This window comes from Epinephelus lanceolatus, chromosome 17 (genome assembly GCF_041903045.1).
Source record: "Epinephelus lanceolatus isolate andai-2023 chromosome 17, ASM4190304v1, whole genome shotgun sequence".
Taxonomy (NCBI): domain Eukaryota; kingdom Metazoa; phylum Chordata; class Actinopteri; order Perciformes; family Serranidae; genus Epinephelus; species Epinephelus lanceolatus.
The window spans coordinates 32,461,444-32,533,532 of NC_135750.1; the positions used below are offsets into that span (position 1 = coordinate 32,461,444).

The 72,089-nt window shown below is 40.6% G+C and overlaps 1 protein-coding gene across 1 annotated transcript; it reads right to left on the minus strand.

Moving 5' to 3' along the window:
* Nucleotides 1-9,699: 9,699 nt before the first annotated feature.
* On the minus strand, nt 9,700-46,697 carry valopa (vertebrate ancient long opsin a). Its single transcript, XM_033613658.2, has 5 exons — nt 46,062-46,697; nt 43,035-43,245; nt 27,481-27,598; nt 25,221-25,454; nt 9,700-9,963 (listed from the first exon to the last, which is right to left on the minus strand). The coding sequence occupies exons 1-5, from the start codon at nt 46,423-46,425 to the stop codon at nt 9,727-9,729; spliced, it is 1,164 nt and encodes a 387-aa protein (XP_033469549.1). The 5' UTR covers nt 46,426-46,697; the 3' UTR covers nt 9,700-9,726.
* Between the last annotated feature and the right edge of the window lie 25,392 nt (nt 46,698-72,089).

Genomic DNA, 72,089 nt, shown 5'->3' on the forward strand with positions numbered 1-72,089 from the left:
GGAGACATTCCTGATGCTCTCCAATACCTGCTGTATTACATGGTCTGTTAACACAGGTCATGATGTGTGACACTGGCTGTGGTACATGCATGTGGTCAAACATCCATCATCACAAGCAGATTGCAAATATTGATCACTTCAGTGTGGGAGTGGGATAGGACCTTGAAAACAGCGATTTGGGAAAAGAGCGATCTTGAGAGAGAGTGAAGACAGAAAATCCTGGTTAGGTTTCAAAGCTGTTTTTTCTCTGTTATATTTTTGGCAGAGGCTGGTCTAGTTACGTAAGATTGACTGACTATGCTCAAATAGTTCCCCCTTTTTTTCCCTTTCTCCATCCGTTTTGCTTGCTTTCCAATATTGTAATGCGCTCTGTAAAGTGTATGGTGCACAGTTAAGCTCAGTGTAGTTTAAATGAAAAAAAAATCTATAGCATCAAATAAATTTGCAAAGCCCAAACTACTAAACATATTTTCTGCATCAACACAGTTTTTCCCACTAATCCACTTTATCTTAACCGCATCACTAGTGAACATAGAGGGCCTGTGGGAAACACTGTTAAGACTAAAATGTCAGATCCATGACTTTCTGTCCATAAATGTAGCTGAACCCTCTTTTTATGTAGTCCAAGAAGATATCTCTCCTCCCCATTGAAAGTTAGTGAGATGCAGGGCAGCATGTTCAGAGCGCTGGGTGATGTACTGTGACTGAAAATAGATGTATAAAATGTGTCATGGATTATGGATTTGTGTTCAGACTTATGGAACACTAATATGAGGCCTTGTTTTTCTTTTACACAAATCCAATGACACCAGTGATGCATAAACCATACATTTGCAGTATTATGAACTGGGTGTATGTGGCGACATTCGCTGGAATGATCCCAAGTACCGTAGCCTGAGTGTCAGACTGAAGCTCCCAGAACCTTCAGTCTGACATGGCTTCCATTGAAGGCGATTTACAAGGGGGAGGGAATTTGATTTTTTCCCTAACCAATCAGTAGAGATCAAGGACTCACCCAGAATGTGACGTCATTAGTATCCATGCCTCGGGGGTACTGAAAACAAGCGAGCATTGCCCGTTTAAAATGTCTCCGTTGTCGTGCACGCCCAGCTGCATCGCATTTTTGACTAGTTGGCTATCTGGTTGTCTGATTTAGTACGGACAAACTGACTCAAGCAGCCTGCATTTTATGTCTGGTATAGCTTTCAGGTAACAGTTAGCTTGCTAATGCTATTGTAGCAATATGCAAGGTTCTTGAGTAAGGCCATACAAGACAGTTGCTGGCAAATACAATTTGCTGTGACTGGGTGTGACGAGGAGGAAAACAAATGCTTTGTCTGTCTCTTGGGACAATGAAAATAGCACCTGGGACTCAAATATACAGTGAATCAAACCATTACAAATGAAATTATTATGTTTACGTGTCATGGAATATTTACTAAAATAATTTTTAGATTTTTAGATTTGAAAAATGTAAGGTGGCACCACCCGGCTTGAGGTCTACACTATACCACGCATGAGCTCCCACACACAAAATCAATTACAGAGACCCAGGCAACAGCGCAAAGAAACAGCATTAAGGAGTTAATGATTACATGTGAAAAGTGAAAGTGAAAGTAGAAGCCATCCCAAGATTCACTCTCATTTTGTGTTTTGCATGGCTGCTGCAACGTGCACGCTTGCGTGAGACCGTGAGACGTGGGCACCGCGTTCATGTGTGTTCACCTGCTTTCGCTGGTCTGGCACACAAGCACGCACATGTGAACTCGGTGCACAGAGAAGCAGTTAGAGCTGCAGGCTACAGTGAGGCTAAAAACAGAGTTCATATGACGTTTTTCCAAACAACTTTTTATGTCGGGGCTTCAGGACACTTGGATCGCTACAGACGAGCAGTATGGAGATATTTTGTGGTTTCAGTTATGTGTTTTTTGGACGTTTTAATCTGGGGCGCCGTCAGCCTCCATTAGGTGGAGTTGTGTTGCTACCCCCTCTCCCCTTGGATCTCCACAAGCCATGTGAGGACTCTAACTTCACCTGAGCCTCCCTTGGTATATGGGTGAGTAGATAATGGCTGAATTTTCATTTTTGGGTGCACTATCCCTTTAAATAATAGGGCACTCAGACAGCATCAAACAACATCAAAATACGTCCACTAAAAGTGCATTTTTTTCCACACAGATAGGCTCGGACTGTTAGTATAATTATCTGACAACATAACGGAAAGGAGAATGAACGTCTGTGTTTACCTTTAGCTGGATTCGGACATGTTCCTCTGCCTGTTGCTGCTCCCTCTCTCTCCTCATCCGCTCTTCAATTTCAATGAGCTCTGCGTCCATGTACGTCTGTGTACTCTATGTTCAAATAAATACGGGCCATCCAGATTGAACACGGATGTACACGGACGTACACGGACGCAGAGTTCATTGAAATTGAAGAGTGGATGAGGAGAGGGAGCAGTGTTACTTCGGTAGCACATATACTAAAATTGCAACAGGCAGAGGAACATGTCCGAATCCAGCTAAAGGTAAACACAGACGTTCATTTCTCCTTTCCGTTATGTTGTCGGATAATTATAATAACAATCTGAGCCTATCTGTGTGAAAAAATGCACTTCTAGTGGACGTATTTTGACGTTGTTTGATGCTGTCTGAGTGCCCTATAATTTAATATAGCGCACGCTCACGGGCTGCAGGCAGGTCAGCCCTAGCTTCTCATTTAGACAAAAGTAGATTGGAAAATAGGGCCCAGGTTGAAAAAAACATTAGTTCCCCTTTAAAAATGCACATACACACAATAAATTGTAGAAGAAAACAATCTGCAAGTAATTTGTTACTGTGTTTGTGTTACTGTACTGTGCCTCATGACAGGACCACAGCAATGCTCAAACATAATGCTGAATAAAAGCCATCTCAAAAACCTTACCTTGTATTAGTGCTCAGGAAGCCAGACAGTCAGGCTTTTCCAGATTGTCCAATCACGTTTCCTCGAGAACTTTATTGAAAAAGTCAGTTTTCTGCACAAAATGCACAAACTTAGCTACTTTGCATTGGTCTCACCAGTAACACTGTGTAGAGTTAAATGGACAAGATCTTTTGAGGTATGTAAAAAACTGGTGGGCCAGTTCCGTAGCACCTTGATACTGGTACAGACACCCGCCATCCATAACCCAATCTACACATGGAAGTTTTAGAGTTGTTTTACAGCACCTTTGACTTATTTTCATTCAGTTTTAGTGTCATTTTTGTTGTGGAAAAAACGGCTGTCATGAAATATTTTTCGCCGTAGTTTTGGTTCACAAATTTTACACTAGCTTAACTCTTTGATGACAAAACTTTCAGATCCTGATTGATGTCATTTAAATGCTCAGTATATTGTAACTCTCTTGCCTAAGTGTAAGAGGGTCCAGGGAGTTTTACTTTACAGTGATAATCTGTGTTTGTTCATCCCACGTAATGGGTAAAGTAGTAAATAGTTATTTTGGATTGAGTTTAGCATTGTGTGATCATAGCACACAAAGCTCTGAATTATGCTTGCTGGTGTACTATACATAGGTAGCAGCTTTTTCTTTGTAGCTGATGGTTAGAGGGTTCCTCTGGCAAGCCTATATGGATTGAGAACCTATGACATAAATCTACATTAAGGCCTCAGAGATCTGGTGAATCTACAAGCTTTTGCCAAGTTTACAGTGGGACAAACCTCCACTGATTTAGTGGGAAAGCATCATCTGTAAGGACGAATGTTTGAATTTAAAAATGCACCATGCTTAATGGAGCACAGGAGGAAGTGGAGTGAGTCCTATTCAGAACCTTTGATCACACTATCAATCAAAGTAGTCACCATTTTCATCATTATCTTTGTACCGACAGAACAACACTATGCATAGTTGCTTTTCAAAAAATATACTTTAATACAGACATTTTTATATCCAGCGTGCATCTATGACCTGTAACCCCATTGAAATCAAGACAAAAGTACTCATGACACAAAAAACATACAACAGAATGATCTTGACATGCCTTTGTAAGAACAACAAAGCAAACAAGTGGAGCGGCTTGATATCCAGGGTTGGTATAGGAGCTTAACCCATCTATACATGTTTGAGGTGTTCCCTCCCCTTATCAGCATGCAGGGCATTCTGTAGTCCTTGCACCAAAATGTAACACTGGCAGGTTTCTTTGATTTATATCCCGTCTGATGTTCAAGGTGAAGTCACTACTTCCAAAAGCCCCTACACACGTACTGTATCTACCCCTGTATGTGTGTGTGTGTGTGTGTGTGTGTGTGTGTGTGTCAGTAGTAGGAAGGCTGGGGACAGGTTAAATGAATTGGTCCTGACTGGCGAATACAGTGTGTGTAGATATTATGAGTTGCTGACCCAGCCTGTTCTCATCCCCAGGTTGTCAAATACCAGTGCTTTGTCACACCCCTTGCTGTGTGATATCAGTGGCAAATGCACCCTTTAGCATTTTTATGAGATGCACCAGGCTTTAAACTAACTCCAATATAAGCCCCACGATAGTTGACACTGCAACCGACTAGGGCTGAGTCGAGTGCTCAGCTGAAACTAGTACAGATCACATACTATTTCGGAGTATGAGTATCAACCAAGTAAAATGTGTCAATATTTGGAGCGGTGATAAAGGAAAATCCTTGGTCCTCAGCTATGTTCAGTCGTTTAATTTCATGATCAAAACTGATCTAAAGCTCAATCCTGAGATTGTTCTGTGAATAGTTTTATAAATAGTGTTATAATAAATAAAGGAACTTCTGATCAATGTCAGGCTTAAAACAACTTCTGGTTCCTTTCCATCCAATTCCAATTTAAGCCACACCCACTTCCAGTTCAAACTCCACCCTACAAATAATAATAAAGTTGATAATCTCTACAACTGACGTAGAGAGTGAGAGAGTCCAGGTACGGGGAGGACAGGAAGTGAATGGGTCAAACAAAATAAGACCCACCCAGGAGAGAGCAGTTTTTTGTCCAGTGTGAATACAACCGTCAGTGTTGTTTTAACGTAACGTTACATAATTTATGTACAGTCGTCACGTACCTAACCATGACCATTTTATAACATTAGCCACATGTAAAACTGTGTTTCAGCTGTGCATCACGTAGAGATGCTAAAGGGGAAGACAAAGTGTCAGTGTTTGACAACCTGGGGTTGAGAATGAGTTGGTTGACCTATTTTGATATTGATGCGTGGATGTTAGCTTAGGCAAGCAGTGTTGTTGCCAGATATTTTCCATCAAGACTTGCCCTTTGCATCTAGAAATGAGAAACCAAAACTTCAAGGCCACAACAAATGATATTAAATGAAAAAAATTAAGCTTCTTTAGTTGAGAACTGCTGCTTGATTCTTCTCTCAGGATGAATTCACACCTGTAGTTCAGTTCAATTGGTCCACACATAGGGAAAAATATATACATCATTAAATTTTAGTTGTGGTCTAGTTCCTGTGCACCCTGACTTTTTACAAACAAACCAAGAGGAGAAGTTGTACAGACATCAGTGTATCATCAGGACACACATGGAAAATAAAATTTCGGTGGCTGACAAAGTTCATGCAGCAGTTTAATACTTGTGATGTGAACTGTGGACTAACAGGTAGAGAGAGGATGGAAAGCAGGCATCTTGTAAGAATAAGTCATAATGGTTCATGACTGCTGTCAAGCACTGAATAACTCCACCTGCTCATCGTTATATCTTATAACTGATATGAATTGGTGACCATAGTAAAAATTACATATCTGCTGTCATAAAATCCTGTGGTTGGTTTGTTTGCTTTCACACCACAAGTTAACCACACCTGAGTCTGCCTAGAAGCCAACCAAAACCCTCCTTTTTAAGCAGTCTCAGTTCAATTGTTTGGTCCGCACCAGGTTTCAAGTGACAGCTTTCACATCAGCCCAGGTTAACCATACTAATTTGGCAAATGGATCTGAGTTTGCTTTAACTAAACCAAACATCTTAGGTGTGAAAGCACCCTCAGACTTTACAGCATCTTGGAATTGTTTTGTTAATTAAACCGGTAATAAAAGCTGGACCGTGATGTGATGGAAAGGGATTGGGAGCATTCACATCTTTTTGTTAGATGGCTGTGTGACACTGTGAAGCCCCTGGCTCACTGGGAGATCTGCAACCACAAACTGCTTGCCTGAGCTCATGTCCACGCATTAATATACTGTACCTTAAAAGATCCGAACTGTCCCTGTGAAAAGTAATGTTGGACATTTATGACACGACACTTGTTATTTGACTTTACTGTAGAGGTCAGAGTGTACACAATTCAAGCCACGTTCATTGTCACTTTTAAGTTTGGCCTTTCTGTTTCTGTTAAAAAACAATTCCCACACTGTGGTGGTTGTACAATGTACCTCTAATCTAAAAATGATTCTGCATTTTACAGCAGCACCAAGACAATGTTTAGAATTTAAAAAAAAATCACACCTTTACAAATTGTGTTTATACAACAATCAGGCTGCTGTATAGACCCATTTGCAACACAAGTTGGAGGGGGTTACATGTTTTACTGATAATGCCAACAAAATAAGGATATGATTAAAGAGGGGAAACTGTCAAATAACATGGATATACTAGAATTTAACAGTTGCTTTTTTTTTTAACTTTTGTAAATGGTAACAGCAAATTGTGACAGACCTGGGATATGGCTTGAACATTTTAACATCAATAATTAAGTAGGTAATGTCAAGACATTGCCGCAATCATCATAAAACAAGGTCGGCAATGAGAAAATTGGATGTGTACTGGCAACTTCACCACATTTGACATTATGTTCCTCTGAGTTTTCAAGAAATTTGGGTTGCCTGGTGCCATAAATAGAATGATTATGTTTATGGCAGATGAAAGATTTGTTTAAAACACACTTAAAGCTGCATTAATCAATTGTTGCCAACTTGGGGGCAAAGAATTACCACAAACAGCTAGCCAGCAACCACTGCATTACACTAGTATAAAATTATAACTTATCAATACACTTATTCCCTTTTCGGGGTGAAACATTATTTTTAAAGGATTAATATAGGTCTATCTGGGAAAAATACAAAATTATCCCAGAATACAAAATGTTTTGATCGGTTATCATTTATCTAACTTCCAAATAAAATAGAATAAAGTAAAATAAAACAAAATGTGCCATGTGCCAGAACACACCCTTGTCCCAGAGAAGAATTCATAACATCAAACAATTAAAAAGAATGTGTTAAAAGCTTTCAAAAACAAAACATATTATGGCTGTCAGCATCAACACGTTAAGGTCCCCATGTAAGGCATTAACAAACTTTCTTTAACAAACCCTCACTAGAGGTCAGTGAGAAATCAAAATTATACCGGAGTAATTGCACTTTATCAACTGGAACCGTATAATCCTTTCAAAAAACAAATGAACAAATAAGCACTGTATTTCACAGAATAAGCACTCTGACATTGTCATCTAGTTCTAAGTCTCTGTTTCAAGACTACATTGTTGTAGCAGTGGGGCACTGATTTAATTTAATGTAATCAATATGGGCATCAAAACTGTTTTGAAATGCAATTCATGTAATTTAAACGGGCAGTCTACACCCTCAGATTTCTACAAAACATCATTTAATCAGACATAAAAAGGGGTTAGCTATATCCAGAGAACTCCTGTCTCACATCCTGGTTTCCAAAAAGGCGGGAATGCTGCTTAAGTACTGATAAGCTTTCTAATTTTTAATAATTTCATTACAATTGCTCATTACAATTGTCTCAATTATAAGAGGTCAACTCCGTAGCCTGAATCAAAACTAAATAAGAATAATGGTTTAAAAAATAATTTAGATTAGCATTAAGAGAATTCTCTGCATCTTTGAAAAATAAATGGCTATTTGTAATAACTGCTGTGAAATTAATAAATATTTAAATTTTGTCAACTCCATCAGATCTTACCTCTGACGTCCATCATGAATGCTATTTAAGAGAAATAAAATCACTGGGAGGTTGGCCCATTACAAGGTTAAATAGTCAAGACTTTGATCTTTTCAACTATATTTTTCCAGCCTAATTGAAGAGTTGAAGAGTAAAAATAAATACATGAATAAAGTTTTGTCCCAATTCTAAAGAATGAGTGAATGAGAATGATTCTCTGTGATTGTAGCACTATGAGCAACTTTACACAACACTCAGGGGTATGTTTCACTGCTGACATAGAAATATTGATTAATGCAGGTTTAAGTTCCACAAAGATTAAGCTATTGAAAATGTGTAAATATGTGTGTGAAATAGAAGCTGACTCGCCAGTCATTTTCACCATGGTCCCATGTCGTTGTGCTAATTTTATCAATGCATCACAATTAATTTGGCACAGATGCATTGATTCTTAAAGATGTTAAATTGTACTCCTACAAAGACTGGCAAAACATGATTGTAACACACACTCAGTACATTGCAAACATACACTGTTACTTTAACATGGTGAATCACTGTGCAGCATAGAGAATACAACAGTGTTTTGACAAATATTCAGATATAGTGAACAAACATGCACCACAAAGTCAAGTAAAAGACATTTCAACACTCACTGCTACATCTACTGTAGCTAACGTATAAGTGTTCAACTGTGTGACAGTATTTAGCTTTAATATTGCTGTTGACCTGTGCTTATGATGGCAATACTCATTGCTTTTGTACATGGCTGCTTAGCTAAGCCACTCTTGTGCTAGGTTATATATTGGTGCACTGTATTATCACAGTGCCACAGTGGCAGTGAACTGCAGTCTGTGTGGGTGTGTGCATGTGTAGCTTATGTATACATGCTTCTTGTAGTTGTGTGCATGTTTGTGTGTTTGTTGATCCCCTGCTGGCACTTCATAAATATGTTGTCCTCCTTCATCTGCAACAGAGACAACAGGGGAATGGCATCTCCAAGTCCCATTGACCATCTTCAGTAAAGATGAAAGCTTTGACCCAAACTATAAACTAAAATAAAAGTATCCAAATTCAGAAGACTGCTCCGTCCTCCGCCGACAAGCAGACATGAATAAAGACGTGCTGCCAAAGCCAAGTACTGAAACAGCATAGAAAAACAACGGTTTCTCTACAGGCGCCATCACAGGGCTTCAAAGGAAAAGGTATGGATGAGATGAAAGGCTGGATGCATTGTGGTACTTGAAAAATACTGGCTAGCCCTCAACTAACTGATGTCAAGGTTTGCGTTTTAACAGTCTCTTTATTCACTGGGATTTGAAGGCAGATGCTATCAGGTCGAATCAAGTGCCCTCTAATGTGACGCAATGATGGCCAAAAGAACATCCAAGATAGTCTCCAATAACTGGACAGAGTGTTCGGCAAGTGAACCTTTACAAGATACCTAGCAGGTACAGCTTTGAGCATTTCTGTCTCCACAGTTCTTTCTTGCCCCCCCTTGTTGTGCTTTCTTTAATCAAACATTGAATAAACTTCCAAAACATGCTGGAGCACAAAACCTTTTCTAGAATTTGATGCTTTGTAACTCTCTGTAATTGCAAGTTAAATATTTTTTCAAATTGCTAGCATTGTCAATTATGAACACCCTTCAAAAGTTCTTCACAATTACCCACCCTCTCCCCAAGGAATTAACAAAACATTTGAAGTTCTGTCATTATCCAAACAGTTTTTTGAAACACACTGTATCTAGATTACAGAAGGGTTTTATGGACGCTTGGGTTCAGTGGACATTAAGAGAACACCTATTGAATTTACTGTTACATTGGACACACTTTGTTCTCTGGGATGGGCAGCTGGGCCAACGAGCCACAGTCAGTTGGAGAATCGTCAGACCTGGGCGAGGCAGTGCCACCCACTGGGATTCGGGCCGCAATGGCTGACATTTCTCCTGTATGACTCTCTGCAGTAATTCCAGGTCGCTCTGAGGTCTGGTTCAGGTTGCCGTCTGGGATGGATCCCTTACCGGTGAACAGCTGGATTAGGCACTTCCTGAACTGGACAGCAAACAAGAGAATTAAAAGCAGTTAGCTTGATTGAAATGATTTGTAATGAAATACATTTGATGCTGGGTTTCATGTAATGTAGGGCAAATTTAAACCAAATTTTCAGAGAATTGGCAAAAGAAAATGCGAATTTCTGTGCTTTTCCATCCACTACTGTTAATCAAATATTGATGTTGGTTCTCTGAGATAAGATGAAGGTAGTGCCATTTCTCCAGTCAATGCCACTGAAGAAGAGGGTACAAGCAGATGATGTAATTCAAAGAGTGGCTGTCAGATCTCAAATGAAGGAAAGCAATGGGTGTGTGATAACAAAGAGCACACTGGGCAATGGAAATAGAGAGTTTGAAACAACTAATGTTACAGCTATGTGCTCTTAGAAGAGTTCTTATAACACGCCTGTGTCAGCCATCCAGTGATTAGAAAAGGGAGCTTACAGTGGCCTATGCGGTCTATGCAGTGGCCATACACCATCATTTACTTGCTGAATCTGTTTCGGCTATTGTCTCCTGGCACGCATTCCCACTTACTTGCTCTATATTTGCTTAGCAATGTATGACTACACTTACAGCCATTAGGTGGCACAGCAATGTCGACACATGCACATGCCACACTGAATTATTTGTCCCAGTGTAAAATACTAGTCTCTTCACTAAGCAGTTGAAATCAGTTATTCCAGAATGTATATTTTTAGTGGTCAAATTAATTTGTACTGCCAATAGTCAAAGACCATCAACCACCATATTGCTCTATGTGCAACTGTGCCTCTGTTGTCCTCTTAGACACACACGTACACAATGGGAATAACAGTGCCTGTCAATAGCTGTTCTTGGTTGGACAGAGACATTTTTCTCACTTACCCTCACTAATAGCCTATAATCATTTGTTTCCACATTATTTTAAATCTAAAAACACTAATTGATCTTTTCTTAGAGTTGACCCTCCCACTCTGTGAAGCCCTGGGGGGGACCATGATTCCTGACCCTTTAACGACCCATTTAATTTAACACACAAGCCCCCTAACTGCTCTCCTCTAACCAGTAATGCTTTCAAAGAGCAACAACACCTCCGTTACTCTCTGGTGTCATGAAAGAGCATAAGGCTGCAATGTTGTAGTCTGTGGCTCTGTTCACTCTGGGACTATAAATGTGCCGTTTGATCTCTTACACTAGTACTTGTATAATTCTTTCCTCCAACCTTAAGAAATATAGCATTTAATACCCTCCAGCACAGGGAATAAGGTCATTAAATGTCATCTTAATGGCAACATGAATAGCCTGAAACATATTATCCCTAAATATCTACAGCAGGTACTTTAGTCTGATTCTTTAAAACCATTTAAAGCTGATTTAGAGGGTCACAGAGGTAGTGAAACCAATTTTGATTATGCCTAATTGGCCTGCACCAATAATTTATCACTGCAATGCCATGATAACTGTAAGCATCCAGTACTGCAGGGATGGATATTGTCAAAATAACTATTTGTCATGTTTTGTTTATTCCTCAGTTTTTCTGGACCAAAACTTATTTGAACTGAGAATGCATGTAGTGGCCCAAGGTTTTTATTGACTGTCTAAGACTAAAGGGGAAAAAGCATTCATTTTCCATAACCGCTTATACTGTTAGGACTCACGGGGGGGCTGGAGCCTATCCCAGCTGACATTGGGCACAAGGCAGGGTACACCCTAGACAGGTCGCCAGACTATCGCAGGGCTAAACTTAGATATGTAGATGTCATTTAGTGTTATGTATGGTATGTTAAATATGATATGGGAAAAATCAAATATTACAACATTTTTTTTTCTTGACTGTCATGACATGTCAGCTTCATTAAAAGTATAGCTGCAAATTAAAAGCAACAATAGATGTAAAAACACACAGAGACAACACATCTGTGATCAGTTCCCTAATTTAATTTTAACAATTTTTTCAATCTTCTCCAATTTCTGGTTTTATTTTATGGAAGTGATCAATGTAAGTGCACTTGTCCTAGAGCCGCCACGACGGTTTTATAATGCAAATAACTCTGTTTAGATAAAACCTGCAAGCTTCTCTTCCTATGACTTTTACTAAAAATGTGTCTTGTATGTTTTCTGAAGCCTTAAATTACAAAAATGAAACACACTACACTTCTGAGCATTTATACCTCCGACCGAAATTATACATTTTGATACATACAGGTAGGCTATATGCATTTTGCAAAACTCTGTAAAAGTACACCAAAGCATACATTTTTGTTTCCAAATATTTATTTGAAAACAAAACCATTCATACGGTAAATAAAAAAACATTTTGTTAATAATAAAAAACGAATCTCAACAGTGACCGCGCCAGCCAGCAGGACTGCGGCTGAACCGCTGCCAGTGTCATTCATTAATTCAGTCACGTGTTCAGTGTGTGTGTGTGTGTGTTAGTATGTTATCAATAAAAAAAAGTTTCCACTAATTATTTCAGTGTTTATTTCTTTTATTCTTAAGGTTTTTTTTCATTAAAATGCGTAATATAGCCAACAATATCATAGACCAAAAGTTAATCTAATTTATTATTGTAGAATGTATTTAGCAAATCGCCACTTTCGACAGGAGACACAGTGCAGAGCCAAAAAAAAAAAAAAAACATTATAAAGAGCCGACAAATAGTGTTAATTAATTGACATGAGACATTGGAGAAGTTGTCAGTCCTACTCTATAGTCTGTAGTATTTATTTTATTTTATCATAACTTCTCGGAAATTACTTAATAATGCATTCATTGTGTGCTTCTGAGCACACGGGCAGCATAAACAATGAAGTTACATATGATGGTCTGGCAGATCGTTGTGGCGCTTGGAGGCAGTTGACAGTGACAGTTTTTTCAGCAGCCATTTTTCTTCCTACCAATAACCTATGGCTGAGGCAGCTCCAGCTCCAACTGCACTCACATGCTCTGACTCAGGAATCAGAGCCTCTGAGCTACAGCGATAGATGCATTGGCGCTGTCCGTGGTGCTTTACTCTAGGACCGCCAGGATTACAGCGCCCCTCAAAGCGCCGCAGTCCTGGCGGCTGACGCAGTCACTGTTGAGATTACATTCGTTTTTTATTATCAACAAACTGTTTTTTTATTGACAGTATGAATGGTTTCGTTTTCAAATAAGTATTTGGAAATGAAAATGTATGCTTTGGTGTACCTTTATAGAGTTTTGCAATATGTATATAACAGAGATGGGACCAAGTCACACATGTGCAAGTCTCAAGTAAGTCTCAAGTCTTAACCTTCAAGTCTCAAGTAAGTCCCAAGTCATTTTTTCTCGGGCAAGTCAAGTCAAATCAAGTCCTGTAATAGGTCAAGTCAAGTCCAAGTCAATATGGGTTTAAAACTTAGCAAAGTAAGTAAATTATATTTACTTACTTTGCTAAGTTTTAAACCCATATTTATGTCATGATCTGTTTTTAAGCAATATCTACTTTGTTTACTAGTGTTTTAGCATGTAATAATTACTCAATTTTAAAACCATTACTTCATTTAGTCCATCTCAAAATGGCCAAAATCACCCATTTAGCTCATTTAACCTTGTGTTGCTCGTACATAAAATGTACAGCCGGTCTTGTGATGAACCAGTCGGAATGTTCGCTCACGTTTTCTGGGGTTAATGTTAGCAAATAAATTAAAAAACAAGTTCTAGTTTATATTCAAACTGAAAATATGATGTGAATAACACTCAAGTCATTCAAGTCATCGTGTCTCAAGTCAAGTCAAGTCCCGAGTCTTTAACTTCCAAGTCCGAGTCAAGTCTCAAGTCTTTTATTTTTTGTCAAGTCAAGTCACAAGTCATCAAAACAGCGACTCAAGTCGACTCGAGTCCAAGTCACAATGACTCAAGTCCCCATCTCTGGTATATAGCCTACCTGTATGTATCAAAATGTATAATTTTCAGCAGTGGTCTCCCGCGGTCGGAGGTATAAATGCTCAGAAGTGTAGTGTGTTTCATTTTTGTAACTTAAAGGCTTCAGAAAACATACAAGACACATTTTTAGTAAAAGTCATAGGAAGAGAAGCTTGTAGGTTTTATCTAAACAGAGTTATTTGCATTATAAAAACCATCGTGGCGGCTCTAGGACAAGTGCACTTACATTGATCGCTTCCATAAAATAAAACCAGAAATTGGAGAAGATTGAAAAAAACTGTTAAAATTAAATTAGGGAACTGATCACAGATGCATTGTGTCTGTGTGTTTTTACATCTATTGTTGCTTTTAATTTGCAGCTATACTTTTAATGAAGCTGACATGTCATGACAGTCAAGCACCCCCCAGGATTCCGGGATTACGGCAGCCAATCAGCGCTGAGCTGCAAGCGACAGGACCCAGCGAAATACCGCTCCAGATGAGATTTCTCATCTCAAGTGACGAGCGAAAAATCGCTCTGTCGCTGTTGCTCGGAGCCCGAGCGATTTTTCTCCCGGGCGAATATACGCTCAATCACCCGTTTGCATTGACTTTGTATGTAAACTCGTCGCTAGCGAAAAAAAACCCAGGTCTGGTGTGAACACAGCTTAACAGCTCATCATTCCGAAAAACAAAAGCCCATTGCTCCGAAGTCATGTTTCTCCAAAAATACACAATCCTTGCAGTTAGACAACCCAACTGACCTATGGCTAAGTCCCGCCCTCAAACGTGATGAGCCAATCACAGTGTGTATAGCCATTCCCATACACTCAGACATTCTCTGCCTGGACATCCATTGAAATGCATTACAGAAAGTCAGTTTTGTTTGGTTTTATGAGCTTTTTCAGAGATTTGAAGTTTTAAAATGTTCAAACGGTGTGCATGGGGTACATGCAACTCCGACACAAGGTATCCTGAGAGGCTGGGTGACGAGGTGTATTTTTTACCCTTTTCTAAACCACATCTCAACCGAGAAAAGTGTCTCCTTTGGATAAAGTTGTGCGGTAACGTTAGACCACAACATCAACTCAACGTGAATAAGATTAACAAGGATGTCTACATCTGTTCTAAGGTAAGTCAACATTGTGTTTAAGGCAACATATTGTCACTTTGCTGGAAAGAAATATAAAGTTATCTTTAACATCTCTAGCTAACGTTAGCTAAAGTTAGCCTAACGTTAGCTCCTAGCTGCGTTGTTCATCATGTCACCTTGTTTGCTGGGAGTTCATTAGTCTATTTTGTTCTAGTTTTGTACTTTGGTGATCGTACATCATTGTTAGCTGTTGTCCAAAGGGCTCTAGTTAAGCTAACGTTAACATCTGGATCTTAGCTTCATTAACTTATCTGTAATGGCAGAGATAACAAAGGTTGGCAAACGTTATGCTAAATGATTCAATGTAAATACTGTAGCACCAAACTAACGGAGAGACACTCTTGGTAAAGATGATAAAAAGGCCATTATCCTTTTCTCATATTCTGAGCCAAAAACCTTAACTTCAGTGGTACTTTAACTTGTTGTCTTTGATGGTGACGGCAACGAGATGCAGTTCACAAGCGTACACTGTGACCTGTAAATTTTGGCTTGTGATTTAAGCTTTTCATCGACCTTTTCAACAATAAAATGATTAATATATCCCTCCAATGTGTAGTTTAGGCCCTTGTGGTTACTTCTGAATTAAATCTGATCGTTATGTCCCCAAGAATCATCATTTGCCTCCTGTGAAATGCCGTGTACTGTGACACCTGTCCTAGCGCCGGTCACTGAATGTTGATAGTTTGTCCGAGTGAGTGGAGGGGGGCGTGGCTTAGCCATAGGTCAATTACCAGAAAAAATATTTGCATTGTATGTTTCTGTAAACCACAGATACCTTACCTTTGTCAGGGTTTAATGTGTGGTTAGTTTTGGACACAAAAGCACCTGGAAAAGCAGGGACGGGTCAGTGAAAAGCAATTTGGGTACGGTGGCTCTCACATAACTGGGAAACTGAAACTAACTGCAGGATGTGCATTATTTTGGAGAGATGGGACTGAGGAGCAATGGGTTTTTGTTTCTGGGATAACATGCTGTCAGAAAAATTGACTTTCGGTCCAACGGGATATTTTTCACACTAATAGGGCTTTGGAGGTTTGGGCTGTTGGATAAATGGCATGGCACTGACTAAGTGGGTAAAAGCAAATAATAGGACAGCTAGAACAGTTTGCTAAGTTCCAAAAACTTGACTGTAATGCAGCCTTTATAACCAGGAAAAGACAACACTTACTGAGACTCATAACACAACATCAATATAATATCAATATGTTGCCCAGCCCTAACGTACATTAACTAATTTTTTTGCTGCTTTGGGACAGCAAACTGTAAACTACAACATCTAACATACCGTGGTGTAGGTAGCTTTGTATGACCTTATGAAGTTGTTAAATCAAATATGCAAATATGTAAACTGCCTATTTGCACATCTGGTAGACATGAGGCAAAATTACCATTCATTTGGAGTCATGTACCTGGGGAATATACAGTACAGGCCAAAAGTTTGGACACACCTTCTCATTCAATGCGTTTTCTTTATTTTCATGACTATTTACATTGTAGATTCTCACTGAAGGCATCAAAACTATGAATGAACACATGTGGAGTTATGTACTTAACAATAAAAGGTGAAATAACTGAAAACATGTTTTATATTCTAGCTTCTTCAAAATAGCCACCCTTTGCTCTGATTACTGCTTTGCACACTCTTGGCATTCTCTCCATGAGCTTCAAGAGGTAGTCACCTGAAATGGTTTTCCAACAGTCTTGAAGGAGTTCCCAGAGGTGTTTAGCACTTGTTGGCCCCTTTGCCTTCACTCTGCGGTCCAGCTCACCCCAAACCATCTCGATTGGGTTCAGGTCCGGTGACTGTGGAGGCCAGGTCATCTGCCGCAGCACTCCATCACTCTCCTTCTTGGTCAAATAGCCCTTACACAGCCTGGAGGTGTGTTTGGGGTCATTGTCCTGTTGAAAAATAAATGATCGTCCAACTAAACGCAAACCGGATGGGATGGCATGTCGCTGCAGGATGCTGTGGTAGCCATGCTGGTTTAGTGTGCCTTCAATTTTGAATAAATCCCCAACAGTGTCACCAGCAAAACACCCCCACACCATCACACCTCCTCCTCCATGCTTCACAGTGGGAACCAGGCATGTGGAATCCATCCGTTCACCTTTTCTGCGTCTCACAAAGACACGGCGGTTGGAACCAAAGATCTCAAATTTGGACTCATCAGACCAAAGCACAGATTTCCACTGGTCTAATGTCCATTCCTTGTGTTTCTTGGCCCAAACAAATCTCTTCTGCTTGTTGCCTCTCCTTAGCAGTGGTTTCCTAGCAGCTATTTGACCATGAAGGCGTGATTCGCGCAGTCTCCTCTTAACAGTTGTTCTAGAGATGGGTCTGCTGCTAGAACTCTGTGTGGCATTCGTCTGGTCTCTGATCTGAGCTGCTGTTAACTTGCGATTTCTGAGGCTGGTGACTCGGATGAACTTATCCTCAGAAGCAGAGGTGACTCTTGGTCTTCCTTTCCTGGGTGGGTCCTCATGTGTGCCAGTTTCGTTGTAGCGCTTGATGGTTTTTGCGACTCCATTTGGGGACACATTTAAAGTTTTTGCAATTTTCCGGACTGACTGACCTTCATTTCTTAAAGTAATGATGGCCACTCGTTTTTCTTTAGTTAGCTGATTGGTTCTTGCCATAATATGAATTTTAACAGTTGTCCAATAGGGCTGTCGGCTGTGTATTAACCTGACTTCTGCACAACACAACTGATGGTCCCAACCCCATTGATAAAGCAAGAAATTCCACTAATTAACCCTGATAAGGCACACCTGTGAAGTGGAAACCATTTCAGGTGACTACCTCTTGAAGCTCATGGAGAGAATGCCAAGAGTGTGCAAAGCAGTAATCAGAGCAAAGGGTGGCTATTTTGAAGAAACTAGAATATAAAACATGTTTTCAGTTATTTCACCTTTTTTTGTTAAGTACATAACTCCACATGTGTTCATTCATAGTTTTGATGCCTCCAGTGAGAATCTACAATGTAAATAGTCATGAAAATAAAGAAAACGCATTGAATGAGAAGGTGTGTCCAAACTTTTGGCCTGTACTGTATGTCCAATATTTTAACAGTGTTTTGGTCACCACAAACTCTTGAGGGAACTGTCTTTCTCTGTAGCTTCTAAATACTCCATTATGTTCACCAGCTAACTTTGTCTGCCATTTGGTGCTGGGTAGCTGCATTTGTGACACAGCTTTCCCTTTCTGGTCACAAATTGGGGTAGCTGCTGGGCAGATAGTGCACAGCGGGTGTAACAGAGCTTATTAATAGAACAAATACGATGGCCATGTAGACACAACAACGATCAGATTTAAAGACAGTGTGTATTGGACAATGATTCCTCAGTGCTGATTGGATGCACTGTCTGTCAGATGGCAACAAACTGAGGTACTTCTTTTCTTTTTTTTAAGATATATTTTTGGGGCATTTTAGCCTTTAATTGATAGGACAATCAAGCGTGAAAGAGGGAGAGAGAGAGGGAGTGACATGCCGCAAAGGGCCACAGGCCGGAGTCGAACCCGGGCCGCTGCCGCAACAGCCTTGTACATGGAGAGCCCGCACCATCCACCAAGTCCCTCATGCCCCAACTGAGGTACTTCTTCTTCTGTTTTGGATTGTTTGGGAGTACAGCTCAGGGTTTATTGCATGAGTGTTGTCAATGCATATCATCTACAAACAGCACTTGTTTGGCTGAGCTTTGCCAGTGATTACAAATGCGTCACTTTGGTTTGGGTAGATTAGTGAATGAGTTTCTAAGGCAGACTTTTTAAGAAGAGGGAGTACAGAGTGCTTATATTGTACCTTTTCATTATGTGAAAAATATCAAGGACAAAGCCATTAAGGCTGAAATGCTTTTAGCATTATGGTGATGGGTTCAATGTGATGTGTAATGATGGTGTTCTGCTGCCATCCGGTCAAAGTCACTGGTGCTTTTGTGTAATGCAGGTTCTGGATATGACAAGGCCGTAAATGTTTCAGCTGCTTACGATGAAGCTCTTGAGCTCTCTAAAAGCATCACTTATCACGCTGCTTTCTTAACACAGCAAACTCAACAATGATCTTTTATGTGAAGCTGGAGCTCTGCTGAAATGTCCTGTTTCCACAATCTGTAGGCTATTTGTGACCCCAAAGGTCACTTGTCTGATTACCTTTATCATCTGACAAAATGTCAGCATGAAAAGTAAAAGAGTAGCATTCTCTCTTCTAATTGTGATTGTGGATTTTACTGTGATTGTGGATTGCATTTGTGCTGTTTTACAAAACCATGGCAGCAGGAGTAGGAGAAGAATAAAGTATATTTTCTCAAAAGAGAGACATCAATGTCTAATTGGACAAAACATTGTACAGTTTATTCTGTCAATACAGACCAAACTTAATTTTCTTATGCTTTATTATTAGATCTCTGCTGTTGATCAAATAGCTTAAGCCTCATAGGGAAACAGATTTAAAGTAATACTGGAAGAAGTGATAAATATATATTTGCACATTTGGTCTTATACATTCAACCTGTTGACCCAAGATATCCCAGCTCTAATGCTTAATTTCCCCTGCATAGTTCAACTCAACTAAACTCTGCTTTACTTCTGGTAGCGGGTACTTTTCTCACTTTCATTTCCACTTAGTACCCCAGTACCCCATAAATGTAAGTGGGATTCTTAGCTGACCGTCATGGTGACAGCACATGAAACTGCTGTGACATAATTTTCAGTCCGACACAGTTACTCCTTTCATCTGCAACCAAACAGAGGAATGTCTGTACTTCTTCAGCTGACCACAGCAGAGTTTTGTGAAGGGATGCACCATTTATGAAAGTCATTCAGCCTTCATTACACTACCTTTGAATGAGCACAAATTCAATCGTACACATTTAAGAAACAACCTTTGATATGAATTAATTATTAATTATGTATTTAAAAAACAGCTTCAAAGTGATTGCCCGCTCTGGTTTGGGAGAGAGTTAAGGTGTGGACACACCAAACCGACATCAAAGAACTAGCACTGACAAAAGCCAACTGTTGCGTCATCTACGTCGCCTCACGTCACCCTGTGTCAGTTGCATTTGAACACACTACACGGACTATATCTGACGGCCAAGTGGCACGTATGTTCTGTGCCTGCGTGAGAGAGAGCAGAGTGAGAGAGTGGTACATCCTGTCAGCCGAGGGGTTTCCTATCTGTGCAGCCGAGCACCGCAGCACCTCCACGGACAATTACATCCAGACAGTCCCGGCGTTTCCTCCACAGGCTCCACTTCAGAAGAAGCAGCAGATCTGTCGGGCAGCTGAGTCACTCGCTACAGGGACGTGGAAATAAAACCTGAACAGCCAATCAGAGTGATCTCTCTGACCGACAAGCTCCGCCACCGATTCAACATGCTCAATCGGCCAAAAAGCCGCAGATGCCGAAGTGCCGACGGTGCGGGACACACCACAAAAACTAGGCCGACGGACCGTCACCTACGGCCCGACTTTGGTCGACAGCCGACCGTCGGCTTGGTGTGTCAGGGCCTTTACTGCCTAAAGTGAAGGAGTTCAAGTATCTCAGGGTTTTGTTCACAAGTGAGGGTAAAATGGGTGGGCGTGAGATGAATCGGCAGTTTGGTGCAGCATCTGCAGTGATTCGGGCGCTACGCCAGGGAGCTGAGCCAGAGGGCAAAGCTTTTGATTTACTGGTCCATCTACATCCCAACCCTCACATGTGGTCATGAGATTTGGATAGTGACAGAAAGAATGAGATTGCAGATACAAGCGTTTCCTCTGTAGCAGAGGGAGCTCAGAGTAGAGCTGCTGCTCCTTTGTGTCCAAAGGGGTCAGTTGAGGTGATTTGGGCATCTGATTAGGATGCCTGCAGGGCGCCTCCCGTTAGAGGTGTTCCGGGTACGTCCCATTGGTAAGAAGCCCCAGGGAAGACCCAGAACACGCTGGAGGGATTACATATCTCATCTGGCCTGGGAACACCTTGGGGTCCCCCAGGAGGAGCTGGAAAGCGTTGCTGGGGAGGGGGATGTCTGGGGTGCTTTGCTTGGCCTGCTGCCTCCGTAACCTGGCCCCGGATAAGCGGATGAAAATGAATGGATGGATGGATGCTTCAAAAGCGTTTTTTAGCATAAATCATAATTCTCACTATACTCTGAAAGTATAAATCCTTCTCTAATATCTATTTTAAATTGCTGTGAAAACAGGTTTCTTACCAAAAACTTAACACTTCGTGAAAACATTATCATTTACTCATTTTTATTTAATAGAGCGCATTGAACATATCAAAATGTAAGTAGACGCAACCTCGTTAGCAGTTATTTCCAGCCACTGACTGCCTACAGCTAACAGCTAACGTTAACAATCTCTCCTCCTGCTGATATCAACATGGATTTGTTGTTCACAATGAAGCATTATTGAGGAACCAATAGGGTATGTCCTCTGTCCCATCGATAGTGAGTTTAATGTGTCCTTTTGTCCCAACAGCGTCCTAGGGAAGACCTGTGTTCCACACAAACTCGTTTTATATTGTTCCTGGGATGACAGGATGCTGTTACTCTCGAACCCTGCTTTTTTACCTTCACAAAATTAATGTGACAACAGAAAAACATTGGCCACTGCCATCGGTGAATGCCAACTCATTTGCCAAATTGTCAGTGGCAGTCAACAAGGCGGATATCGGCTGATATTGATGTGCAGCCAATAAATAAATGCATCCCTAATTTTGAGGGATGACATTTTTTAGATTCTGGGACTTTTTCTTCTACAAATGGAAAACTAAAATAGAACACTTTCAACGAGTGGAGTTGTGGCAATACCATGCAGTGGAAATGAGGCTTAAGTGGCAGCGGTCATGCACCGTGGGAATCCCCTGAGACTCTGATTTACCTCGCCTGTTATGTAACAGAGATAAAGGGTGGAAGCACTAGAGGTCAGCTGACTTCTATCAGCACTAGCAGGTTGGCTGAGGCTGCTTACCGTCCTTAATTACATCCAGTCAATATCTTAGTGACTAGTTGACTCATGTCAACAGTGAGTGCAGCTACAGTAAGCAGTGGAGCATTCAGATGGACATGCAGACAGCATGCAGCTCCCTGGCAAGGGAGGTCTGATCTAGGCGTCGTGCCAAGCACCTTATCCGAAAATAGATTACTTTGAATTGTATGATAGATATGGTCATGTTTGTCATAACTTGCCTTGACAGTTTCAATGTTCACTCTACTGGCCGGACTATAAAGAATCTATTGAAAAAATAAAAACCTGTCATGTACAATAAAAACTTGACAGAGAAAATGAAGTCCTGTGAAAATGGGGTGAAAACATGAAGAGGCAGCCAACTTTAGGAGACGTCAGTTTCATATGAAAATAGCTTCTTAGTGCAACTTTTCACAGCAGCAACTCCATACTACAGCAAGAGGTAAAGAAAACTGATGTGTCATCTGTAAATTGGACACAGCATGTTCATGTTTACCAGAGATACAAATTAACTAGGAGCAGTCAGCCCTGCATCAGTGACATCAGCGTTTTGCTTAAGGATACTGTTAGGTGTATTTCTGCTGAAGAGTGGGATGCATTTGTTCTCAAGTCCCACTCTGGGCATCATGACACATACATCATTTACACTGCTGCTATAGTATTACATAATGCTGGAAAATGTTTTATGTCCAACTGCTGAACAGGCTGGAAAACCTTTGAAAACAATCAAATAATGCAAACTTTGCTTGAAGTCATGAAAATCGTAAAATTTGTGCCTTAACTTCGCATCACAATTTCCAAGCAAAGCTTAGTCACCACTGAGAAAAAACTGTTTAATGTCCTGTGGGTGCAGTTATAGCTTGTGTGCAGGTTGATGGAAATGACAGTTGCCAGTGCAACCATCAAGAAATCCACTCTGCAGCCTTTAGAATACTCTTTTGTCAGCATGTGTGAAGGCTTGATCTACAGAAGCACATGAGGAAAAGGGAACGTAATCTAAACATGTTCACATTTGAAATAAAAACCTGTATCTTTTCTCATACTGTACCTAAAATGCAGCTGCATTTCAAATTCACAGGATTCACATCACAGCATGTTTCCATTAAGCACACCACAGTCAAAGCAGTAGAAAAGGGGAGACACATGTAGTGCAGCATAATCTAGTGTGGTTCTCTATCTGAATTTACTGACCGAGAACAACACAGAGACTCTTAGATCTTGTTGTGTTTTTGTTTTTTTTCACTCAGATTCAACAGAATGTAGTCCAGATGGGACATTATGCCTCTGTACCTGATGTTGTGTGTATTAATAAGGACCTATTGTGCTTTTCTACATTGTATGTCTAACATAATGTTACAATGAAGGATGTACATATTAAACATGGTCAAAGTTTTAAATATGAGGAAAATGTATATAAAAGTCATCCCTATGAGCAAAAACCTCAGGCTTCTGACCGCCTGACTTGGCTACAGTATGACATCACAGTGTGACAGATTTCTTAATATGGTCATCTGCTCCAGGCACGCTACTACAGGTATTTACATTACAAACCTTACACTGCGACACGTGGCTTTATGCTAACATCTAGAAAACATGTAAACGTGGTAACTGATGTTAATTTCCCCAATATCAGATCAGACTCCTGCTGGAACTTGTCCAGCTTTGTTTAATAAGGCTGCTCCTATGCACCATTCATATGTTTTTCTACGAAAAGTAACCAACCAAAATTCATACTTACTCAATTTATAAAGATGAACAGTAATTCTTGCATAACCCAAGAATTTGGAAGGCTGCGATCACGTGACCAATGCACTGACAGGAGTAAATAAAGAAGCAGTCCTGAACACTTCAGATAGGAGGCAGGGTGGGGTGGTGGGTTGGTCACAAAGCACAGGACTTTCCCAATTCTAGTGAAATTTGCATCATTTTAGCATACATCCTCACTATGATTCTTTTCTTAGATTTAACCACAGTACCCTTACGTGCCTAAACCTAACCTCTGTAACTTTACGTTGAGGATGTAATATCATTCATGGGGCACTAATTCACAGGATATACAAACTGATGGGTGTGCATTTTCTTAGGATGTCATATGAACCGTTGTATGAGGATGCACTGGTTTAGAAGCTTGTAATAATGAGTTTTAACAGTAAAAAGTATCACTATACTCCATGAGAGTCAATCCCAGCTGCAATGACGGACAGAGACACAGAGATAGGAAGACTCAGAAACATAGACCGATCGAAGCAGACTAGACTTTTCAAGAGGGGGCTTAAAGAGACAGGTGCTAAAAGGGAGCCTCTCAGACAGAGGTTGAAAACAGGTGTTCCAGCACAGACAGTTTTTAACCACTGAAGCATGTAAACATTCTTGTAGAAACCGTAAATACAAGTATGAACCTGAAAATTACATTGCATACAGTAATAGGTCCTCTTTAAACTACACAAAATTGAACAATTCACTGTGAATACTGTGAAACTGAAGTATAAGTTCTGCATTAGATGTGTTTAATTCATTTTTATTTGATAAAAAAGGCATTGATCTTATGGACCATGGCCTGGACTATAACACTTGGGTCCCAGCAGGAGATTTATCTTACAGTCAATGTTTCCACTGCTTGACCTCTTTATGAATAAGCACTAGTTAACTGTTGAGTCAGCCTGCCACATTTGACAGTTAATAGGTTGTTTAATCCAGTAATTTAGATTTTTGATGAAACACTATAAATCACCCAGTCTTCATCATGGAAGGCAAAAAAACCCTAACTAACTTAAACTATCAAAGAGAAGTTCAAAATGAATCTCTGAACTCATGGACAGTTGTGTGTAAGAACTGCACACAATCGCTATTTTTTATTGGCTGCTGCAATATACTTGATATTTGTACAGTTGATAATGATCACCCAAAGCGTGTCTCACTTACACTGAGGAAAAGAGCTAGACAGCACAATGTAAATGGCATGGAAAATCGCACGCCTCACCATAGGTGGCTAATGTATTTTTTAACAGAGCCACGCATGGACAATCGTACTCTCTGGATTTCATGTTTCATTTATTCATACACCATGCATTATTGAGAGACAGGCTAACACCCAACAACAAGAGAAAAAACCATATCATTATTCTGCGGCAGCTTTCATCTGCTGCATACAGTGACATGTCTCAACTCTGGCAAAGGAAGGAATTTAGCTACCTTCCCTCTACACTGCTATAACTAGTCTGGGTGCTACAAAAAATACTGGAATAAACCAAGTGAGCAGGAACGAAATGGCAAAACTCTCAGTTACCTGTTTGTTCATGAAGACGTAGATGATTGGGTTGTAGACAGCAGCTGTCTTGGAAAAGAAGGCAGGGATGGAAACCAGCCTGGGGTCAAGTTCGATGGTTGGATGAGCTGTGACCAGTATGGAGAAGGCTGCGTATGGCGTCCAGCACACCATGAATGCCACAATCATCACCACCACCATACGGGTCACCTGCCGCTCAGGCTTCCTGGCACTGGCCAAACGACCATGAGCTACCTGAAGGAAACAGAGAACAATGACTAGCTGTACAGTATGTTTTTTAACAGTCTATTAGGATATAAAAGTGATACTAATTACTTTTATTTTAGTACTCCTGTAGCCAATAATTTAAAGGTATAATAGGCAGGACTTTTCTTTAAAACAATGTTTAGACTGATACAAAAATAATCCTTCTCAATCATCAGTGATGACTAGTAATGAGTATGACACTTTAGCTGTCATCATTTTGGTTTGGAGCCGCTAATGACTAGATTTGGACGAGAGGGGGCACTGTGGAGGAGTAAGGGGTGGATCTAAATGAAACTATTAGCAGACAGCCTGTCACTCAAAGAGGCAGCCCTTAATTATGCATAATTTTAGCCTTAATAAGATTTAAACGTTTAAGCTATAGAAAAATTCACCCCACATAAAGTTGTCATAAATTAGCTACAGAGACTAAAACTGTTGGGAATTTTAACGTGGATGCCTATGGGGATTGACTTGCTCTTGGTGCCAGCCTCAAGTGGCGAATAGAGGTACTGCAGTTTTTGGCATTTCCACACTGGCTTCATTTTTCAGGACCCGACGTTGCCGTTTGCTTGTGACCCACTAGATGTCTGTGGTGGTGTATTTATCTGCAGAGACTCTGCAGAGACTGTATATTCCTATTTTCTTCTCATTTTGCTTCGGTTTGGACGTTTCTGGGCATGGTGCACAGGTGATGTTGGGACTTAATGAAAAGGTAGAGACCAGGTGCCAAACTGTAAGTGGCAAGCATCCAAGAGGAAGCTACAAAAATCCCAGACACAGCACAAAAAAACACAAAACAAATCAAAACAAAGCAAACACGCAAATATAGTGTGGCTAAATGCCCATCTAGGGTTAGCTTTAATTTTTTTTGGTGATACTATTTACGAACAGTAAATGACAATTCCTGCATAGTATACCTTGACTTGAAATATCTTTATTCTAAGATTTCATATATGCCTCACATAATTCCGAACCTTTGAAACAGCTTTTACGCTACCATTAGACACTTACAGCTTCTTTTTAGCCACACTAATGTATTTCGGTTCATATGCAGGTCAGCAGTTATTCTTACTTGGTGGTAGGGGTTCTCCCAGATACAATAATGTCCTTAATAAAGGATTAATTTCCTAAAACAAAATGAGAACTCCACAGGGGACCTTTAATTTGGCACCACATTTCCTTGCACAGCTTCACTGTTACTGATACAGCCCTCACTGCACCTCTACTTCCACTTAATGTAATGTGGATGCATTTACAGAAAGTCACCAAAAATGTGAATCTGGACTCTTAGTCCCTTTAGACTCTTTAAGTCCAACTTAATGGCTCCAGTCTGTGGCCTTTAAAGTGTCTTTTTGTCTGCAAGCATAAACTGTCAAAATGGAATAAACATACAGTTTGAGTACAAGCATGACTCTTCATACAGCACCATATGTCAGCTGCAGCTACATTTCAAATCCACAATACTCACAGCTACTATGGTTAAAAATGTGAGAAAGGGGAGAAGCAAGCCAGGAACATATGACTTCATGAATGCTATTGCAGGTTGTATAGAACTTACATCAAATGTCAGCAGCTACAGTTTGCAGACCAATACCTGATATTTCCTGTCATAAAAGCCCTGAATCAGGTTAATATTTTCAATAAACTTGTGTAACTTGGAGGTGGATTTTTTTATGTGCAGTCCTCCCATCAGCATACTGATGGAGTCTGATTCCTTCAATTTTGCTTCTGGTCTCTGCTGCTGACTTCTGCCTCTCTAAACATGTTGGGCCATTTTCAAATTCAAAGCAAAGAACCTGTGTGTACATATGTACCTGCTATTTAACACTAATAAAGGCAATCTTAGCACAACAAAGTAACCATCCATGCCATCAGCCCCCCTTAATGTTTCTGGTTGGTTTAAAGACATAATTTTACAATTACAGAAATACAGTAAAGTAGAAGTCTGCATTCATGAAAGTACATTTTATAAATATATGATTTCCATGTTTGTTATGTTACAACTCATACCGACCTTTCTGAGCTTCCTCAGGAGCTTTCCATAGCAGAAAAATATTATTCCCAGGGGCAGAATGAAACAGGTGGTGAAGAAAGTGATGATGTAGCTGTGATCGATCATGTTTGTTGAATACCTGTTCAGAGAACAAAAACGTTTAGTTGCACATTATATGAGCTTTAAACTGGTTCATAGCCAAACTTGTAAACCTGACTAGAATACAGTTTTTAACAAATAATATTTTGATCAATAGAAAGGAGTCCTCTCCTGGAATTTGGAGTGTCAGACAATTAATTTTCTGCACTCTCAATTTATGATGGAAATGTCTTCAATTATGTTTAAAAAAAAACAAAACAGAAAAACAACATAAAATTCAGGCAGCAGGTGAAAATTCAAAATCTTAAAATATAATGGAATATAATGCAGTGAGGCTCTCAGGCATTCTGTATTGCTTTTAAATATTTATTCTCATGTAGATCAACTGTTCTCATTAAATGTTATCCCTGCTGATTCAACACATGTGTAGGCATGATTGAATCTTCCCCCCTCGTTTATGTCTGCATGTTTATTCACATAAATGATACATGAATTCATTTCAATTCATTTATAAACCTTTGGACTTTAATAACTCTTGTTTCAGCTAGATCTCTGCTTGTTTAAAACTTTCTGCACAATCAAAACTGAAAAGTCAATATAGTATTTTGAGAAGAAATGTTGTAACATTATGAGAATAAAGTCAGAATAATTCAAGAAAAAATCTACACTGTGCAAAAATATATACACAGCACTCTTGAATTTGCTCCCATTTTTCGCCAGTTTGAGTTAAAGACCTAAGACTTTTTTATGCAAGTATAGCCCACTCTCAATGTGCAGTTTGATCACACAACACAACCACAAGATCTTCTGAGACCAACCACCAAGATTAGCTTCTCCATGATGGCTTCTGATGGTTTGTGCTGAAATTATTCGGCTGTTCAAACCAATTTTTGCATCAGTTGTCTGGGTGGCTGGTTTCAGGTGATCTTGCAGGTTAAGACACCGGATGTGGCGGTCCTAAGCTGGTGTGGTTACACATGGTCTGCAGTTGTGAAGATATTGGGATGTACTGCCAAATTCACGGAACTGCCACACCTGTCAGGTAGATGGATTATGGATTATATTGGCAACATGCTCACTAAAACAGATTTTAACAAATTTGTGACCGAAATTCGGGAAAAATAAGTCTTTTATGTGCATAAAAAAGTATTAGATCTTTTACTTCAACTCATGAAAGATGGGAGCATAAACAAAAGTGCTACATTTATATTTTTGTTCAGTTTATCTGCCCTATAATCTGCTGTGCATCACGTTATGCACGACACAGTAAAGGACTTTCTAGGGATGAGACAAAGTTTAGGCAACCAGCTGAACACAGCTCTTCATCTGAAGTGAAAAACAGAAACCAACAGAAAACACTTCTGATCAGGCATAAATCTCACCAATGTGTTGCTCACTGTCCACATAAATGACAATTGTTAACTTCACTAAGTCCAATAAAGTGCAGCTTGGAGCCTTTTAGTGTGATGCATCCTGGAGAAACAGCTGTATTAGAGCAGCTTCTGCCATGTTTTCTGCAGGAGCAGTCAGCTTTCCCTTTCTGTTGGAGCTTCAACATCGCCTCTTCTGCATACTGCCCAGAGACGGCTGGTATATATGGGCTAGCAGGGCTAGCCTATCTTTTACAATAAAGACGAAAAAGTTATTAAATTAAAGAAAATATTAAAGTATATGTTTTTGGACCTTAGAACTGATTGTATTTGGTGGAACCTATAGCAGCAACAGCACTAAAATAGTCACAAAAACGCAGGATTTATCTAAATGGGCTGATCTGTTACAGCCTATACTCCTAAAATCAGCTTCCAATCATTGTTGTCACATTGTGAGTGACAGGTGTCGTGACAAGCCCCCTTGATTTACTGTCCAGTTGGGCTAAATTAATTCAGCCCAGGCCACTGACTTTTGGCCAATGACAGTGCGTGGAAGTACAGTGAGGGCCTGCCCGCTGTTACTGTAGTGGGAGAGTGAGCGTTGAGTCTTGTGAATTGCGTTAGCATCATGCTGAACGAGGTGGATTATTTTAAATGCTGTCTATTGAGCGGGACCTCATCCAAAAATCATCAGACTTAAATGACTTGGTGATTAACCTGTTTGCATCCCAGAAAGGCCGTCGATGTGAGCTTCTCTTCAAATAAGGTAGGCCCAAGTAGGGCTGTGCGGTATTCGCGGTGACGGTAAGTTACCACAGTAAACATGAGCCGCGGTACTGCTTTTGTGGTTACCTTCATACCGCAGTACTCCGGCTACGGCGGCAGAACGGGCTGGCCGGCCTGCCTGCCTGCCTGCCTCACGTACCCCCCTCGCGATGGAGGTGGCCTGGCCGACCACCCCAAACCCAGGCCCATGGGAGAAGGGGGCCCGGGAGCCGCCGGCCCTCCCTCTTCCCTCTAACGTTTATACATAATGTTAGTACGTTTGTATACACAATAACAGATGGATTAGCAACCGTTTTACTTCTGACGATAAATAGTTTCCATCCTAACTTGTATGGCTTTTCAAATTGTTTTATTTAAAGTGTAAAAAAAAAAGAGAGAGAAGATCATACCGCGATATCATACCGTCACCGCATTCCCCCAAAATAATACCATGATATTGATTTTAGGCCATGCCGCCCAGCCCTAAGCCCAAGCCCTAACCTCTTATTAAAGGAGCATTACTTCTTTCCTTTCTTTACCTTTCCTGTCTGTGTGTACAGCGGAAAATAGTCAGTGTGTGTGTCTGTGTGTGTGTGCGCGAGCAAGCCAGCCAGCTAGCCAGACGGAGAGAGAAATTAGTCCTCTTTGCTTGCAGTTTAAAAAGTTTTGCTTGCAGATCAGTCTGATGGATGAGAGAAGAGTTTCTATTGGTGGGTTTGACGTGGCTACATACAAAGTGGGCTACACCCACGATTCCCTCTCTCCGACTGGAAACGCTCGACAGTCGGCATTACTGCTACACGCCAGAGCATCGACGGTACTAACCGCTATGCCCTCGAATAGTTCTGCCCTGGGTAAACAAAAGCAATCTACATGCACCAGTTCAAATAAAACTTTCTTGCTATTATTAGGCCTAGTCCCCACGGACCCGTGTACTTCTGAAACCGTGTATTATTCTATGCGATTTGGCCACACGCAACCGCACTTTTGGGCCCCAGAGAACCGCGTTTCTTTGAAACCGGAGTCCAGGGTGAAGTTTTTGGAAGACTCTGGTGCAAGCGGTTGCGTGTAGATAGGATAACCGGGAACTGCCCATTGGTTCGACATCCCATTGTTCCAACCATATTAAGCTCATTGTTCCGAAGTCCATTCCAAAATCATCATGATGCTCTGTGGTTAGGGTCTGGTTAGGTTTAGGCACAAAAAACACTTGGTTAGGGTCAGGAAAAGATCATGGTGTGGGTTAAAATGAAAAAGAAAGTGACAAACACATAAGCCGTGAGCCGTTCAGCACCGCGGACAGTTGGACTAATGGGATGTCGAACCAATGGGCTGTCGAACCAATGACATGGACCCGGATAACCGTAGTATTTTATTACCTGTCTCCATTGTTTGACGTCAGAGCGACGGTAAATAGCTCTTTTCTAAAAGTTTACTTACTGCTAAAATCCCACATCCCACATCCAATATAGTTAAGATCCAGTGTATCTTAACTATATTTACAATTAAGCTTGATTCTGCATTATGCACTTAGCCCATATGTGAATGTTTACTGTTGCTAACGACATTAGCGTTAGTTAGCTTAGCATAATCGTCCGAAAAAAACAATAACCCATAAAATTATAATTCAACACATTTAAACAAAATCAACAACAGCTACCACCAGTTACAGTCCTTACACCCTTAGCAAGTTAGATTAAGTCCCTGAGGAACTACGCTACCATGTGTAGTGTGTAGTGTAGTGTTGCACGGTATACCGGTACTAAAATAGTACTGCGGTACTAGAGTATTCCAAACGGTACTATACTGCTTTTGGAAAATACCGGTACTTTGAAATTGATTCAATTCATTAATTTAGTTAATTTATTTTACTCAATTATGCACACAAACGCCTTTCTTGTTCCTATTGGAGAACAGATTGCACAAGTGTATGTGTGTATGACAACACCTGTATCAACATTCGCAGCTGGAAAAAAGACAAGAGAAAGTCTGCCTTGCAAAGGGAGACAACACGAGACAACACAAACTTGGTGGGACATTTGAGTTACCAAACCGTGACGTCCGTACCGAGGTACTTACCAAACCATGATTATTTTGGTACCGTTACACCCCTACTATTTATTGTTCTAAAGGTTTGTATCCAAAAGGACTTTTCCTTAGGAAAAGTACCGAAGAGTATCGAAAAGTATTGAAATTCATATTGGCATTGGTACCGAAACAAAGATTTTGGTATCGTGACAACACTACATTAGTGACGGTTGCATCCACTCATATGCAGTTACCTTACATTACAGTTCACTCAAACAATATCACGAAGCACAATACAAACTATATAAACAAGTTATCTATTAAGGGTACACTACTAAAATCTGAAGGTGCTTAGGTGACATTTACCCACCTGAAAGAATAAATGAAAAAAAAAACAGTGATTTTGCTGGTCTTCAGTAGCTTTACTCTAGGTGTAACTGCCAACTGAAGAACACAGCGCAAACCAACTGTTTATATACCCAGATTTGCTCTTGTGCCTTTACTCAAATCAGTTATGCTTTAAATTGAATGGGGGGTATCTGTATGATATCATATGCATAAAATAATGTCACAATTGAGTGGGCAGATACGCATAAATACCCTATATGTCACACTAACTTTATTTGTGAGCATGCTATCCGCTCTCTTTGGATGGCATATCCAGCTGCTCGACCTAACGACTAACAAAGGAGGCTGCTACTGTTGCTAGCTACCCCAACTACCCTACCACGATAGCAGCGATGGGCCTGCCAACGGAGGTTCAGAACCAGCCGGTCAGAATGACTCGCAAACAAAACTTTAGGATTTGTATTTTTTAATTATTTTTTACTTGCAAGAAAACATTTTTTGATTGCAATATTACGGAAGACGAGAACGGCCATGTATTATTCTTTTTTTTGTGCACTGTTATCTCGTGATAACGACTTATTAATTCGTTATCTCGAGATAACAAAGACTGTTATCACGAGATAACAAAGACTGTTATCTCGTGATAACGACTTAATTAATTCGTTATCACGAGATAACAAAGATTGTTTTCTCCTGATAATTGTCAAGTCTGATGATTGCACGCTGGTTAATGTGATCGTCCTGATTTCAGCCTACAAGAGCTGCCACTGGTGTCCCAGGGAGGTGAAAATGGCAGATCACATTATTGATCAACGCATCAGGGTGTAGGCTACTTCAGTCAAGGTCTAACACAGGCAGAAATTGTATTGTGTCTTTCTGTTAGGCATTCAGATTAGTCCTCGTCATTTAAGGAGAAGACTAGCGTGGTTACAACTTCACAGGCAACGGTTAAGTGATCCTGTTCATCGACGGGAAATCACATCATCTGCTATACGTGCCCTTATTTGGATAACATATCGTGGTATTCCCCACACATAAAGCCTATTGACAGCGTAATGCACTCTGGCTGCATATGTATTAAGCATTAATCCATTCTTGCAGCACGTCTACAGATTTTGTTAGAGACAAACCATCCATCTGTCTGTCATCTCACCTGTTTGGCCTGCCTTGACCAGCGAATTCATCAGCTTGTAACAATTCGCCAACAACAAAAACTGAGGCTTATGTCACAACGCTACTTTTACGGGTCACGGGAGGCACAGGTTCACGGTGCCAAGCTGAAACCCCTGATATAACATAACCCCAAAAAACTTAACTCTTTTTGCTTTCAAAATGCAGCAATAAATTATATAAAAACAAAAAGGACTCAAATGGTTAGTTTAACTCAACAACTTTAGTGTAATTAATTTAAATCAAACTCAAATTAACACGCGTCTGGCTCGGACGATTCACTCAATTAATACAGCGCGTCACGCCGATACAGAAAACAAATAACCCCCACTGTGCATTTACTGCTTGTTTATTAATTCCAGTCACGTTTAATAGTAGCTGCAGCAGCAACAGCTAGTTGCCAACAGCTGTCTTGTTATTATTTCTTTATTACAGATATGGGACGTTATTTGGCCATGGTGATCGCCGCTTGCTGTTGGTCAGTTTTTCTGCTGATGTTGTTTTTTTATCTGTGTACACTGTCTTGATTCGTCATGTCAGAGGTAGTGAGTTTTGGAGTATAGACATTTGATTGTTTTTACATCGTCAGCACAAAGGACAGCGCTTAAAGTGATTTTGTTATAACCGCTACCTAACAGGCTTGGGGACATCTTCAGCACCAAGGATAGCGCTCAAACTACAGTTTCTTGTCTGCTTTTGTCATGTGGTGAATTCTACTGTTGGCCTGCATTTGTTAGAACTTCTTAATGTTTTATTTGTGTGTAGCTTATGGCAGCCAGTCAGCAGCCTAGTGAGTGGCGATGTGTGATGCGCTATACAGCAGGGAAAAAAATACAATGATGTCACTCATTCATTCATCCATTGGCAACCCCCCCCCACACACACACCTTAAAACATCCCGTGTGTGGGGAATACCCATGGACGTCGGAACTATTTTCTGAGAGGGGGTGCGGGATTTTTGTTGGGAGGGGCGGGGGATGCACGCACACTTATCAGTGATTAAGGATTTGACTTGAAGTCGTTTTATAATAACATGCAGTTATAAGAGAACTAGAATGGATGAACACGGCATCTTTATTGTTAAGAAAATGAAACTTTGCTAACTAAATCAAGCCATTTAAGGAACATAACATTATTTGTAACCTTGAATGAAAAAAAAAGTCTGCGCTCCTGACTCAGGGCTTTCATACATTTCCAAAAGTGGACCTTCTCTCAGTTGACCTACTGATGAAGACTTTAAGCAGGGTCGAGACATCGCTTTCATCCATAAGGTCACTGTGAGCGTTCATAATGGCCAAATGTGTTAGTCTCTCCTGTGTCATGGTGTTGCGCAGCCAGGTTTTCAGCCTGCGCAAGGCTGAGAAAGAGCGCTCGGATGCCGCGACACATATGGGCAGGGCCAGACAGAGCTTAATGAGCTTCTCCACCTCCGACAGCATGGAGCGGGTTTGGGGTTGCAAGGTTTGCAGGATGGACACAACATCCTAGATGGTGCTAACTTCTCGTCCCCTACACACATCCCTCAGTATGTCCAGCTCAAGGCTTAGCCGCTCTCGTGGAAAGGGGGTCAGTTCCGGGGAATCCACATCCGCTTGTTTCCTCTGAGCCGCCTCGAGAACTGCCTGCTCTCGCCCTGCAGCTACGCGGAGTCCCTCCTAATCAAAACGCCGCTCCACCTCTGAGCACAGGAGGTCCTGCAGCCTGACTACATACAGTAGGCTAGCCTATGCCAGATGCCAAGGCTACTGTATGTAGTCAGGCAGGCTGCATATCACATTCAGAAGCATAGATCTATGCATTAATGATATGAAAGAGATAAATGTAAGTCAGACAAATTGAGTTTAAATTGAGATTCTTTATTTTTTTAAAGCGTAATGCAGTGGGAGGCTGATGGGGTGCGGGGGGGGGGGGGGATGGCACCCCGCACCCCTAGTTCCGACGTCACGATGTGTTATCCAAATAAGGGCATGTACGTCACATATAGCAGATGATGTGATTTCCCGTCGATGAACAGGATCACTTAACCGTCGCCTGTGAAGTTGTAACTGCGCTAGTCTTCTCCTTAAATGACGAGGACTAATCTGAATGCCATCTCTAACAGAAAGACACAGTGCAATTTCTGCCTGTGTTAGACCTTGATTAAAGTACACCCTGATGCGTTGATCATTAATGTGATCTGCCATTTTCACCTCCATGGGACACCAGTGGCAGCTCTTGTAGGCTGAAATCAGGACGATCACATTAACCAGCGTGCAATCATCAGACTTGACAATTATCAGGAGAAAACAATCTTTGTTATCTTGTGATAACGAATTAATTAATTCATTATCACGAGATAACAGTCTTTGTTATCTCGAGATAACGAATTAATAAGTCGTTATCTCGAGATAATAATCTTTGTTATCTCGAGATAACGAATTAATAAGTCATTATCACGAGATAACAGTGCATAAAAAAAAGAATAATACATGGCCGTTCTCGTCTTCCGTACAATATTGATACTTTTGCTCTCAGATCTGTTTTTTGATTGCAAAACCTACTCTTTTATTTTGAAGGACCACCATAGCGGTCCTTCAAAATAAAAGCTATGAGTCACATTGTAACTGTCCTTCAAAATAAAAGTCCTCAACCACATTCATGTTTTTATTTGGAAGGGCAGGCAATATTGAGGGGGTCATGCGCCCCCCCACCCCCCAAAAAAGCTGAAAACATGCGATACCATTTGTTTGAGAACGCTTGTGTGTCCCTTTAAGTAGAAAAAGGTGAACAATTCTGCAGTTTCCCTGCTATGAGCTGTCTGTGAAATGTCATTCTGACATTCAAAGGCTTTTATCTGGCTACAGAGAAATATGACAATTTTGCACCTCATTTGAGCTTGAGTTAAAAGGGAAATTTCACAGCTGAGACAAATCTCTGTGACACAATTAGGGTCCCCGAGGCCAATAATTTACTCTAATTATGTCATTTCCATGAGAATACCTACTGCTGTCAAATGAAGCAAGCTCCAGGTTAATGTGTAAGGAACTACCTGGCAGACAGAGTGATGTGTGTGTGTGTGTGTGTGTATGCATGCATCTTAGTCCCTGCTGAACCAGGGAAGTGTGGCCTGCACACATTTGTGATGGATCGATTCACACCTTGTTCCTAATGAATTTATTATCAGGTGACAGACATTCAAAATAGTATTTCTTGATGCACGAAGATGTGCTTGATTTGTTCAAATTTTTTTTTTTTTTTTTTTTTTTTGATAAATCATTCAGGTGAGTGGCCACTGCCTTACTGTTGCTAGAAAACACAGCAGAGTTGTGAGGGATTTGTTAGGTATATCTTCACAAAATAACTGAACAGGCAGGGACGCTCTGAGGGCCCTGTGATTGCAGCTCACCTGAGGCTCTGAAACTGTAATTATCTGTAAACCCATGCACATGTTCTGGGATCCATGTGCAACTCTAGGCCCCCTGAATCATTCAGACTTTCTCCATGAAAATGCAATTGTTTTGCTTATTTTCCTTCTAATTGCAACCCTGCAGACAGTCATGCACCCTTTGGTTGTGCTCAAGTGGCTCCACATGGACTCACCATATTTTCCCTCCATAGTTTAAAGAATACATATGGTTAGTTATGCCACTTCTGCCACATGCAGAAGAAGCCTGAAAAACGTGGAGGAAAGCCCCTCCAATTTGAAAGTCTCTCGTTTCTAGATGTGCATGGTTGAATTTGAGCATTGTCGGGATGTCAGTGATTAACTGCTAATGGCAGTGGTGTAGTGGTTGTTGATGAGGTGGATCAACTACCAGGTAGATGGATAGGTTACCAAGGAGGAAATACGTATACTGCCTATATATTCCAATGTCTTTTTAGCTGATGTGTGGGTATACTGTAAACAGGTAGTAAAAGAGGTGGGTTTACCCTGTATATATCCACTATGCCACTGAATAATTGGTTAACCACTACAAATATTTTCAATCGGTTACATATGTTGTTCCGTAAGTTAATTTTGCTGCTCTTAAGTTTACTACACCGTGCACAGGCCCCCAGGAAGTGAGCCAAGCTTTGATGCCAACTTTCGTAGTGGCCAAACAGTGGCACTGCAATTTCAGAGGTCTGTCACATGACGCCACTGGACCCAAATACTTTTCACCATTGACTTATATTGAGAAAGAGAGTTCAAACCCCCCATGAAATCACTTGTTTCACTATCCATATTTAATCCATTTGGTCCAATATGATTTGGGAAGTCTTGAAGAGACTGATTAAATTATTTTATCCAACTTCAAGTTAGTGGAGTGGTAAACCGGAAGTAGCTGGCTAAGCCGCCAGATGTCTCAAGTGCGCCTGCTCTACGGTCCCAATGATGCGGTGATCATCCGATTTAATTTCATGCTACAGAAAAAGAAAGTTTTGGGCTTCATGCACCACTGAGCAAGGGTCCTGCCTTCAATGCTGTATCAAGGTCTCTTAATACATCCATGACTGTGCACCACCCAGGTCAGGTGAGACTTCCTTGTTGCACCACTCATTCGACAATCACCACTAGTAACGCTGTCCTGACCCAACAGTGTCTCTGTGGAAATACTGCCCCAAACCAAAACTGACATCTCTAGTTCATTCAATATAATCAGCCATCAAATTTCAGGTGTGTGACATAATAGATCATAAAATGCATCAGACTAAACCAGTTGGGTCTCTGCATTGAACTGAAATGTATGAACTGCCCAGATAAAGAGCAGCATCAATCGCTGTTGATGCACTTGACAGAATGAAGCACTCAGTTTCCCCATCAGCTTCATCTTTTGGTCAGGAGGCCAAGGTCATTTGAGGTTCAGTGACTTAAAAAGCCACTTCAGCATATCAGCGGGACAGCATTTAAATCATCTCCAAGAGATTTTGGGAGGTCTTTTTGGATACTACAACTGTGGGACACCTAATTTTGAAATGTGTAAATCCTAAACATAGTGGCGTTAAAAACATTGACAGGTTTTAAATTTTTACAACCTTGTATTCAAACCACTTTAATGCTGTTTACCAGCATAAAATCTTACATCAGCCACCACTCTCTCTTCAGTTTTCAAAAACACACAACTGCAGTGCTAATCTCGTTTAAAAAAAAACATAAAATAAATAATCAGTTTTCAACCTGTGATAATATCATTGTTGCCTATTTGACAACCTCCATGCTTCTAAAGAATCACAATGCAAGTCCAGGGAAATGAGCTGGCAACCTTCATCTGTGCATGTCTTTGTAATAAATACACAATACCTGAACTCTGGAAGGGATCTGGAAGAAAGTCAGCAGCATAGCTGATATGGTAGATTTTATCCAACCCCCTCACCAAGGATGCAGCCACCTACTGACAGTCCTTGTGCACAATCCTTCAAAACCTTGCATATTTGCTCTTTTAACATTCCAAAGCTGCCCAGTGCTGAATATCTGCGAGTATCCAGAGATAAAAAGATGCACATAAATGAGGATTTTAAAACGCACCAGGCTGTGCATGTGGCAATATTCTGGACCTTCAACACTTGTGCTGTTTGCGCTCCCGCTGTTAACCAAATGCTTTATGACAGAACTCATGCTTGGTCCAGCCAGAGGTGGAGCGGGTCATCTATGTGCTGTGTATCTCCATAAGGTGATCTCTTAATTGTATTGTCTGAAGCATTCATTCCCACCGTGTGTTGTCTGAGCGATGGTTCCTTTACAGGGCTTGAGGCAAACACTCAGCACCCTATCAGCACAACTTTGATCAAAGCAGCTAAATAGCATTACCTAGATGGCACCCTCAGGGCCAAGGTCAGAGCTGACCTGTTTCTTGACTTTTCCATAAGACACATTCACACAGTGTGAGCTAATACAATGGAAGCAGCAATGTAGATCTAAGCCACAGGGCTGAGTGTGGAATGTCTATAATCTGTTTTCAAGGTGTGTGGTAAGAAAGAAAGAAATACAGTGTTATTTATTGGCTAAAGGTAAGTTAAATCACCGCGGATTAAAGGAATATTTTACCCGCAAAATGGTAATTTGTATGTCAATTACTCACTAAGTGTTGCCATGAATTCCAGAAGAAAACTTTATTTTTCTTGCATGTATCCATGACAAGTGGAGAATCCAAAAAAATGAATGAATGCAAAAGTACATCAAAACAACCATTTACAAAGTCTTACACAAGTTGTGCAGCATAATACAAGGCACATTTATCCAGATGTATGCTTACGCTTTTGCTAAAATGCACCCTGATCGTGCCCAATCGAGACACTCATTATTTCTGCATGAGACTGTTTGTACAGCGGTATATTAAATCTTAACATTTTACTAATAATGCATGTGTTTGGAAAGTACTGAGCATACCACTGGACAAATGAGACTTGGATTACACTGCACAGGTTGAGTGAGAGTTTGAAAAAAAAAAAGTTTTGATATAGTTGTTAAAAGTGGACCCCATTTACTTCTGATATATGTCCGCATTTTTTTTTTTTTTTGGATTCTCCGTTCACCATAGAGGCATGAGGGGAAAAAAAAAGTTGTTTGTTTCCACAACGTCAAAGTAATGCACAGTGAGTAACTGATATACAAATGGTCATTCTGTAGGTGAAGTATTCCTTTAAACTCTGGTGTTAAGGTTAGGGCTAGGAGTTTGAAGCAGTTTAAAGCTGCTGCAATCATAGTGCAAATTATTAAATAACAGATTGGGGGGGTTGAAACATTTATCTTTCTTATCGGTAATCATGAATTTTACAATATACAGTATTTTCCATATTCATGCCAGGACAAAGCTTGTAGTACAATTTCAGACACCCCTAAAGTGGACTATACCATTTCATCTAGGCGAACAACTTGTCTGCCTGCATCACTCCAATCATTGCACTGGCTGGAGACAGTAGACAGTGGTTGAAGAAGTGACAGGGAGGAAAGTCCAGGCACTTTTTTAAGGTAAGAATGATTTGGCAAGGCAACTTTATTTATATAGTGTATTTTAAAAACAAAGTGACTCATAGTGCTTTATGTACAAATATCAACGTACAGTATCAATTTGGTAAAAATTTAGAAGCAACACAAAGGCAATATAAAAATATTAACATTACCAGTACATTTGATAGAATCTTTTGCATTAGGGTACTTGGAAAATGGAAACATTAACCTAGCTACTACTTAAAGGCATAGACCACCCCAAAATCAAACTTTGTGAGCTGTTTTCTTTCCTTGAAAATAGTCTATCGTATCATTGTATAGTGATAGTAACGCAAAAAAATACCAACCAATACTGAAGTTCTCCTCTGCTTTACAAAATGTTTTAGCCTCTTTAATCGCATCGTTTTGGTTTTACAGCCAACAGCTGTTTTCAGGAACCCTACACCTAACAAACAAGATTAGTGACTTGTTTGTAAACATAGTGGCACATCCAGCAGCTAAACAGCCAAATATTTCTCTCAAGAGTTGGTGGAGATCAAAACAGCTAAACCCCAACACTCCCAGCAGCCGAAACAGTACCCTGGACCATGTTTGCACAAACATTCCTGGCACCTACAAAGCCCTCCACTGCCCCCACTATGGACAATCGAGCCACATTTCTTTGCTTCTCCTGCCAACTTACTCCCAGCTGATTTAAAGGATCAAACTACCAGCAAACAAACAGCTCAAGTTTGGACAGATCATGCAACAGCAGCTCTACAGGACTGTTTGAGTGCACAAACTAGTACATGTGCAGAGATGCTGCCACCCACAAGAACCACACCAACCGAAACTACATTGTATTACTTACATACATCATCAGCATCAGCACATCAGCGAATGTGTTGATGATGTGGTAATTACAATGATAATAAAACCATTCTCCAGTCAGAAAAGGCTGCCTTTTTGTTATCAAGCAGAACAAGACTAAAAGCTGGCTTCTAGGAGGCAAAGTGAAGGCACCAGGAGAGACTGGAGCTCAACACCAATAACACCAACAATCAGACCTTCACAGGCTACAAAACTGGTCGTGTCTCCATGTGTGAGGTCTTGCTGCCAGTGAGCTTAACAGCCTTCTATGCTCACTTTGATCTCCTCAACAATCAGCTGCTCGCAGTTAGTGAACACTACAAAAAAGCACAACAATGCAATAAAGTTAAGGGTGATGTCATGTATATGTAATGTTGTGCTTTGTGTTGTACCTTGGAATAAATGAAAAATAAGGTTGCATGTACTCTAATGGTCACTGGTTTAATGCTGCACCTGGAGAGCATGCTAACTAACCCAAGTCAAACACATCCACAATGTTGCCTGACCAACAGTTGCACGCTGGGTCAATGCGCTAAAATGCTTGTGGTGGATCCTCCAGCAGTGAGTTTTTCTTTACCTAGGAACCTCTACCTTCAGTGAGGTGTGTGAGGCCTTTCTGCCTTTTTTTTTCTTGACAACCCATGTTATGTTGTGACTGCAAAGCCTCAGTCAGCTCAAAAGGTTTAAAAACTTTTAAGGAATGCACTAGGATAGATAGAGAGGCAGAGTTGGATAGTTATAGAATGCACTGAGAATGATAAAGCAGACGAGTTAAACCTAATACAAATTGTGAAAGACTTTTGTATGCCATACAGGCAGGTGAGTACATCAACAAAATCAGTGATCGTTGTAACTCACTGTATGGAGGACAACAATGTGTGTGAGTGTGTGTGTGTGTGCTGCAAAGTGTGTAAAAACTGTGCAGTCTCTCTATTTCCTTTAATGTCTGTGGTGGTGGTTGCACCCGCAGCAGTGTTTTAATATCAGAGTTTTGTCCTCTTCTCTGGTTAATCGTATTAAGGCTATACTGAGGAGGGTGATTCTATATTTATAATTAATGTGTTTTTTGTTGAGTTTGGGCATATGAGCTCAGTGCTGTTCCACTAGTGTATACAGTGACATTTAACACACATATTTATTTTGTAGCCTAAAGATATTCTTTAATTTGGCATTAGCATCATGTAATGCAGTGATGCAAAAGTGAATTTTTACACAAGTGCTTTGCATCTACATCTTCATACTGCTGGAAAAATAACAAGCTGGCACAGGATGTGCACAGCCCCGGACCAGAAAGCTCTGAGTGTAGTGTGGAGAGGGCTACAAGTGCATTTTATTGTGCAATTCTATATAATACACCTCACCTTCCCCTAACCCTAACAATTAGGGTTAGAGGTAGGAGCTAAAATATCATGACAATAAAGGTGAACCTTGAACCTTCTTGTGCTGCCCCCAAGTGGTGGCTTTTAAGGTTTGGGTTTTGTTTGAGGTTAGAAAAACAGGACTTGATTCTGTAATACATTTTTGTTTCTTAAAAATATATTAGAAATATGTGTGTGCGCATGGTGTGAAAAACTAACAACTTTGCTTACTTTACATACTTTAGGCTGCAGTTGTGACTCACAAACTTAATAAAACAACTCTTATCTCTGCAGCAGTGTATGATGTGAGTTAAAATAAAAGGGTCACAAAAACATGTATTTCTTACTTACTCCTCAGTTTTCTGGTTGGACTTAAATATTGTGCTCTAAAACTTGTGCTTCCAGCCCAATACAATGAAGCTGATCACAGCACTAAAAATGACAATTGAAAATCACACAGTAACGTGTCATTCCAGAAACAATGTGCCTCAATAATCCACAAACCTCACTCTCAGCAGTTTTCGTTGGGCTGATTTATCCAGTACTAAGAAATTGCAACCCAAAAACATCCACAGTGAGGATTAAGTGAGAAAATACATTTCTGTGATTTAGGTGAATGGACCCTTTAAGATCAATATCTCAAAGTTCTTTGTTGGAAAAGTTAAAAAGCTTATATCTCACCAGTCAGGCTCACAGGTGGTTCCGATCTTGCTTACAGTGTATCTGTTCCAGCCCAGCACCGGAGGGAAGGTCCAGATCAAGGAGAAGGTCCAGACGAACAGCAGACCCAGGATCGCATGCTTGGCTTGCAGTCGGATGTTCCCCAGAGGTCGGCAGATCACAAAGAATCGCTCGAAGGACAGAACAGCGAGGGACCACAGGGCCACAATCCCTGAAGCAAACAGCAGGAGGTCAGTGTGTGGGAGCTCAGTGAGACAACAGCAGTCAAAAACACACACCACTAAGTCCTGGAATTTGTTCTTTGATCTATGAAAATCATGGCTCTGTGCTTTTCATTTATCTGAAAGTAATAAACCTGAAGATATTGTTTTCTGGAATGTCACAATATTTGAGAACAATGTGTGTATCTGCATCTTTTTGACATCGCCTCCCTCTTTCACTAGAGTGTGACACTTCATTAGTTTCTTAACTGGCTTTTGGAGCTTATCCAACTGGGATCGCCTGGTTATACATCCCCCACATTTCTTAATTTTTGACATAGTATCACACTGCTGTACCGTGCAGAGGCACAAGTGGCGGTACTGTTGCTAGAAATAGTTTAATGATCCTGGGTGGGTGCATTAGGCTGCCTCCTAATGGGCTAAAAAAAGACGACTTTAATTATGGTAATAAGTCACTTTCACAGACTGGTTAATTACCTATCTCTGCACAGCCAGGTACTCTTAGTGTCTGCCTACTGGACTCACTGGAGAGGACAAAGGGAAGAGGTGGAAACCAGGGTGTTCAATTATGTCACATTTAAACAAGAGCCTCTGTAAAGGACCACTAATACAATTAACACCAATACTTAAGTGCTGCTTTGTGGCTTTTTAAAGTGGGCTCAAATTGGCCATCAAAGGGTGGATTTTTTCAGAGAACCATCCACTATTCTGGCCAAAACTTTTAAATGCACTTATCTGTAAAGCACAGGTGTGTGTATGTAAAAAAACAACTAAAAATAGGCAGAAACAAAATATTCTCACCCTGTGCAAACTATTAAGTACAGCATCCAACTTGCTCATTAGGAAGAGCTAGCTCAGCTTAATCACTTTCTAATTTCCTCACATACACCCCCCTACACACACTCAGGTGATAGCAGCGCCACATGGCTGTCAATCACTGAAGTTGCTGTCCAGACTGAAATTGGAGTGGCTTTTCTCCACAACCTCCTTGAAGATGTAATCCTCACTTCAGTGGACTATTGATTTGCTTCCTCAGTGATAATTTATTACATCAGATGGTTTCTTTTAGCATCACGCCAGCTTCTCATCCCACTAACAAAATGTGTTTTTTAGTGGCCATGTGCCAGAGCGCTCTTTGCCCTGCAGTACTGTTTTCCATAATCATGAATAATGGGATTCTTATGTGCAATAAATAAAGGCATCACTACACCCAATACACCAAGAGCTGATATGCAATATATCCATAATCTTTAAGAGTCATACATCATACTGTATTTAGATTAATTCATTGTCTTTAGGATTTTGTTGTTATGTAATCTCAGTATGTGAAGTCAATTGCCTGGGCTATATGAATTCAACGTACAATGTAATGCAGGTCTGGCAAACCATACGGGATATTGTAAGTCAGTATAAGGACCAAAGCTGCCTCATTAAAGCGCCACAAGGTCAACTATTTTAAGTGAAAGTAATCTAATTACATTGTTATAGAATGAGACTCATTATATTCTCCTAAGCATTCATTATAAATTAATATTTTATAAGAAATCTGGCACTTTGACGTCTGTAATAAAGACATCCTGTGACTTCCTGCCACTCCTCTGTATGTTTTCCAAGTTGCCAAAATAGGAATGCACAAACCTTGTTACCAAATCTAATAAGGGGCGTTTTCCTCAATTAACCAAGTATTTTCTCCTCTTTTGATCAAATGTACTGTAGACCACTCACCAGACGCCCAGGAACCCAATTTGGGAATCTTTGTATTCAGTCTTAAACAGAGCTTCAGTAGAGACCAGGAAACCAATCCACTGATTTTGTTAAATGTTATTGGTGGTCACGGTGCCTGTAACCTACTTATGGCAAGTCATGCACTGCAGTATGTGAGGAGGCTCCTGAGTATGGCTTTGAATTCTGCCTTAACAACTCACATTGGACTTTTGTTACTGATCCTTCTGTCTGTTTTTATACATATACAAACTATCATGCAGGTACAGTTTCTGCAAAATCTGCCGAAAGGGCTCATAAAATCACCACCAGTTACCACTGAGTCAGACATTACGGTGACTTTTTCAACTGGTGCCTGAACTCAGTGAAGTTTCTCACCTTATATCTTGACAATTTAAAATGAGATGATACTCCACAATGTTAATTATTCAAATCATCTAGTTTTAGTTTGCCACATGCTCCATAATACAAATTAGACTTGCAGAGCTGCATTATAGGAGATGAGCAGCAAAGGGTGCAGTGTACAACCTGCAATAAATTTACAACTTTAATTTCTAGAGCTGATTAAACAAGAAGGTTTTATTTGCATACACAATTGAAACATTGAAACACCTTTAAAATCATTCCTATGTAGTTCATATGATGGTTTTGCTGCGTTCTATCATTGTGAATTTCACTTATTGCTCTTAAAGTATTCATTTAGTATCCATTACCTGTTCTGACACAGCAAAGGATTGCTTATTTTTATATAAAATTGAGATATAAACGCTCAGAGAAGCTGAGAAAAGTTACTGACACCGTGTCCCTCAGTCAACTTTTTCATTTTGGCAGCAGTTGTAGTGGAAGTGATTTGTCACTTTTACGTCCCCTCCCTCCCAGATGCCCTGATTTATGAACAGATGTTGAAGTCAGCGCTGATGGAAGTCTGAGTATGTGCCATGTGGAGCTGTTTAGTCAACACACAGTATTATTGCAATTTATGTATAAAAAGCTCCAACACTGACACCTAGTTACTATAGAAGTTGTCTTAGGCAACCCTGCGATTAGAGTACCAGAGGGGAAAAAACAACACAGGTAAACCTACCGAAAAAAGTAACAGCAAACCCCTCCAGGACACAAGCCCATTTCCCGAGGAAGAAATAACCCCTGGCGTTTGTCAGGAAACTTATTACTCCACCGATGAGGGAGACCAGAAAGTCAGCGATGGCCAGATTAACTATAATATAGTTCAGGGGTTGTCTGAGTTGTTTGTACTTGAATGTGACAAACATGACGAGGAAATTTTCGCTCAGAGACAGCGAGGTGACCACAAACATGAGCACGGCCAGGATAGTGAAGTTCCACGGCGCGATGTTCCTGATGGGTCCAGTAAAGGGATCATCAGTAGTGGAGAGTTCAGCTGCCACAGTGTAGGACACAGCATTCACTGGCAGACTTACAGTATCCATTGTCCATGCCCAGAGTGTAGCCTACTTGCTTTGTGACCCTAACCGAGACAAAAATCCTGTTTGTTCTTTTTCTCACACTCACAACTTCATGTGGAGTCACTCCTGAACAGCCGCGCTCACTAGTCTGCGTTAAACACGCCACTGCCTGCGCTCTGGAGCATCCGGTGCGCCCTGGGACTCTTCTTGTTCTTTTCTTGCAATCCGGGTTGCCTGACGCGCATATTGGAGCACGGGAGAGAGAAATGTTGAGTTGAGCTTGTTGGAAAGCGTGTGTCTACGTGTGAGAGCGGCGTGTAGTTGTGGAGCACACGTTGCGCGGTGCGGCCAGAGGCGATGTCTTGAAAAGCGCTGGCAGCAAGTGCATGAATGACCGATCAGTGGCATCTTGGAAGCTCTTATATAGGCGGCTCCGGCGCTGCTGCTGCCCTCCGGGAGAGGCGACGGGAGGCCACGCGTCCTTTTCATGTGCGCTTCTTTGCGCGCTGCGGACACTGATGACAACAAAGTATCCAACCCTGACGCACAGCCCGCTTAACCTGGCAGCTTACAGCAGCGATCGATTCTACTCTGTCCTTTAACCACAAACCAATAATCACACCCAGTCATGATTCATAAACCAAATAAGTCTGTTTTTAGGCGCGTCAGTGAGATATTGTGGCTTGTCTTTTCCAGTGCGCAACCCATTAATCATGCGTAAATAGGCACAACAGCAGGTTGATTGGTCACAGTGGACATTGTGGTATTAATCAAAACTAAGTACACGTGTCCACCTTTTATACATTACCTGAACGACCAAAACGTGCTAAATATAAGCAGCTTTGAGCGATACGTGTCAAACAACCTCAGTTGATCTGGACCGATTAAATCAAGCTTTCTACTCAACTTGTAGTTCTGCTGCATTGAACAGGCATGCAAGTCTAAAAAAGCCTTGTCTGTCCCCTGCATGATGATTACAATCAATAGCACCCCTTGCTGTAGCCAAAGGTGTCACCAAGAGGTCAATTCACAACAGGCTGGCTTTGATTGTGTTGGATGACCCCCCACTTTACATAGGCTACAACCACACAGACACACACCAACCTAACCACCTAATCCGGCAATAAGCTTTGAATAAGGACACACCTCACTGTGTAATTTGTCTCCAAAATTTGTCCCGTCTTCCAAAAATGAAAATTAATAAATAATTTGTTAATGTGTTACAAGCAGATTGAATGTGAGCATCAGTCATCACTAAGCACGTGTGAGAGAGAAAGATAAATAACGTTTTGCCGAGCAGACGATCCATTGCACTTGTTTTTAAGGTTGAAAGATGGCAAACTTGAGCATAGATATACTGCTTTACTCTGCACCTCACACCTGTACAATATAACCACACCAGTCATAGGAAGGTTTGTGCAATTAACACACATTCGAAAACAGACAGAATTCATTTGGGGATGTTTTAAATCCAGCAACGTAGTCCCCATAAGAAAATGTTGGCATGTTCATTCTTGTAAATGATTAGCAGTCTGAGGAAGAGCATCACGCTCGAAACGTCACGCAAAATAAAAAATTGCATACGGGAGCTCTTTTGGTGTGCGGATCGCTTTTTTTCTTTTTCTTTTTTCATGTTCATTCTGCAAACCATGGTTTGATATATTAGTATGTTTCACATGTATCATATCAATGTTTCTAAAGTGGCTTAGTTCTGATTAATTGTATATGAATCAACTTTGTCATTAGGAAGTGATGGATGATGTGACACCAGCCTGTTCTCACTCCCAACTCATCAAATAACACTGCGACAGACACTGAGGCACAGAGGCACTCTTCACAGCAGCATGAAATGCACCTGCAGTGGCAGTTTGTAACATCACCGGGAACTTCCATAACATGAAGAGCGAGACAATCTGTATATGGCGGCTGCGAGGGTCGTGGATGGATGGGTCAAACAAACTCCGGACTTTCACCTGAGAGGCCGCTGTTCGTTTCCCGTGTGGAACCTTAAGTCAGTGGAGGTATTTTAATAACGTAGTGTGTTAGTATGTGTAGCATGCTATGGTAGTGATGTCACATGAAGCTGCATGACGTTAGTAACAACCATACATATTTCAAGCCAAGCCATGATGTTTTTTTCGAAACCATGCGCTTTTGTTGCCTAAACTTCAAAAAATCTGTGGGAAATAATTAGGACATAATGCACAACTTGGACACATCAGATGATCTAGGCAAATGCAGTATAAGATCAGAGTTTAAGGCAGCTACAATTGGTGAGGGAAATGTTATAGGAAGCACTTTGCATTCATTTTGTGTCAATCCACCTCTCTGTGCTCACACCGTTCACCGTGCCAATATAATGTCTGACTGCTGTATGTTCATAGTTCTTAATCCACATAATCATTTAACAAAGGAAAAATCATACTCTTTTAATGAATAAAGCTTTAACTATATCTACAATCAGCTCACTTAAACCTTGAAACCACAGCACACTATTGTCTGACTCGAGAGTATCTACAGTGTATTTAAGCTGTTTATAGGAATGAGGAGTTTATGACCCTGAGACATTATTAGTAGCTTGAATGTTCGAGATGACAACTCCTAGCTGGACCTAATAGTGTTGCATATCACAAGAATGATGTAGGGTTCAGCTGCTACTAACACTGAGCTGATTTCGACCAGATGCATTTCAGTAATCATACTTTGCACAATAAGGCACAGCATGAACTTTCAAAAAGATAAAGAATTAAATATTTGTTCCAAATTTATTTCATATCTTACAAATATGCCATTTATATTTTAGTTTCTACTTTTATGTTAACTAAGAGCCAGGACTTGAAGGTCAAGTCCAAGTCTGCACAGAACTTTTGTTCAGAGGTGAATCACCTCCCTGCTGTCTCCATCTCTGCCCAGTCTTTGATCTAGTTCCCTCTTGTGGAAGCCAGCTTGTCACACCTCAGTGACCATCACGTAAATGAGGATTTATTGCTAGCGCTGTCTGTCCAGACTCCTGTATGACTGCTTTTTGTTTGGCAGGTGTTTTAAAGTGCTATTGTCAAGTTCAACCTTGCGCTGAGGTCAAGAAGAGTCAAAAGAGCACTTTCAATTAGTTTTGCTCCAAACTTGCTAGAATACTTTCCATGATTTTCTTAAAATATGGCTGCATTCACTCTGCCACAGCAGGACTCTAAAAACTGATGGGTGTGGTTTTGCAGGTCACAGCAGCACATGCTTCCAATCTGTGATCATCTCAGTGCACATTCATGCATTTTTATAGATAACCTGTGTACACCTTTGTAAGAAGGCAGGACAAAAATCTTGAATTGTGTATGTGTATGTGTATGAGCTAGTTGTATTTCTAAGGCTTGGAATATTAAGCAAACTAGATGTAGACGCAGACAATATGAGATCAGTTTATTTGATGCACGTCAAGTATGAAGGCAAACAGAATATACTATTCATATTTTCCTATTTTTGGTATCACATCTATTATACATGGAAACTGATAGTCTGCAAGCCCATTTGGGCCGGCATCAAGTGATGCAAGATATCTGAAAATCTGTAGAGAAGTCTAGTCATGTTACAGCCACGCCAGCAGTACAAGGAGGAATAATCTAAGTGTATCTTCATAAATTGATCACAAAAAAATCATCTCTGTTTGAAGTTACAGTTAGGCGCGAGATCTCTGGTTTTATCCTGAGGTTAAGGTAAAGATTTGGTTAATAAGCAAACCGCAATTTTGCTAGATAATCCAAAAAAGTGACCAACGTGAGGAGAAGGTGTTTTAGGGAGTCCCCTGCAGCAGCACTGATTTCCATTCCACTTGACAAAATGGTTTTGCATTAACATATAGAAGCTGACACAGTAAATTACAGCCAGTTCAATTAAATAATCTCCAAACAAACCTGACTGCTAACAATATTGAAGAAATCACCACAGGTTACAATGCCACATCACTGAGGTGCACGCGGTTTTGCTGTAGTGATGCTTTCAACCTTGCTCTGTTGACAGACAACACAATCCCATCTCATCCCACTCCTCTATTACATGTTTACCAGCCTTCCACCAGGGCAGTGACCTGTGGATATTGGCTGGTAGGATGGAATGGGAATACAAGTCCATCAGGGAAATCCTGAGAAGCACTGGCAACCGAAGTACGGTCCAAAAATGGACAAGTTAGTGGTCATTCCTTCAGCTCTATTACTGTGTGGAAGTGGTAAAAATACGAGAAATCCACACACTTTTGTCTAGATTTGCTGGTGGTGCATTGATCAAATAAAAACACTGTATAAACAGAAAGGTAAACGGTCACTTATATATTTCAGTTTCCTTTCACGTACACCTTCTTCTTAAAAACAGCTTTATTATTGTCTTTTAGTGTTCATTCTCCAAAAAAGTTTAAAGGGTGCTGTCTTTTGTTTTTTGGCCTCTCCAACCTAAAACTAAGAGCATGTCTGTTGTCATTCCCAGGTCATCTAGTACCAACATTTTGTCGTGCCCCTCAGTATGTGATATTGACACAGAAGGCACCCTTTGGTGTCTCTATGAGACATAATGTGCTTTCAACCAATTCAGTGTGAACCCATCTGTGCCAATACTTGATGCTCAGAGCAACTGATGTAGTATAGTAATAAAGAGTAAAAAAAAAAGTCTGGGTAAAACAAACAGAGTTTCATCCAGGACACTGCTGTTTGTGTCCTGTTGCGTAGCATACATCCGTCCATGATGTATTTAGGTCACTCACATGACATATTTACATGCGCTACATATGAATTTTAAACCAAAACATGACTTTTTTTCTAATCTTAACCAAGTAGTGTTATTGCTTAAACATAACCCAGATCATTTCACAACGTTGACCACGTGTTACAGGTTTCATCCAGGAGGCAGCTGTGCCTCACATACAGATATTAAAGTGGGCATTTCATAGAGACGACAAAGGCTGTCTTTGGCATCTGTGTCTGTATGTAACTTGGTCTGCAACAACAGTGTTAAAATAGGTGGAACATGTCAGGTGATATCCATATGAATGCCAGAAGCAAAGGTTTCCCAGCAGAACAATGCAGCGGAACAAAATAATCAAAGTAAAGCTGTAATTTCAGCCGGAAAAATTGACAGTCACCAACTAGGATTTAGAAGCTTCTACACTACGAAATGCGATTTTAAATTTGGCGCTGTCATCAGTGTAAACTGCACATGAGCTATGCAGGAGTGGAAAACTAGTGTGGCAACAGTAACTATAAGGTAGAACTATAGTTACTACAATAACTGTACAGTAAAGGTAACTTCACTTATCTCAAAATAATCCTCATATGATACTATATTATATTACAATTAAATAACTACAATCAGTTTTGAGGCGCTCAGCAACATCTCCTGTCATGCTCTCCCTACTCTGTGATCTGCAGATTACACATTCATACAAAAACATGCACATTGCTTTTCAGAATTGTGGATTCAAGGAGCGTAGGCTGTATTTAAAGCTTTCTCACAGACCCGTCTGGTTATCAGAGGTTGAAAGAAAAAATAGAAAAAGGGATTTTGTGTACTGTGATTTCAAAGCACAGGGTTATATGCAGTAAACACCAAGCAAACAAACATTTCAGTCTTCGCACTGAACAAAATTCCAATACCATCACATCAGACATTTGGGATCACATACTGATAAAAAAAACTTGTACTTCAGGTCAGTCTTTACTTAGATGAATAATAAAACAAACTTGATGAGTCTCAGTTGTCCTCACTTGAAAAAAGTTTATTACAACACAAATCTCTGCAGAGAAGCTCTTGGTATAACACATGCGCATGGACAGAGATATACCAGAAACTTAAAGTAACAATACATTTGCTCAGCTCTATACAGTACGTCCCACATATAACTATGACACAGTGGAGGAGACAAAACCATGTTGTGTATTCCTTGACCCAGATTTATTCCTTTTGGAGCCTGGAACTCCTACACCATCTTACCATAATCACCAGACACCCAGGGCGTCCTCACATGTTGGATGCTGACTGTGAAGGACTCTGAGGCTTTTCAAAATGCCAAACCATGACCATGAACAATGCATAAATCATACATTCCTTCATGTCCAATAATTTTTCTACCACACATAAAGACTTTGAACATGTACCTTATCTCACTGGTCTGTATGTGGCACTGGAGCAAGGACTGATTCTACAGCTAGCAACACTGTCAGGGTTTGTGCCAGTAATTACAACCACTGGGAGAATAAATGTTTTACAATGATCTTACTGTATCAAAACAAGAATTCTACCTGTGGTTGTATAACTACATCTACACATTGACCATTATTCATGTCATATTTCTATAGTTCAGTGGTTTTTAAAATTATTCTAGAACAGCTAAGGGATGTTGTTAGGCATGATGCAGAGCAAAGTGCCAAACAGCGTCCCTTAGCTGTTCTAAAATCACTGTAAACCACAGCCTCATGTGGCTTATTGCTTTTATAAAATGGTTACCACAAATACATTACAATGTTTCAGAAAATAAACAAATGCGAGAATTTATTAATAACAAATAATCATTCATCTGCTAAGCAATGCAGTTCTTCAGCAACATCGGCAACCATTATGGTCACTTTCCCCAAGCTGTTGTTACTTGCCAGCGATGCAATTAACACTAGAGAAAAGTCAGCATAATACGCTACAAATAAAAACAGGCAAGCTAGCTAAAGTTGCACATCGTTAGCTTACCACAGATCGTTGGTGTAGTTAATCCGCTTTAGATGGAGATGAGAGGCCGGTGGAATGGGCAGCAGCAATGACAGGTATTTCTCCAAAGATGTGACAGGACACAGTGGGCTCCATGGCTGTTTGAACAAATCCCCGTAGGCTCATTTTATTTTTTTCACAGCATCTTTGTGTTTTTTTGTTTGGTTGTTTTTTTTGTGCATTTATTGAATGCATACTTCTGAGTGTTCTCAACCTGGCCAATGATAAATCACTCTTCAGCTCTGCGTTCCATAAGCAGCTACACATTGAGCTAGACTTTGTGACAAGACTCTCAGGTGTTTTTGTGCCTGAGAGTGCTTGATTTTCTGAAAGACTGCCTCTGTTAGAGCTTGGTGGTGGGATGTTTTGTGGTGTCCTTCTTGGCAAATTTTTTTTGCTAGTCCAACAAAAATGTTGATGCTAGTGATAAACAGTGTTGGGCTCGTTATTCTAAAAATGTGGTACTCGCTACTCTTTTCAAATGTAATAATATTACTTCACTTATTGCTCCCTGCCAACAGTAATTCATGACACTACTCATTATATTACTTTTGTGTTACACCCCATGAAGTTGGTAAAGGGCTCACCTTTGGTAGGGTTTATTTCCTGGAGCTTCACATTGCTATGCTGTCGGTCACAGTCAGTGTCTCAGAAAGGAGCTTTGAGGACCCATTTTTCACAATGTAAAGAGTTTTAGTTCAACTTCCTGCAGCAACAGTGTTCTTGTCATCTTTCCTCCTGACGAAGTCAGAGTAATGGGAATATTTCCACCTGCTATGGTAAGAGTTTCCATCTTCCAGACTAGCTTGCTGCTTTGTGCCGCGCCTGCGCAGTGTTACAATTAAGAAAATGAGTCCGCTGATGTGCTTGTTGTATTTCAAGCCAGTAGTGACAACAAAAGTGACGTAATGTGTTGTTTGGTTTTGAGGTAACAGTAATATTAGTACTGAAATTTTATTAGTAATTAATTATGCTACTCGTTAGTGGAAAACGTAATATTATTACTGTAACGCGTTAATAGTAACACATTACAACCAAACACTGATGATAAACTCAGGATCTTTCCACGGACACCGGAGGCTGATAGGTGGAGCTCTGCACGTAGACCAGCTTATCTGCTGAAATGACAGGGTTCACCTTTACCATTTTACACATTGGCATGAAACTGACAGAGAGCTTGGTTTAGCTCCATTTCTGTGATTTTTCTTTTTTTTTTTTAAATCAATAGCCAGATCCTTTGTAGCATACTCAGTCTGAAAACAGCGAAAGGACCACATAGTCTGTTTAATGCAGGGTTCCTACGCAAGTATGGAAAGTATGGAAAAGTATGGAAATAAATTTGATCAGTTTCCAGGTATTAAAAAGTATGGAAAATGAAAAATAAAGTATGGAAAAATATTTATGTTTCCAGACTACTACCACTGTTCTAAAATACTGTTTTCTAAAATAGAAAATTAGGTATTTCCAGAAATAATTTAATCAATCCAGATCGTGTTTTAAGTTTGTGTAAGAGCAAACATCTCAGAAAACATCCCGCCCCTTTTACCTGATTGACAAGTGGTATGTCCAAGCCGCTGCCCCATGACCCTACTCCAGCCCCCCAGGTATCAAGTTTCACTCCAACACTGCACCTTCCACAAGAAGACGAGTTTCACGTGGTTCACAATGGGTAGATGCAAGTTACTGGATGGATGGCTTGACAATACCATATATAAATACTGTTTGGCCAAGGATTCCCAATTCACACACAGAGCTAGATGCAAGCTTTGTGTGAAATCGTTTGACATCGCCAACATGGGGGAGAGTGCGATTCTGAGCCACATGAAAGGAAAAAACACCGACGTCTCGTTACTGCATCGCTTGCACCCAGAGTCCCAACCTTTTTGCCTCAGCCCAGACATTGAACTTACCTGATTTTTTATTTGCATTCCATTATGGTACTTGGCTACAATCACCTATTAAGAATAATTAAATATGATGTGAAATATGACACACTGATATATTTACTCAGATGTCGCATATTCTCTGAGAAAAAAAAAAAAAAAACGCAGAGAAGTCTGGAAATTAGGGTATGGAAAAGTATGGAATTTTGAAATTCCAAATGTGTAGGAACCCTGTTAATGATCCTGAATTAATTTCTTAACAAATCCAGTGCTTCAGTTTCTCTCCTGTTAATTTCAGCATGTCTCCTTTCTTTTTCATTTTATTCTATTTAAAATTGTTTCTACTGAGTTTTCAGTAAGGAAAAGAGGGAGGGTGAAACGAAATAGTAACCAAAAAACATAATTGCAAATACATGGATTACTTGCTTTTGTGATGTCAACAGAATGAACAAATGGAGGCAAGATAAGTAATACACTAGGAGGGAATGGAAGGATGATGGGGGGAAAGGTGGTGTAGAGACGTGGAGGGCTACCAATTTAAAGTGTATGCATTACATTTGTTGGCATAATAGTCTAAAGAGGGGTGACGTTGTTTTTTTTATTACCCTTTTCAAGAGCCCTGGACTCTGCATCAGATTTTTTCTCATTTGGGAACTGATATTACCTCACAAATCCAGGTTGAATGAGATGGAGGAGTGGGGGATTTCCAGCTGAGAACAATAAGCCGGCAGGCTACTAATATTGAGAATGCCATTAGATCTGATTGATGTCTGGATATCCTGCTGTTGCTAGGGACAACCCTAAATGTTGCAGTGACAGGATCTGGGTCAACTTTTTTTTCACATATGTAGGAGAATGTGCTAAAACAGGCATTTTCTCATGCACTGTTTGTACGTACACCAACGTAAGTACTAACCCATGTAATCGGGAGGGCTGCAATCATTTGACCAGTGCGCTGATGGGAATAAAGGAGGAAGAGATCCCTGTGAGGAGGCTGGTCGATGTGATGGATCGGTCACAAAACACAGGATTTCTCCCCGGGGACCAGTGTGAAAACAAGTGCAATTTTACTTATTCTAAGCTATGTTGTCAGCCTGTTTCTTTTCCTAAACCTAACAAAAGTAATCTTACCTGCCTAAACTTTACTTATGTAACTTGACATTATGGGCTCTAGTTTCCCTGCGCAGCGCAATTGTGGTGACCTCCTCCCAGGCTACCTTTGCATCATCAGCCCGTGGAGGTCTGCTCACAGCTCCGTATATTCGGACACTGCGAGCTTGGACCTCCCGGACCAAAACATCAGTTTCCTCCTGGGAGAAGTTTGGCCGTCTGACGCTGCTGCTCTCTTCTGCCATGGCGAATTGAGTAAACTCTCATTCCCACTCTCATCGCATTTAAGGGCGAGGAGAGGGGCTCATTTGATTGGTGTGATGTGTGTAAAACCCACTCCACGCCTTCTCTCCTCCCTCTTTCCGACTTGCGCCGATAGGAGGGACGGAGGTGGGATAGAGGAGTAGCTGCGCCAGGGCGCACGGTGTGCCAAACTTACTTTGGCACACACTTACTTGAAGCGCAGGTGCGCTGCACCTCCACCGCGCCCGGTCTGCGAAACTAGAGCCCTATGTATGTAACATCATTTATGGGATGCTAATTTGTTAGATATGATACAAACCGTTGTATAAGGATTGGTTGGATGAAAATGTCCGACTAGCATCTGAGCAATACTGGATATGTTCAAAACATATGACCTTAAGTAGCCAGGGCCTGATGGCATCTGATGCACTTTGGATCTGAACCACGATATATGCAGGTCAGTTTGGCTTCACAGAGGAGCAGGCAGTAAAGTACCTTAAACTCTCTCCTTTCTTTCTTTCTTTCTTTCTTTCTTTCTCTTATCTTCCTCCTTTATCCTGTAGGTCTCTTTCAACCACTTATTCACGCTCAGCCCACCCAGTGAATCAAAATTCTCATGAAAATCTGACTTTTTAAAACAATGGCTTGCCAGCACAATAATACTGTTGTAATGTGCTCACAGCAATGTGTTTATAGAAGGTCCGCTTTGCTCCATGTGTCGTACATGTCATCATCCACCCATGAAGCCCATTTTTTGTGACCACGCAGACTGTACGCACAGCAAGTGCGCCAACTGTGCTCGTTCCAGTCTATTGTTCCACATTCCAGTCCAGTTCAAAACACTGCTGCCTGTCCAGCTGCTGCTGCACTGCAGTGAAGTTCATTTTCAGTTGTATATTTGGCAGACGTTCACTGCAGATTCAGCAGCGTCTTCATAGTTTCAGTTTCACCCAACACTGGCTGTAGGAGGACAGTAAGCTCCCCTCCCAGCCCTTTCATTTACTGCTGAGGGCAGATGCAGACCCTCAGTTGTATTACGAATAGTACTGCACCCGCATGATTGCTTTTTGGAAGCCCATTCGATGAGGGTGCTCATGATTGACTGTGCTTATGCATTTATATCTATTAGTTGTAGCAGAAAGCTTTGTGTCAAAAAGTGGCTCTGCTTTCTCATGCAGATGCCAGGTGACATCAGCAGATCACACCTTTGTTATTAAGGTGAGTAGATGATGGTTTCAATTGTTCACAATTGTTCACAATTGTTCATTATCATATGAATGAATACACATGTAAAATTGATCCATGTAAAGAGACTGACTGGGAATGTGTGCAAAAAGGAGTAACACATTAGTGTGTTAATGCCATGTGGGCGGTCAGGGTCTCTACTTAATGCATGTGGAGACAAACAGGAAAGCAAGTTGAAAGATGTCAACTATATTTAGATTTCATGACATCTGGGCAACTCCTTCAGCCATTTAGCAGTGAATTACTGCTGTTACCATCTGTTATACATTTCCATGTATCAGAAAAAAGATGTGCTGTTTTTTATCTTTACAGAGAAGCTTTGTGTGCACAGGAGGTTATCACATGACACTGCACCCCCTAATAATTAATTGTCACCTTACATTTTAGACTTTAAAGGTTGAGGCTGGTGATACTGTTCATTTTTTCTTAATGGCAACAAATCCCATGATAAAACCAACAAGATAATTGATCGTACAAACAAATATTGTCTGCGCCGCAAAAGCTTGATATATTGTATTCCTCTGTGCCACCAAGTTCCATTGTTGTCTAAAAACAATTACAAAAAACATCAATCAAAAACACTGCTGCACTGGGTGACATTTTCCTTCATTACCTTACCAAATCAATCTGACATTCACAGCTGTAAATAATCAATAACACACTAAATGTGCATTCGATCATGGCTGAAAATAGTCCCCAACAAATGTACCATTGACTCCTCCTAACTGTTAAACTACAGTTGTAATCTGCTTTTAAAGATTTACATCTTCAGTAGGAACCAATGGGCTTTGAACTGGTAGCCAGAGATGGGATTGGAAGAAGTAAAATACAGAAAATGGCAGCCTTATCCTTTAATGTACCTGCCATAATCAAAAGGAAACATCACCAAAGACAGCAACAGCTGCTGCTGAAAATTACAATTTTTATAGTGTACCTTTGTGTCAATCCACTTTATTTCTTTACAGAGCAGTATAAAGCTGAAAAGCAGTGCGACTGTTTTTTGGCACAAAACAGCAGTTGTGGAAAGTAACTTACTCCACACGACATACATTTACACATAGAAGTACTTACTGAGGTACTTGTGCTCAGCTTGAGTATTTATATTTTTTCCTAATGTAGGAGAAAAACCTAGAATATTTGCACTTGTAATAAAGTTTGGGGCACCAACCTCCTAATGAGGGAAGCGACTAATCAAATTAATGACTGAAAATTATTAATTCGTCAGCATGCTTGTCAATAATGAATCAGTCTTAGTATCTGGGTTATGAATTCTCTATACAGTGATCTTAGCTCCTGTTCAAAAGAGATATACATGGACAACGACTTGGCGAAAAATGAAGATTTATTTAAAGCAACACTTACCTTTCTGGAAATTTTACAGTTTTCTTTGTTTAGGTTAAAATGCTTAATATGCATAAGGTGATGGCACACTAAAATGTAAGTGAATTCCACCAGTGATGAAAACTTAAGTAATTATTACATTCTCATATGGTTCTAAGAAAACATTCTATGCTAAGAGCTAACCCCATCAAACCAGCTGTTCCCAGCGACCTTTTGGCGAACGTCCGCTCGCTGGACACGAAATGGATTACATCCGACAATGGAGATCCACTCACTGAGGAGTGAGGGACTACTGCGTCCTTGTGTTCACTGGGACATGGATGAATGGTAACATATAAGGCGCCGGTGTTGAGCTAAGGAGGCTAACACTACATAGAGCAGACAGGGAGGCTGCATCATCTGGTAAGCTCCGTGGTGTATACACAAACAATTCATGGTGCTGTGATGTGAAGAGGATCTCCCAGTTCTGCTCTCAGCATGTGGAGTTTTTGACTGTGAAATGTCGACCCTTTTCATCTTACTATTGCACTATATGTTCTTTCTTGTATGTTACACAAATTGTTTTTAAATGTTTTGTTTCTTTTTGCTTGGGGTATGTGAAATGTCAGTTTGTTTTTTGTGCTGTGCATAAAAATGACAAATAAAGACGTTCAGTTCAGTTCATAATGTTATATATGACAAGTAATGACTAACGTTAGCCTACTGTAGCATAGCCTCTGAAACATTAACGTTATCTTCCTTGTGCGTTTCCACTTACTAGTAACATTAACATTACTATCTAACGTTAGCACTGTAACCTCATTCTAAAACTCATCAGTCATCACTGGCTCCGGCTGAGTTTTAAAACTCCGGGGTTGCATTTGTAACGTTACACTCGCCCTCCTCTTCCGTGTATCTAATGTTACCATGCCAACGCCTACGTCTATAATAGACGTAATGAGGACGTAATGGAGGAGGGGGGAGTAGGCCTTTGGAGGGAGGTGGAGTTGCAGGAGGAGGAGGAGGACGGGACTTTGGAGGGAGGCGGGAGTTGTGGATGTTCAAATTTTTTCTAAGTGCTGTGTGAAATGCAAGAAAGGTAAGAGTGGCTTTAAGCTAAATGTGTAATAACTGAGTAAATAAATAGCAACTGATAATGATATGAAATAACACAAAATCAACAGTATATATAGATGGATTGAAATGAGAGGTAATACTCGTGAGTTATTTAGTTTGGCGATAGTGAGAGAGTATGTGGCTATAGATAAATTGGGAACTTAGGGATGCGCAAAACTATTCACCTAAGGAAATCTACCTTACGCCCAGAATAATTAAGCCTCCTATTCAACATCACTCTTTTACCACACAGCGACTGCCTCAAGTAAGAGAACTTTTTTTTCTATTTTCTTAGCAGCGTTGATTCAGGCGGACATTTCTTTCCGAGGACCCGCAGACTGTCGCTTTGCAGCTCCCAGACTTCCCAGCAGAATGAAACCGGCTGGAACACAGTGGTGGAGGAGGGGTTGAGCCTGACGGTGACGTCCTTCGGGTGGCCCTCAAACGTTGGTTCTCATAAGTTGGAGAAAGTCTCTGGGTTTGGCAACAGAACCACTGTGACAAGTGGTTGGCAGCCGCTGGCTCCGATGAATCTGGGGTGAAGAGGCTGGTCGAACAGGTGCTTGTCTACTTTGTTATGATTACTCACTTATAATAAAGTTGAAAACAGTCTCGTTGGCTGTTCGATATTGTTATCAAAGTTATTATTAATGCACATAAAAATGTTGAAATTGGCCTACTTGGTCACTTCAGGTATAATGTTACTGAAGGCACTGGAAATAAAAGAAAACTGGATGAGCAAAATTTAAAAGTTTAAAATAACTTTGATCGTGAGCAAGAAAGAGTTACGTAGGAACCGAATATAAGGGCGTAACTGGCTAAAACATAAGATACAGCAAAAGCAAGTAGACAGAAAGGAAAAAGGCGAAAAAAGAAAAGAGACGAGTACGGAAAAGACTAAGAGGACGTAGGAGAGTGTAAGCGACGTGATGCGCCGAGTTCACTTGTTTTTATCCGGCCAAAGTGGGCGGGTTTGTTAAGGCGGTCTCTTTAGTTGTACATAGGCTTTATTACTTTATCTTGGAGGAAGCTTAAAGCTTTTTATTATGCAAGATCATACACTTTAACATGTTACGCGCAATAGACACATACTCTTCCCATTATGGTCAAAATCAGTTCTTAACATCCAATTGAAATTAATACAATTATTATACCACATATATCAGCGGAGTACACGTATAAACTGCTTCCTATGCACACACTCTAGACTAACCTATAGTGGCAATAAAAACAAACAAAATGAGGAGGCACATATTCATGAAAACAGGTTGATTGATAAACCCCAACTATATTTTAACTCTAGATATAATATGGAATTCCTTATTAAGGGAAGCCTCCTTAAAAACCGTCACAAGAAGGCAGTATGGCTCCATGTTAACATGAGGGATTAAAAGAAAACTGGATTCCCAACTCATTAATACTTTTTACAGGATTAAAGAAAAATATCATTCAGCTAACAAACACAGACTATGCACATTTACAATGTTTAAGACATGAAAAGGAAGACAAAAGAAAACAAATGTATAAGTTCACTTCTAAGAGACATACCAAGTCTCTGTTACAACAGAGAGACATATACGTGTATGTATACACAAACAAGCACAGTGACAAAAAAGTGCATAGATAAAGAAAGCAAGTTAAAATAGAGTAAGTTTAAACACAGTTTAAACTCGAGGAATTATAAAGAAAAATGTGTTAAACCCAATTAAAAGCCAAAGAATAAAAACTGCTCTGAAGGCGCATCTTAAAAGCATCAGCAGACTCAGCCTGTCTAATGGCCTCTGGCGGGCTATTCCAGAGCCAGGAGTCGCCTCAGATAATGTCCTGTACCTGGTCACTTTTTTCCAAGAACCAGGCACAGCCAACGCACCACGGTGGGTCGACCTGACGGGTCTGGTGGTGGTTTAGTGGTGAGAAGTTCTAAGATGTATACAGGGGCAAGACCATGGAGAGATTTGTTGACAGAAGGATTTTGAAGTATATTATATTATATAATATTGTCCTATTCACTACATTTATCTTACAACTGAAATTACTAGTTAGTTTATAGATTCAGAATAATAATACAAAATATAATCAACAAATAAATTCTGATATTTTATTATGCGCTAAGTTGAAATAACATATAAATAAAGTTATGTATGCATTAAAGCATCAGATAGATAGATAGATAGATAGATAGATAGATAGATAGTACTTTCTTGATCCCAAACTGGGAAATACAAAAATGAGTAGTCCCAAAATTTAAAATACACAAGAAATACGCAGGAATAAAATAAAAATATCAAATTGCAGGAGTAAAAAGATCAAAATATACACAACACAGTGAGAAGTGAGGTAGAGGTTGTAAAAAAAATCTGCAAAATAGCTACAAGTGTGCAAATGGTTATTACCAGCAGTGCAAACAAATGGTTGTAATGTAACTATTAAGCTATAGAGGAGAGACTGTAGAGGGCTGTGAGGGCTCTCTGTCAGACAGAGGTGAGGTGTTATATAGTGTTATGGCTTGGGTGAGGAATGAAGGAATGAAGTTCTGAGTAGGTCCTCTGCAAAACAGCACTGAAGGAATGAATATGGCAAACCTACAGTATTTTCAACAGGTCAAACCTTCTATCTAATATCAGTCTATCAAACACTACAAGAGAATACAGTGAATCCGACAGGGGACATATAACAACTTCCTCTTTGTGACAAAAACGAATCAGGGCTTACATGAAACATGGCTCAGGTTCCGAGAAACAGCAAAGTACCTGAGGGTACCAATCACCTTATCACTGAACTCATGAGTTACAGACTTCATACTGGAAGTTACTGTTAACAAAACATGAGAGTCTTGAGATGTGACATGTTCCATCTTCAGAAGGTTCCCTTGTGATTATGATTTTAAAAAGGTGCAGATACGTGTGTCCACCTTCTTTCCTCCAGAGGCAGATTAATCCTATTTGACAGATGCGACGTTCCTATCTTTGGCATACAGCTGTCAAACGGAGGTCATGCTATTCATTCTTAGTGAATCAAAATCAGGCAGATCGATAGTTCCCATCTGCCACTGTGGACTCAACGAGATGACCTCTGCCATTTGCCTCACAGCTCTGCGCTTTTCCAAGAATGCAGCTCTAAACCGAGTTTTGAGTAATGACTTGGTGAAAGATCTTACATTGATTACTCTTGAGGCTCCGCTGGATGGTTCGCTCTGTAAACCAAAAGCAGTCGACCATCTGCAGGGCTCACCAGGGAATTGTATTACCTCCCCCCAAGACACGAGATTACACACAAATCCCCAAAGCAATCCTTCCTGGGTTACCTGTTTTATTTAGACACAAATGTCATTAAATGCATAAAGTGCCACCGTTTGGAGGAGGGAGGGTGCATGCTATGGACACCATCCCCATGTTTGGGTGTAACTGGTCATGCATTTAACCTTGTTTAATATATGTTTACCTAGATGTTTAATGCAACAATAAAAATCAATTACAGGCCAGCAATGCAGGCAGAGCCAGTCAAAGAAAAGATCTGTAATTGCAGGTTAGCTACAGGTACTGATTTTTCAATGACTGTAGGTCTTAAGGTCGTCAGTTAAATGTGGCCTGTAATATGTTATTGTTATGCAAGGATGGATCAGTAGATTAATCAGATAGACAGGTCTATGGGTGGATGGATGGATGGATGGATGGATGGTTATGGTTATGATGTTATCATGCTAAAAAATATCATGAGTTGATATCCATAATTATCACAATAAATGTCAGATCATTATTTCTTTCAAGTTTAAATTCTAACTTCTGCTCCTGAGTGAAAGTTGAAGAAACCGATGGTTAATTGTTTATTCTCAGAGCATGACAAACACTTGCCAAACAGCAGAACATTTCACAAATCTGAGGCAGATTCAAAGCTATTATTATTAAAATTATGTTAATAAATAAAATTATAAATAGACAAAGAAATGTTAATGCTGGCTAGCAACATGTCAAACTGTACAGTTGGTTTAACACATGGGTTTGTACAAAAAAATCTCAATTGTGGTCAATATTTTCTGTTCAAGTTTTAAACGTACAGTATCAGTATGTAATATCAGTGATATTTCATTCAAAACAATGACAAAACTGACTTTGATGACATCATGAAGTAGCATTGTCTTTATTCTTAAACACTCACCACTGCAGATGAAAAATCTGTCTGACATGACTCAGGCATTCTCATTTACAGATGAGGACATTTGTTTTATTCACGCTGCGTTTATTCACGTTTATTCACATGTCAGTTAATTATGATGAAATAGCAGCAAGAAATGTTAGCTAACATGATATTAACTTAGCATTTGAACTACCCATGAGAAAAAATGTACGAATCTCAAATAGTTAGTGTAAACTGTGAATATTCTGCTTCCTCACTTACAGAAGACAAAGTGCCAGAGCGTCAGTCCTGTGTGCCCCGGCAACCAGGTCTCAATCCTGTTAACATCGGCATGGTACGCGGCCAGTTTAACGGTGGCATCAGGAAGAAACTCGGTGGGATAAGAACGAAAGTTAAGGTGGAGAAAGTCCAAATAGGGTGGGTGTTGGATGGATCCAGCAATCTCTGACCTTCACTCAGGAAAGTGCTGTTCACGCCCTGTAAAATTATAAAGCCAAACCCTGTTCTTTTTTCTTAAACTAACCACATGCTTTTGTTGCCAAAATCCAACCATGTGCATTGGTTGTTGAAGGACAAAAAAACATCAGTTCGGGGCGTCGGTGGCTTAGTGGTAGAGCAGGCGCCCCATGTACAAGGCTGTTGCCGCAGCGGCCCGGGTTCGAATCCAGCCTGTGGCCCTTTGCTGCATGTCTCTCCCTCTCTCTCACTCCCCCTTTCACACTTCACTATCCTGTCAATTAAAGGCAAAAAATGCCCTAAATAATATCTAAAAAAAAAAAAAGTCAATTTGCAGTGTTGTACCAACATAGTGCATTTATTTTGAAAGAAGACAATGCACGTAACAGAAGTTCACACAGCGTCTCAGAACGTCAACAACCAACACACCCAGGGTACCTTGCATGTTGTATCTGGATGTGGAAAGTCCATGGACAATGATATGTGACGAGATTATGGTGAGAATGTGTTGGCTCCAACAGCACCACATCCCTGCTCTGTTTTAAATACTCCAACCTGTGCTTTTTTGTGCTGAAAATGTCACACAACCCAGTTCTGTTGACAGTCTGCGAGATGTAGACATTCCTCTGCATCATCAGTGAAGAGGAAATAAAGCAAGAGCTGAATGGAGCAGTAACGCAGCTATTACTATCTGATAACAACACCACATACATGATAAGAGTACTGTCTATGGTGGAAACACAAAACAGATCTATGGTGTAGGTACATGTCTGTACAGGTTAAGAACATTATGCAAGTGTTTAGTGGAAACATAGCTAATGAGGGCCAAGTATGAAGATGGGAGTAGCCCAAGCCATAGACAACCCGACTTTATGCCCCTGGCCAACATTCCCTATAAATTGTTGATGGCTGTATCGTAGCTGGAGTGATCCCATCGCAATATGGTATCTAGTTATCGTTATTGTTTTATCACAAAAATACCATGTAAAATCGTAGCTTTTGTCACAGTTCCATGACGCAATGAGACATTTTTATTGAGATACTGTAAAATTTGATATATCATTGCATTCCAAAAAATATAATGTTTAAAATATTTTAATAATTTAAAAAGTTGTGGAGTGGTGCATGATGACACATGATAATTTAAAGTCCAAGTGAGCTTATTATATACAGACTGTTAGTCTGGCATACTCACAGATCAATTTACAGTGAAAAACTGGAAAACAAACCAATTTCTCTGATTTTGTATCAGCATACCTCAATATTTGTCCTGAGTCTGAAAGTTTTGGCAGACTTAGAGGCAACTTCAACTTGTCTCAGGCCCTGCAGATCAACCAAGAAGAGTCATTCAAATCAAATCTGCTTTGTACTCCTCACTTTGATTTCTCTCCCTTTGAATGAACACCTATTGACTTTGCAGGTCTCTGGTATGTGAAGCAGAGATGACCTATGACAGTGTAAATATCATTTCTGCACCTTCAGCCTCAGCTAATTTCTTCCACTCTGTGGACCTTTTAGAGATCAAACAGCCATGGCCCTGGCTGTGTGTTTCTAGTCTGGGAAGGGGAGGAGGTGACAGAATAAGATTTTGGCTATGTGTTTTGATGACACTCATCCTGGGACCTTTCTTCATATGCCAGTCTGCCGAATGGCATTACACGTTTCTCTCTCCCAGTTTATTTGCCTACTCTCTTATCTGCCACATGAGAGGCCCAGACAACCTCCCATCAGGAGGCAAATGATAATTGTCATCGCCGTTCCAGGAAGACGCAGGCAAGGGAAATGGACTGGCATTTATCTTCTATTAGTGTATTGGTCAAGCTGGAGAAGAAGGAATCGAGGCTGTGGGTAGATGGAAACAATCTGAATGTGCCTCTCTTGCAGACTGGAGTGTAAATGACAACCTTAGCAACTACATTTTTTTTCCATCAATAAGAAATGAAAAGCTGTGAAAGTTCATATCCTCTCCTTCATCTCATTTTCATTTTAAACTATTAGATGTCATGTTCACCAACATATGCTAACTGTTCTGTAGGGGAAAGTGGCATAATAGCAAAGTGGGACATAATTGAACGTTCTCATTAAGTCACACATGTCGGTGGTAATCAGACCTCAGCCCTTACCCCTCCTGTAGTTATCTTAATCATGTTCCCCCGCCACACTTGGAACCTATATAAATGCTAATTGCTCTTTTGTAATTGTACACAATGCCAGACGTCCCCTGCACATGCTAATAATACGCCGCAGTCCCATGAAGCTGCAGCAACCTTTACGATCATACAGATAAATGACTTTGGTGTTAAACTGTTCATTTGTTGTAACCTTTTAACACTATGCTGAATCAAAGAGCACGGCATTATGCTGTTCATTTGGTGTAATGTGACACTCGTGCAGGCGGGCCTCCACTGGTGTTGCAGTGGCTTGACCTTTCCAAACTACTCTCTGGGGGCACGTCTGTAAATGTCGGATCACTTCCTATTATGAGGAAAAAGTTACTCATGTCTTACTTCTTGTTATCCTGCTTTTGTATAGAGCAGGTATGAGATACATGCTAAGATGTGGCAGAATTATGGGCACACAAAAACCCATCAAGGGGTGACAGAGTCAAATGTGAAACAAAAACCCATCTTTCCTGAGTCCAAAGCAGGCACAGAGACAGATCACTAAAAGTGCAAACAATCTAGTTTCTTTACAACCTTGGATGAACATGCTCAGATGTCAGTACAGTGGGCCAAGGCCAACAAAACAAACAAAACACCTCTAACTTAAAGCCGCTACAAGGAACTTTTAACTGGATATGCAAAAGTCTCTCGTTTCTGCTGATGTCTGTGCGTGACCTACAACAGCAAATGAGACCATCGGTGTGAAGATAAGCTATTTCTATAAAGTGTATATCCATACCTTTAGGAAACTGTGTCTGGGTCCGCCGCAGGTCGCTTCCAGTACCAAACGATTTACAGCACTCAGACGGCACACGTCATCTTACCTAGCTGCTTACATTTATAGTGACTCTTATAAATAGTCGCTATTCCTCCTCCTCGATCCGACGTCCACAGGGAGTTAAAATAGCAGCAATCATCGGGTAAAAGTTCTGTGAAAGCACTGGACTCACCAACAGTCAGCCACGTCTCAGTCACACAGAGAAACCCAATCCTCGGGAAGTCAGGAAATCCTTCAGGATAAACGTTTTGTTCGCTAGCGATCTAGCATTTACCAGCCCAATCCTGGCAGGAGCCGGCGGGTCCACGGCAATAGCTGTCCGGGGAGCCACACACAGAGGCCGCAGGTTGCGCAGATTCACCCCGCGCCAGCGGGGACGAGGAGAGCAGGGGCTGTGGGGCTGGAACACCTCATCCGGGTCCAGCGAGTGCCGAGAAACAAAGAGGCGAGGCACCGCTCTATACTCAGTCCAAGAAGCCGTGGAAGTGCTCGCCAAACAGGCCTTCAGTGTTACCAGCCGACCGCTGCTTTTACCCCGGCAGCGGTGGCACTTACGCCAGAGAGGTGGAGCTGGGGCACGGCAGAGGTGAGCTGGGATCCCCGATAGGAGCGGGGGCAAAGTTTTCCCATCTTGTTGTTTCATTCATCCCCAAACCAAACACATGCGCGAGCCAGGTAAGTGTCTTTACGACAATACGCGCTAGAGCTCATGGGAAATTTAGGCTTCATTCTGGCAAAACACTACCGCTTTTGTCCACAGGGTCGCCAAAATCAACTCAAAATGAAAGTTCCTTGTAGGGGCTTTAAGAGGCAATTAATTTAACCCGAAGAAATAAAAGAAACCAAAATCTAATTGCTGACCTCCGTAAGTAAACAGGAGAAAATAGGTAACTAAAATGGCAGCCAAGCTCTCTGGAACATGCGACATTCATTCTGAGTGTGTGCTATTATGGCCAGTTGGAAAATGAGGAAGACTCGCCTCTCCGCTGCCACTAAGCCATTGCCATCCTGGCTCGTTATTCAGGCAGCCACAATCAATATGTGTCAATCACCTGCTGGAGCCACCGACCAACAGTCTCCTGTTCCTGGTACACACTTATTTGCATACATGTAGACACTCAACACACATGTACCATAATACAAAATACAACCTCAGCTGTAACACCATCTTTCCCAAGAATTAAACATACCCCCATTATGTTTCGTCCAATAAAAGAAAACTTTGCACAGATCTAGCAAACTTAGCAAGCTAATACAATATTAATACAAAGTCTGCAGGGCCAGCAACAGGACAGCAGCTTATTTGAATATACTATAGTTAGCTGTTTTACACAATATCAGAAGAGAGGAGTTATTTACCTGCAGATTTTTCTGCAGAACAACTCTACCTGTGCTGCTCCTGTAAGCAGTGGCATATTTTTGATTTGCAGTGGTCTGTCAAGTCAGACGCAGCTGAAGCAGGCACACTACAGAGTGAGGGCTTTGGAGATAATAGAGCAGCCTGACAAGTAGTACTGGAATGCAAAAGGATATATTGAGTATAAGGAAGTTTTTAACCCTTTACAGGTATTATCGTTTAGATTTTCATGAAATTGAAGCCCATTTTTTTACATTACTAATTGCAGCATTCTTTCTCAAATTGTTTGTTAGAATTTTGATTCAGGACTTGCAACAAATGAGAGTCCACACACAGATTTAAGATGACCAGAGTTTATCAAATTAAACATAACAACTCATAACAAAACTTGGGAATGTTAGGGGTGTAAAGCGTGTATGGAGGACTGATGTAAGTGAGGTCAAAGTAAAACTAAATAACACAAAACAAATTAATCTAGAGTGAAGGCCATATGGGAGGCATGCTGGTTCAGGAAAGGGAGGGAAACGCCAGGATGTCAGCCAATTTATCGGCCATCCACAGGCCCTCTGTTTCCAGGTGCAGCCAACAAACCCTGACGGACCTCTTCGCACTCCTGGAAGACAACTGGAGAGACTAAGAGTTAAAAAGCGGCCATCACACATTCAATAAATGTATTTACATTCAGTAATTACCTCTCTTTAAGTGTATTTATTGGTGGTTTATTCCCTCACTGGAAACAAAGTGCAAACCTAAGCAAAAGGGATTCACAGAAAATCGATGCATGCATGTACACAAAGTTTTACGTCATTGCTACTAGCCTTGCTGTGTACTGTTCATTGTCTTTACCCTGTATCAGAGCTGTATCAAGTTACTGCTAATGCAAATAATATTTGTGTGCCAAACATGGGGTGGTTTTAATGGTGAAGCAGCAACAGGAAATACAGTGTGTGTCACTGCAGTTAGCGCTGGCTGCAATCAGTTATCCTGAAGAAAAAAAAAGTCTGACATTTTGGGGAATAATCGTATTCCCATTATTGACAAGAATTGGATGAGAAGATTGATCGAATGCAGGGGTCTGCAACCTTTGCCATTAAAAGAGCCATTTTTGACCAAAAATAATTTGAAAAAATCTGGAGCCGCAAAACGTGTTTGAGCCTTATAATCAAGGTAAATAGCCTATTAAGTCTAAATGAGCGTACTTATGGTCTAAATAAGCATGGTCTAAATATGTTTTACCACAAGGTGGATACTGTGCAGGGCACTATTAATAATTATCTGGTACTTACATTTTGCAGAGCTGGCAGTGAGAGCAAACAAATCTGTCCACACACTACTACATTCTCTATGTTATTCAATTTACTTTTTTGGATTTGGCATCCATAGCTAACCAGCCACTGCTATCGAGGTTCAGCAACATTTGGATTCATAGAATGAATTTCCATAGACTTCTTTTCTCAAAGGCTCAAGGAGCCACTGGACAGGGGCTAAAGAGCCACATGTGGCTCCGGAGCCACAGATTGCCTACCCCTGATCTAATGTCTGTACAGTTAATGTAGAGCTACAATCAGCAGTCAGTTATCATAATGCCTGGGAATCAGCTTGCCTGATAACCTCAATAAACTCAGAAATTGTCATTTTTACTTTTTTTTTTTTGTACAGATTAAACAAACAAAATATAGGCTGTTATTTAGTGAACTTTAGAGGTTCTAGTAGGCTGATTTTATTACCTTTGGACTGAGCCAAGCCAGCTGTTTCTCTGTTTCCAGTTTTTATGATAAGCTATGCTAACTGGCTTTAGCTTAATACTTAATATACTTAATACTTGGATGAGGAACTGGAAAAAGATCTGGACATCCCTACTCAAAGTGAAGCTCAAAGTGAAGCCCCGACATAAAATGTTGTTTGGAAAAACGTCCAAATGTTCAAATGACGTTTTTCCAAACAACTTTTTAAGTCGGGGCTTCAGGACACTTGGATCACTACGGACGAGCAGTATGGAGATATTTTGTGGTTTCAGTTATGTGTTTTTGGATGTTTGAATCTGGGGCGCCGTAAGCCTTCATTAGGTGGAGTTGTGTTGCTACCTCCTCTCCCCTTGGATCTCCGCAAGGGATGTGAGGACTCTAAAACTTCACCTGAGCCTCCATCGGCATATGGGTGACTAGATAAAGGCTGAATTTTCATTTTTGGGTGCACTATCCCTTTAATCACTTCAAACAGAGGCTCAGTGCCAGGGTTGTTTGCCATTTTGGGAAATACACTCATTTATGTTCTTGCTTAGAATTAGAAGATCTCCACCATCATATCTATATGTTAAAGCAGCTGTGCGGAACTTTTCATTTTCGTTGATTATAGCGCCCCTTTGGTCGAAGCGGTATGACACCCACAGCCTGGTGTTGTAAAATTCCGACTGCAGCCGGCTATTAACGCATGCATTTGTTTTGGAGAGCGAGAGGATTAACTAACGTCAGGTCAGTCCAAGTAATTAGTGGAAACAGCAAAATTACTCAGTAAATTCTCCTGTTTTGTTTCTGTTCTGATCTAATCCTAACACAGCAAAGCTGTTACCTGCAGCCTTCGCTTGCAAAGCTAACGCTACTAACGTTAGGTCAGTCCAAGAAATTAGTGGAAACATGCTAACAAGCTAAAATTACACACAAGTTAGTAGTAAAGTAAGACCTGTTCATAAATGTTCTGGAGTAGCTCTGAATTTCTTATAAACTGAGGACAACTGCCTGCTGTATATTTGTGTTCATGGTCACAGTCACAGATAATTTTGTGGCGTTTGTTGTATTGTTACTAGACAAAAGCGGTTCACATTAGCTAACATTACATTTAGCTTGTTTATAACTTCCATGTCGTCATATATTGAAGTGAAACAACGTCTAACAAGTTGCGCTATATTCTCTAAATAAAAACAAAAATTACACACCTGTCGATTAGGAAAAGGGCCAATTCGGGATCAGTTTTAAAGCCTTTCAAATCTCTCAGCTCTCTCCACTTGGTGAATGCCGCAGGTTTACACGCGTTTTGGCTCAAGCCCTATCACTGTCCCGTTTAACCTTCTTCAGTTCTTTTTCTTTTAGATGGTGCTCCTTCGTTATCCGCCATGACATCAAAAGTACAGCCAAGTCCTTATAGATACATCT

Coding starts and splice junctions, on each gene's coding strand:
- valopa (XM_033613658.2), bottom strand. CDS start 46,425: ATGGATACTGTAAGTCTGCCAGTGAATGCTGTGTCCTACACTGTGGCA. Junction 43,246..46,061: donor GTTTGCTGTTACTTTTTTCG/GTAGGTTTACCT, acceptor TGTTTGCTTCAG/GGATTGTGGCCCTGTGGTCC. Junction 25,455..27,480: donor TCCTGAGGAAGCTCAGAAAG/GTCGGTATGAGT, acceptor TGTTTCCTTCAG/GTAGCTCATGGTCGTTTGGC.